Source organism: Anarrhichthys ocellatus, unplaced genomic scaffold (genome assembly GCF_004355925.1).
Source record: "Anarrhichthys ocellatus isolate YVR2014 unplaced genomic scaffold, GSC_Weel_1.0 scaffold6, whole genome shotgun sequence".
NCBI classification, from domain to species: domain Eukaryota; kingdom Metazoa; phylum Chordata; class Actinopteri; order Perciformes; family Anarhichadidae; genus Anarrhichthys; species Anarrhichthys ocellatus.
In genome coordinates, this window is record NW_022280036.1 from 749,054 (window position 1) to 821,142 (window position 72,089).

The following is a 72,089-nucleotide window of genomic DNA, read 5'->3' on the forward strand; positions in this document are numbered from 1 at the left end:
TAAGGCAGCTCTCCTGGGATCTCAACTCTCTTTTTTGACAATATATATTCAAATAAAAGAGACCAGAAGTTTTAACATTAGTGTATATAATATATTGTATTGTGTAAGTCAATGGAACTGTTGTATATTTTCATAGGAGTTGCCTTCAATGTTTCATCAGTAATTTCAGTACCCAGCGCCACTACCCAAGTGTTCCTTATATTAGCGTCAGACACTACAACACGGTTCCAACATGAGATGAATATAGAGACGAGATCGACCCATGCTGTTAGGATCATGGCGAACGAGGCGTTTGGGTCCTAATATAATTAATTTCTGTAGGAAAAGCGTGTTTTTTGCAGTTAGGGCTATCTATGTAGACTTAGGAAGATTCAGAAAAGACTGAATTTGCCTCCATGTTCCTAAAGAGTTTAAAATGACTGGGCTGGTTATGTATAATGGAATTTTTTACCTTGACAGGATTGTTCAAAAGCACAGGAAGAGATGTATAGCCGCAGGCCGTCTGTTCTATCTGAAGCCAAGAAGCTGTAGCTATTAGAGCGGGGTCTGCTGTTAGGCCTTTCCACCAAAGGGACAAAACTCTAAAGTATGCCACCCAGTTATAAAACTGAAATTGATGGAGGCCAAAACTACCTTTCAACTTATCCGTATATAGATTTGAGATATTTTGTACATGGAATCCAATTTGTTGAAGTATTATAATGGTATGTTGACCAGCAGGCATTGACACATGTACAGGAATCTAGGGAGCATGACCAATTTTAAGGTATTAATGTGGCCAACCAATGTGATTGTAGTGTTATTCCAGAATCCAGAATTCAATATTATAGCGCAGCTGTGGGTCTTCCTGTTATAGTTGGACTTTAAGAGATCACCCTATTTTGATAATGGCATTGTGCGTAGAACATTTTGTATACTAATATTATATACTATACTTTACCAATATTAGAAACAATTCACTCTTTCCTAAAGTTTCAATTTAACCCAAAAGAGACGTTTTAGGGTGTGAAAAATACATCGTAATGTCATCCGCAAAAAGAGTCTGGGGTGGTTTGTGTCATATATTTGAATGTGATTATAATCTGGCTTCATCTGATTTTGAGTGGGATGAATGGGTATGGATGATTAGTCATCTTGCATGGTAGCCCCTGCCATCAGTGTATGAATGGGTGTAAATGGGTGAATGATGACATGTAGTGTTAAAGCACTTAGAGTGATCAGAAGACTAGAAAAGCATTTTACAAGCAGATCCCATTACCATGTTAATAATGTAGGATTGGGGTTGGTTGTTGATATATTAATCCCATTTATAAAGGAATTGACAAAGCCAAAGTGGTTTTCAGTTGATAACAGTAAAGGCGATGATCACACACTCCTCTATGTGATTGTAATACAGTATATTATATTGATGAGACAGTGTAGATAGGAGTAGATATGGGGTGACCGTGGCTAAGTGGAGAGCAGGGCCGTCAGAGGATCGTCGGTTCGATCCCCGGCTCCGGCTCTGCTAGTTACATGTAGATGTGTCCTTGAGCAAGACACTTAACCCCAAAGATTGCTCCTGTAGCTGTGCCTACGGTGTGATAGAATCTGAATTGTAAGTCACTTTGGATAAAAGCGTCTGCTAAATGACTGTAATGTAATGTAATATAGCGGCAGGTACCATCCCTGATTCGTCAGGGTGTATTTTACTATGGATCTTCTTCTCCATTGGGAGCAAGGATTTGGGGTGGTAAGAGGATATATTGAAATGGCCACTTCCTTTTCTTTTAGAATAATGGCTTTATTTGCTTGGTACAGCGAGGGTGGCAGTACATTCTTTCAAATGTTTTAGCATCCGTAGAATTAAATGAGCAATATTAGACAGATGTGATAAATAAAGTCTCATGCTAAACTAATCTTGGCAGTTGAGAATTGTAATAATAATAATAATTCTTGGTACAGTTTAGCAGAGCATTTATTAATCTCACCTGGGGATGTTAACCTGCAATTTTTGTCTTGTATTTCGGCAATGTCAACTTACCGCGAGGCTTATCCCAAAAGTCAGAGTACCTTTGTTATGTTTTTTGTAATGCATAGCCAACATGCTTTAAGATGTTACTGTGTTCAAATTTCAGTTAAGTAATTGCCTCCAAAAATGCATCAGAAGGGTTTGCTCTTTATACATTTTCGAGGTTTGTTCAATTCAGATTTATTTCTACAAGACGATTATTCTCTTCTTTCTTTTTCACTAGCTACGGATGATACTGCATGACCCGTAGGGACTTCCTTCAGATATTCCGATAGGATTGAATCATTAACATTGCCAGTGTCATTCTCAGAAACAAAGTGGGAAATGTGTTTGTCAAACTGCCGTTGGCTATTCTTAAGTATTACCTAACTTTAGTATCATCGATAGTGGAGTGTGGTCTGACATTAAAATGGGAAGGTACACTATTTCATCAGCTAGCAGAAATCATCTTTACTATGTTTTGTGTACTTGAGAAGAAAATGAGTGATCTCAGACAGAGCCTCCATTCATCTCCTAAGTTTAAACTCTCCACCATGGTTCAAGGCGAATGTTCGAATGTTCGAATGTCCACCTATCACAATATTGTCAGAAAACATTGGGCTGCCAAAATTGGGGCCGTATACATTCCCAAGTGTAATTTGTAGAGTTAAAAGTAGTCAGCTGCCAGTAGATATCTCCTTCAGGGTAAAAAATCATGGGTGCAAAAAAAAGTGAATATTTTTCATAAATAATATTGCCACTCCCCTTGCTTTGTTACGAATGTTGCTGATATATCTACTTTATCCAGTTGCCAGTCTATGTATCCTTAACGAGCCCCTTTTCCCCTTTCCTTTAGTGCAGAGGTCTTCAACAGGGGGTCCGCGGCCCCTAGGGGGTCCGCAAAAGTTTTGGTTGATTAGACAATTAAATATTTTTTCATTTTTTTTTCTCTAAACATGAATCTTTCCATTATTTTAATAGTATTGTATGCAAGATAACAGGTATGTTTATGCATGGCAGTGGCACTAATAGGCCAGCACTCATTTTTCGTTTCCACATTTATGTTTAAAATGAAAACATCAATTTGAATAGCTTCTATGCATGATTATCACGCAATTGACAGACAATGTTGATATTGGCATTGGCATCAGCTGACAAGGTATGTTTATAAATGGCAGTGGCACGGCCACCCTGCTCACTGTACCTTGCACATGTTTAAAATAAAAACATGAATATATGAACCTGTGTATTATTTGAACAGCTTAGTGTTGAATGCACAATAAAGAGATATGTTTATACATGGCACTAGGCCCAGTTTAATATAAAACACAATATATATAGTCGGGGGTCCCTGCTCCATCTCTCTATCAGTTTGGGGGTCCTTGGCCTGAAAAACGTTGAAGACCCCTGCTTTAGTGTGTACACCAGTGGCCAAAAGTTTTGAGAATGACACAAATATAGGTTTTCACGAAGTTTGCTACTTCAGTGTTTTTAGATATTTTTGTCCGATGTTACTATGGTATACTGAAGTATAATTACAAGCATTTTATAAGTGTCAATAGCTTTTATTGACAATTACATTAAGTTTATGCAAAGAGTCAATATTTGCAGTTTTGACGAGAAGTTGCTCTCGGAGGATGTTTTCGTACCATTCTTTATTCATGGCTGTGTTCTAAGGCAGAATTGTGAGTGAGCCCACTCTCTTGGCTGAGAAGCAGCCCCACACATGAATGGTCTCAGGATGCTTTACTGTTGGCATGACACAGGACTGATGGAGGCGCTCACCTTTTCTTCTCCGGACAAGCTTTTTTCCAGATGCCCCAAACAATCGGAAAGGGATTCATCAGAGAAAATTACTTTACCCCGGTCCTCAGCAGTCCAATCTCTGTACCTTCTGCAGAACATCAGTCTGTCCCTGATGTTTTTCCTGGAGAGAAGTGGCTTCTTTGCTGCCCTTCTTGACACCAGGCCATCCTCCAAAAGTCCTCGCCTCACTGTGCGTGCAGATGCATTCACACCTGCCTGCCGCCATTCCTGAGCAAGCTCTGCACTGGTGGTGCCCCGATCCCGCAGCTGAATCAGCTTTAGGAGACGGTCCTGGTGCTTGCTGGACTTGTTGGGCGCCTTGAAGCCTTCTTCAAAACAATTGAACCTCTCTCCTTGAAGTTGTTGATTATCCGATAAATAATGGTTGATTTAGGTGCAATCTTACTAGCAATTCATCTGATCACTCTTCATAACATTCTGGAGTATATGCAAATTTATATCATAAAAACTGAGGCAGCAGACTTTGTGAAAATTAATATTTGTGTCATTCTCAAACTCTGCATAACTGTAGCCTCCACCAGATGACTTTCAGTCTCAGGGAGTATTTTGATAACTATACTAACACATGTGCTATATTGTTCCCAGGGAGTGATACACAATTGTATTTCTAACTTTACAATCTTTAACATATTGTACCACAGCCATCCTGCACCTATTGTTTTAGAGACTCATGTTGAGAGGCAAGGAAATGTTCAGCATCAGTGGGTTTGGTGGATGCGCGAAATGAGCCATCCACCATCATCCTGAAGCGAACTGGATGAGGAAATCTCCCGGGGAGTTTAGCAGCTTTCCATTTCATTTTCAGTTGTTTATGGTGGCGCATAGTCTTTTGTGTTAGGTCTGCAAAGAAGGAGATGTTTTGTTGTCGTAGTAGATGGGATGGTTCTAGCTGGCCAGCATCAAGATGAGGTCCCTGGATTGTGGATAAAGTAGCCTGCCGATTGAGAAAATGAGAAATTAACAAATTTGTCCAAAAGTTATTTGTTCAAATTTGTGATTTCAACAAAGCAGATCTGATGGCAAGGGTTACTTTGACTTAGTCATTGATGCTGCGCAGCGTCACACACACACACACTGTTGCAGGTCTTTTCGCCTGGGTTTTGGCTGAACTTTTCTTCATTAAAAGCTTGATATTGTACCTTTTGAGTGCAGTTTTCTCATTCTTCTTGGTTATTGGTTTAGGAGCCATGGTGTAAAGAGTTTACAAAGTGAAAAAGAAAACCCCACCCCAAACAATTTTGCTTTGGACTGCAAGTGCTGCGACAGCTAGGTAGAAATTGATGAAATAGCTTCAAGGGATACAACCATATCCTCCCCATATATCTGAAAATGATTGTTCTCTGATTTATATAAAATGAGAGGTCTCTCCTTGGTTTACGAAGAAAAATGATTTGTCCATTTTAATAATAACACCGCTGCCACCATTGCAGAATGTTGTCAGATCCGTTCAATTCAGAGTTTATACATGAGGACATCTTCAATGCATCAAATTTATTTTTTAAGATCCAGGCAAAATACTCCCACCATTTATTCAAATTTGGGATAATTGAGATGGCAGCCTGGGCGCGTGATCGTCTTCCACACCACATACCCGTTTATGCACTTAGTTTCATCCATGTAATTTTACATAACGATCTTTGGGTTGAAAAGAGCCGACCCAGCCCAGATGTGGTGCTGACTTGACCCATGCAGTCAGCTTCATCGCAGCTCTTCTGCTGAATACTAATGTACACCTGCTAATGGTTGCGCAGGCTAAATAGATGTCTTGTATCCATTCAGAGTCAGATCTTGTGGTCTTTCGTATCTGCTCCCTTTAACCCGTGTTTTCCCTTCAGACATCATATTAGTAGGCTGGGGTAGTTTCACTTCAATCATTCATCCACTTTCTATGTGCTGAGCGTCGAGCTCAGAGCTGAATTGCAACTCCTCGTATGCTATGTTACCAATATTGAACATGTATACATAACTGGGAATTAGTTCCAAGTCTCTCTCCCACATTTTCTCTATTTCTTCGTCTTGTCTCTTTTTCAAGTTGGAAATCCTCTTAAGAGAGGTTTTCCAAAATATCATTATCTTCAAACAAACATTTCACTTTTAATCATTGCATTTTTCTCCCTTATACAATTCACCGTGGTATTGCAGGCCCTTTTGAAGCTGTTCTTTTTCTGAGCGTCCGCTGGGATTTGCTCCCCTGTGGCCTCTCTGCTTACACCAAAGCCTCTCTTTTCAAACCCAGCTTTGAGTAAAGAAGGAAAATGGGGGGAAAATAGACACCTCATAGGGAAATAGGTGGTGAACTGATGAACAATTCACTGGTGCATACCTGACAGGAATAGCGATTTTTCACCTTGTCTGTTCTCAGTAACACAGAAATATGATTTCTCACTGGACATTCACCCATCAGTCAAGAAGTAGGGCAGATAATACTCAGACACAAACACACACACAAAGACCCACACTCAGTTCATCACTCACATTCATGCATGCTGTGACGACCTAACAAGGAAGGACAAAGGGATACGCCTTTTAATTTGCTCTTGTTAATGTCTTGTTGTCTCAGAAACTCTCAAGATTTATTTGGAAATAATTTGATTATTTATTTTTTTCAATTGTTTCATCTCTGCTAGGCCATTTCCCAAATTTAGAGAGTAGGTTTATCTTTTGTTCTTGGTCAGTCCTTGACCAAGAATCTCTCATTACCTATTGAGACATGTCACTATATGTATATCATTGTGTTACTGTGCTTTTCAGTCTCAAATCACAATGTGTGCATCTTTAAATTATTTTTCACCTGTTTCTAGTCACTTATCCTGGTTATGATTGGGGTTTTGGAGTGTCCTGGTCATGTATTCGCCAATATAAATATTATATCTTGGTTTCAGAAACCTGCATAAGCCTTTACCAGATGGACTCAAAACTGGGTTTATCCTCTACAGTACATCCTGACATAACCAAGTTTATAGTTAACATCATACATTGTGGCTGAGATGTTGAGATGAGAAGACACACAATAATGATAATAAGAGTCATGTATACAAAGAGCTGAATAACCAGGTTTCTCCATTTTTACAATAAAACAACTCAAAGTCCACATACTTGTTTTCCCCAGATCTTTAAACGACACCTCATATTCTTCATCAGCAATTAACTCTTTGCTTAGTCCTGCCCTCAAAGACGCACTGTGAACTGTAAGCTTTAGCCTTTCTTTTTCCCCCCAAAATGTATACTATTTATTCAGGTAGTGCAGTAGTGACAGTGTGGGCTCCATGGTATCTCTGGCAGCCTGATAGAGTACCAGGGTGGGCCGGGCCTTATTGAAGACACACTGTTGAAAGGAACTTTAGGTTAAAGAGGTACTAATTTGAAGGGCCAGCGGAACAAATTGGAAACACAGGTCTTATACTTGAGGATGGTCGGTAGTGTGCGTGGGGAGAATTGACCAGCATGCAGATGCCAATTTTTCAGAAAGATACAGACTGACCACATTAAGGATCATAAACCATTTCATCAGGTTTATCACTTAAGGTCATTTGCAGACAATGAATGAGAACATTTTTGCCATTTTCCTGGAGAGTCAAAAAGACAGACTGACCAGTTTGCTTTCTTCCAAGACCGTTTATAATGTCACCAATCAGTGAGGATATTAGTATGTTTCAGGTTATTTCATTATATGTTATTTATTTTATATGGAAAAGGATTAAGCAGTGTGTACTCTAGTAAATAATAATAATTAATGAAATAATCAAAACTCAGTATTCTATTAATTTAACACTTTCCTGCAAATATTTCAGAACAAAAGCCCTGTATTAACATATAAAGACATTCTGTCAAAACAGGTTGTGTTGAGTTAAAAAATAAAACATATTTTTTCATGTCTGTGACATGTCCTACATATATAAACATCGAAACCATAGCAATGTTGCTGGTTTGACGTCAATGTACCAAAAGATTATTTTAAGATGTGCGGCAGCCTCTAACCTACTTACATAGAAAACATAAAGCAAGAGGATCCCCGACAATAAACGTGCTGCTCACGCAGGCAGTGTCGGCGATAGAAGAAAAAAAAAGAATTAAGTGCGTGTCCAATAAAAAGCATAGAGCGTGTTAATCAAAAAACTACTGCTCACAAGAATATTGTACAGACAATGCTGGTACTCAAGATGTTATGTTGAATTGTAAATTTGTAAAGTAACTAGTTAAATTAGTAGCTGAAGTTGCGAATTATTTAATTTTCAAAATAATATATGTTGTATGCAACATATTTACATCAGGTTTAGTTAGAAGTAAATGGACCTTATCTTTTTGATAATGAGAAGTAAAAGCTTGTTTTGACATGATCTGCTGTTAGGCAGCCCTACTTTATGTGGTTTTATATTGACCACAAAAGATAATGACTGTTATTACAGTTCTTGAAGCGAATAGAAATTAGGCCAGGAAGATTCATATTTAAATGTTCCATCAACATGCTAGTGGGATTTATAAATAAATGATGTACAAGAGTCCACAGACAGGAATAAAAAAGGCCTCAGGTGAATTGAAACAGCAATTTGACAGCCATGTCAAAGTCTATCCCGTGACTGATGTATCCAAACAGGAACGAAGTGTCCTGCTCAGCCATTTGTAATCGCCATGTATAGTATTCAGACATGTATGTCTATATTTGTTACAATGGATTCAACCCAGGAGAGAGATGCAATGCCAATTCAACAGAACCTTTCCCCACACCATCATACTAAAACATTGAAAATGTATCTCAATATCACTGTAGTTCAGCAAACTGTCTGGTCACACACGATCTTTTGATGAGATAAATGAGGATATCAACAGAGCTGTCTACACATGTGACCATGTGGGCCTGACACAAAAGTACATAGGCCATGTAAAGACACACATGCAAAATCGATGAGCCGTCTGAGTGGGCATTTACTGAACAATCACGAACAAGACCCACACAAAAGAGCCCCACAGCAAATCCTCAGTGAATAGCATTACCTGATAACATCTGATTGAGAAAACACCCCCAAACACATGATATTGTTGTGGGTCCAGGCCCATTTGTACATTTTCTATTGGACAATCAAGCATTACTGTGAAAGCAACAAGACCGGTGGAATCTGCAGGCTAAGGCTGAATCCAGGAGGGCACATAAAACAGTGACCTACCACAGTGTTTGTAGTTATGATTTATGGATCGCCCGATGCTATTCTTTGTTCTATTCAAAGCGCTGACAGCTGATAAGGCCCGGCACAATGGCCAGATTAGAGGCACGATTGGACACATCTCCGAGACATGTAGTGTTTAAAATCTCCTCACTGCCTGTAATTCTGCTCCTCTCTACCCCAACCCTGTAACAACAGACCCTTGATAATGTTATTGCTCATGGATCATGACCAGGGAAGATAAGAGAAATAGGTTTATTTAAGCCCTGCACAGGCTTAACCTATGACTCTACTTATAGCAAGCCCCAAAGACCCAGACAACCCGGTTAGCTTTAGTTTTGTACAATACCTCAATACAGTACGTGACAGAATTTAATACTTCCACTCTACTGTATGTGTTGTGTGTGCAGGAATGAAAACATTTACTACTTATTCAAATCCATATCCACAGTTTTAAAAAGGCTCCACTCAGAATGCAATCCATGCGAGCCATTCAGCAGACTCATCACATACATTACTCAAGCTCACGTGTAATGTGCTACTTTTGTTGTTGAGTTTTTATTAAGTGTCCTTACTATGGCAGTACTTGCTTTCATTTTTATTTTTTATGTCTAGTTTGTTTTTGTATTGAAAAAAAACAAATCCTTGTATGTGACAATCTACTTAGCAATAAACCTAGTTCTAATTAATGTTAATTAATAAATAATAATATTAAATACTACTGTAACTGCAAGTAAGATTTCAGTTCTTTACATTCTTACAATGGAATGTTTTTCTTAACCCAAATGATGAATGAGGGAGGATTTCTACTTGCAGCTGTAGCTGATATTGCCAAAGTTGTATCTTCACAAAATTAAAAGTTGGGATTCAGAACACCATCTTTCATGCCAACACACGTTAACATAAACCAACGCACAGTATCTGACATGGCCCTCCCACAAGAGAAACAGCTTGGTTATAAAGAGAACAGTGGGATGGGGGATCTGACAACAGGTTTATATGACATTGGGTTTATAAAATGTGCACCTCCTATCACAGATGTTTAATTGAATTCAGCCTTCAGCACCTCCAGCAGGATCAACCATAAATTCCGGTATCCCTGAAACACCCTTCTCTATACCTCCTCAAAGTTCTAATTAAACCCACACACAGCATCGCTATTCTTACATTCTGCACAGATGCTGCACCTATATTTAGACTAATACTGAGCCCACACCATTCCATTACTTTATAAATCATTTCTTAGTTTCCTTTCCATCGATAACATTACCTAGCGAGTGAGTCAACCCTTATAGTTTAAAGACACTTTCCTCAGCAGTTTAGGAACCATAACATGCATCTTGGCCAGTGACACAGCAAAGTTTTCCTATTGATGTATGTTTATCAATGTGCTTGTGTTTTTGCATGGACCTCTGCACCATGATAATTAACACATTTATGGCTGGGACCTTTCCTATGACTCTGCCATATCACCAGACACAATGTTGATACTGACAAACCCCAGATAATGTTCAACGACAATGGGTTTTTTTTATGTTCAAAAGTATGTGCATAGCAAATACTGTAAAGTTAAGGTTAGGCAATAATTGTGGTCATGGCAAATATGGCTTGGGTAGGATATTAAGTTTAGGGCCTTTTTATACTTTTTTCATATTGTGGAGGATTTCAGTATTAGAAAAGCATTATTAGTAGGATTTAATAACACCCCTAGTGGTGAGTATAAGTGTCACAATAATAAATATGTTAGTCACAATATGTTTCCATATGGAATGTATTATATGTTTACAATATTCTTACTTATAGAGGATATTATATGTTACAGTATTTTACTCATTGAATGTATTAAATCATATTCACTAAAGGTATTAAAACACTGTATGAATAGTTTTGAGGGTCAGAAAGAGATCATTTTGAGTGAGGCATTTTCAGAGGTGCAGCAGAGAGACGGACAACTGACCAGCAGGTCAGAGAGGAGGAGTTCAGGATGTTTGCCAGAAAGGATCGATAGTGGGAGGGGACAGGATTCAAATGGAGCCAATCACTGATCAACGGAGGATCATTCACACGTTTTAGGACAGTTTAGGACACTTTCCGACTGTCGGGGCATATAAAAGACAATGTTTTAGGGAGCATTCCTCAGACCACTTCCACTCTCGTTTTTCAGTACCTGAATTCAGACCTGTGAGTGAGATGCGTGCATGTGGTCTCTGTTCTCGAGAACATTACTATTGATAGTTAATTCAGTTTGTAAGTGAACTTTGTGTAGTACATTAAATATTGTTTATGATTTTGAACCGGATCCAGCCCATTTTTCTGATGCGCGTGCGCAGTAAGAAGCTCGCAGCAGAGAGAGGTCCTGCGGCCTTGCAGCTCTTCATCCTTTGTTTTAAGACTCAACAAATTCCAGATGCAATTCAAAACACGTTCATTTACACTTAGCCACAAGAGTCTCCATTGGCCAGATCACAAATCTGATTGCAATCACTTTTCTTCTACATTCAAATCAGAACCGTGCCATCTCCAGTCTTAAGGACGTTGGTAATATTACTAAAGCTGCTTGGGCAAAAACGCCTGAAGAAGAATGACGTCTGCACTTTAGCGGTTTAATTTCAACAACAGCTAACAGCTATTCATAACAACGCAACACGTGGATGATTGTCATAGATGGACTATAAACGTAACCATTTTTATCATCTTCACATGAGCTCCCTCACCCAATCAGATCATCAGACTCAGCAAGTATGAACTGGTAGGTTGGGACAGGAAGCAAACTACTTCCTGTATCGACACTGAACACGCTACAGAATCTTCCAATAAGAATGTAATTCAAAGGATACTGGCTATATGACTCCTGTGAGTTCAGTGCATTGCTCAAAGGCAATTTAGAAGTATTTGTTGTAGAAGGACAGCTAAGACACTGGTCAACAGTCATCTCTCATAACTCTAAGCTAGATGATATGCATTATGTTTCAAAACAACAGCCTGATGGTGTCCAAGGAACTTCCCTGTCATAAGTGTTAAAGGCTATGTGTATTGACAGAAGCATCCCAAGGGATTTTCTGTTGTACATATTGCCGTAACCAAACACAGCCTCTAATGGAACTATTCTTTGTGCTGTTTAACAATGAATGTGAATGCAAATGCAGAAACTTGATGCTAGAGTATACCAGGGCTGCCTTTCAAAGCTCCTCATCATGAATCATGACAAATGAGAAATTTCCATTCAGTCCACAAGAGCAGAGAGAAATTATTAGAGCCTTTATTGCGAGAGGCCTCTGAAACTGTGTTGAACAATTGATAATGGTAATGCAGTCTTCAAACCTTTTGAGTGAGTTGCAGTCTGAAGGTTAAATATGATCAGTGAAATTGAATCTGACATAGCTACATTACAATCCATCTTGGGATATTAAACATTTCAAATTTTCTGAATTAAGGACTAATAAGGCTGCTGAGATGAGTGCGAGATGGATGGTGTTGGTTAACAATCACAAAACAGATCCGATGAGAGTAAATGGCATCTGAGTTGACATATGATATTGTTGAGGGGGAGGAATGCAGTCTTAAATTGTTTTGCATCCTCTGAGATTGAGACCATTACTTTTCAGAGCATTTGCAGTGGAAACTGAAACAAAACCAAAAATATGTGAGAAAATGTAGTGTAAGCTGCAAATGTTAGCAACCATTTTGACTTGTCACAGCAGGAACAACACAATAATAATAACTTTAACAATAATTAGGTTAATAATTAACGGCCGCAGGAAGCCTCTCCAGTGAGCCAGCATGTACATTACCAAACCCTGGAACTGGCTAACATAAATGGAGTACAGCCATTGTTATTGTCAATGGTTCCAACTGTGCTTTTTCTATGCTTAGACATGTCTGTATGTTGTAAGTCTCAGAATTTATTTTCTATTTAAAGTATGCAATATAGAAAATGCAAACCATGGTTACAAGCTCAACTTCTCTCTGGACCAACAATGCTGATTTATTTCCATCCTTTTTGACATGGATCAACAGCTGGTGAGGAAGGACTGCTATGCAGCCTCAGTCTTTACCATCATATCGTGTATGTAGCCATCAACGCCCTATTACGTGTTTTTTGTTTTTCCAGCCAACAGAATCGATGGCGGTCAGCTAGAAATGAGAAGCTTGTTTTATTTATTCATTTTCATAATTGTGAAATCAAGCAATCATTGTTTAATAAAAAAAAGACTTTTGAGTGGTATACTTCCATTTTTATTATTGTAAACTGTATGTGCCATGCTGCAATAGAAAGCTTGACAAGCGCAGCAAAAGTCATTAAGGGGAGTGTGGCATAGCGAACGGTAAGTAGATAAATACTGTGTGTGTTCACATCGGTATTCTAGTAAAAGAAATACAGTTTGGTCATGTTCTTCCCTCAACGTGTAAAGGAACTGGCATACAAAGTTGGCAGCGCAACAAAGTTTGACTAAGTGTGTGTGTTTGTGTGTGTCTGTGCGTGCTGGATGTTGGGGGAATAGCTGTTTATGAGTGGATCTTGACGATTTATTCCAGACAGCTGCATTGTTGACAGGCCATCATTAGCAGAGTGATTCCTCAGGTTGTTTCATTCCCTGGTGGCCAAGACAAACTGCACAAGATCTTAATTGCTGGTATGAATAAAAGTTCATTTTTCAAGGGGTGGTATCATTATAAATGCAGTATAAAAGATTACTAGGAAGATGAATATGTCAAGTTCTGTTCCCTCACACTCCTGCAATAAAGAGGCTAATAAACCTGAGATGGGCCGGAGGGTTATTCGGGGACAATAGAGAAGATAAATGCTGTTTATCTGCAATTACAGTACATTCTTATGACTGTCTATGTTAAGAAGAGAGGCAATTGTAGAGAGCGACAAAAAGAGACAAAGAACATTTCAAGCCTTGGAGAGAGACTCTTTTAAAAGCCTTTCTTGAGATAAAAAACACCTAATCGTATTGGCAATTGTCCAAAAAATGTCTTATGACAGATAAATGAGAGGTTGTCAGTTTTGAATACTTGTGAAGTCAGAAAGTAGCACTGAAAGTCATTCCATACAAACCCGCAGTCTAGAGAGAGCAGTGTGGTAAAATGCTACCCATAATTATTGTAGTCAAGGGACTGTGGAAGAGAAGGTATTAGGACTGGTCTCTCGGGATGGGGACTGGGAGTTAGGGGCCTTAGTGTAATATAGCATGGGAATAATGATGAGCCATATATCCCCAATATCCACTTCCCTAATGGCTCTTTACTTCAGTGAGGCATTACTGCACAGTTCTCATACTGTAACAAAGGCTCTTCAGTATTCCGGGGGACGTTCAAGTGGCAGTGTGAGGTGAAAACATTGATAAAATGAAACTAGAGTTAAATATTATAATACTTCATTTTACTTTTTAACTCTGTTTACATATTTAAATATGTCAATGTAGTCAATAAATTCGATTTTATAGCATTGACTTAAGAAGACATGCGCAGTTTGCATTGGTAAAGGGGGCTAGTGGCCGTAGTCCAAAATGCGTTGGACTTAAATAGCATAATCTTTAATGATAACACAGGACAAATCATTTATCATAGTAATAAATAATATTCACCCTTTTATGTCTTTTTATTGACAGCATAGGAAATCAAAAAGATAATTTTTGTGATTTTTTATGTACTTGTGTTGCCTTTAAAGGCATTTTCTACTTTGTTTAGATAATTAGTTTGTACTTATTTCAAGACGAAAAGATAGTTATTGTAATGTTGTTTTTACTGTTCACGTCATGACATCACTTCCGGTTCGGTCACTTCCGGTTCGCTAACTTCGTTAGCTGTAGCCAAACAAAAGAGAACCGCATGCTCAGAAGAGTAATCCGCTCGCATCCACCTGGAAGAATCCCAGGAGCAATGTCGTAAATTAATTTATTTGACAGTTTGTTAATGTGCAAATGATTGCAGTTGTATATTTATATTTACAACCATGCAACTGTGCAATGTTTATTATGCAGACTGAATATTTTTATTGTCTTTATTTTCAGTTTTCACAACATGTTAATAGTAAAGAGTGACAGTAAAAGGTGAAACTTACTACGACTGTCTTCATTGGCTGTGGTTTAACTTGGTCTTATTTAGAGTTTTGACACACTGCATGAGAACACTACAGTAGTCATAATAGTGTAGGAGACACATAAGCACTTATTTTACTATGTTTATTGTTTTTAAATAGAAAAGACGTTTTGTATTGTCATATTTACTGGAGGTGACATACAATATAACCAAAAGTGAGTAGGAAAGCTCCGTGTCGATCTCCGTGCAGCCAGCTGCCACCTTCTTTAGGTTTATCCAACTTCACATATCAACCGTACCTCATTCAATGAGTTACATTTTCAAGATGTCAACCAGAACTAATAGAAACAGGGTGTCTGTGCAGCTGCATCACTCATGGCCAATTGGAATGTTAGAAAACAAAACTAATCAAAATGATTGTGCCGCTGACGCTTGCTCGCAATCACATTCGTTTCGGACATGGTGCAATGTTTTAACCCACTTCCAACTCGTCAAATACCGAGGCTTGGTTCGTGCCACTAAGCCTTGAAACTACGATGCTCCAGGTACACACAAATCAGTTTCGGACTTCTCAGGGAAAGGGTGTCAGTTTCTGCATTTTACATGCATAGTGTGTTTTCAAAAGATACTTTGGTTGATGTTTACTTGACTGACTAACGACTCACATGACTACCGACTGACACGACAAAATCGGTTTCAAACAGGACACGAACAACATTCTCCTGGGTGGGAGTCCTGTGTTTGTTTGACCCATCTGCCACCACCCTACGTGAACTATCGTGCTTTGTATTACGTCATGCTTTGAGAGTCTGATAAAAACGTGGATGGGTTTACATTGGAGTTAGTTGAAAGGCCAGTGCGTTGCATACAGACGCTAAAAGGTATCTCTGCGCTTTGGTATCAGGGGCATTGACCACACACCCTTCTAATTCACTAGATTGAAAATAATGCTACGGTTCACCACGTGTTAGCTTAGGACTATCAAAAAGTATGCAAGGCTCATCTCTGCTTTACTGTCTGGTTGTGGTTTTTGTGAGTTCGGTTTCTATGGTAACCCTCACAATATCCCATCCCATCACTTATTGGTCATATTAGTAGGGAAATAAAAATGCATCTGCTGTTGCCTGATTATTAATTTACGTTTTTAAAAGCTTTAAAATGTGCACATTTTCAACCAGGGGCGTCGTTAGGCCTATTTTAGGGGGGCTGAAGCCCCCCTAAAATGTTCTTCAGCCCCCCCAAATAATTTGTCATTATTGGCTTAAAAAAAAAAAGTTTTTTTTTTTGGTGATGTCATTAAATTAAACTATTGTTTCTCACATGGACAAGTTATTTATAACTCTAACATGCTACATCTGTACATCTGGTTTGTATGTTTTCTCCCCCTTCAAATTAAAATCCAATAGCCTATCATCATACTTAACGATATAAAGTTGACACTGTCAGGTCCATTCTCCATCCATTGTGTGCGGTCCTTTTAAGAATTAGGATTTGGGAGTGACGCGGATATGAAAGCTAGTTTTTCCGTCTTTCCTTTACAAGCAGGAAAATTATTTCTCTGTCTTTATTTGAGAAAAGTTCATATTTGTGTTGTCAAATTTCACTATGACCCTGAAATTCTGTCTCTTGTGTTATCATATACTGAATGCAAGCAAAACTATAGAGCAAAATCACACTCTTTCTGATTGAATCAATCTATGAACTGTCTGAAACAATGGATATCCGCGGCCCCAGATGGGCCCCAAAAAAAATTGCCGGGCGCTGCGCGCGCAAACATGCTACTCCCCTTGGGGCTTAGCCCCCCCTTTCTTTGAATCCTAGAAACACCCCTGTTTTCAACGAACCCTGAAAGTTCAAACTGTGCCTCTGCTTGAGTGTTAAAGCTCAACAGCAATGTCTTCTTACCAGAAATCATGGCCGGGTTTCATGAAGAAACCATGGTTGCCACATGAAACTGCTCACAACATTACTGTCGATTTTTTGCCGCTTTGAACACCACAAGCCGAGTGGCATTCATTTCCATTATATCCGAGAGAAGGCAGACATTTCTGCGGCCGGTATTTCCAGAAACTAGGCAACTCACACCGAAACAATCTTGATTGATTATTATAGATAAGAGGGAAACCTAAATATTTTTGGATTTTGGAAGGAACTGTCCCTTTAAGAGTTGATGATTACTTGCCACACTGAGGTTTACAGCTGCTCTCCAGTCTCTGTGTTTTGTTTTAAACACCTGTCACTAACATGGCTATTGTATGCCGTTTGAACTGATGACATTTCTAAAATGAATAGTCAGCCCTATTTTCTTACTTCTTGAAAAGGTGAGATTTGAACACAGTTTTCTTTTCACCGGATGGCAGGACAATGTTTTTAAGTAGGCCACTTGACACTATATTGGGTACAGCATTGTGTCTGTGATGTCTGGCAGTGTTCGTAGATAAGACAAACTTTGGAAGAGTACTTTAACCCTCCACTGAAATCTGAAGAACTTCAGGAAGAGTTTGCAGGCATGATGTCAATGTTAGACTTTGAGGAGCTCATGGTAGGTCTTAGCTCTAAGGCTACTGCTGCTTAGCCCTGAGTCTCTCTGGCAGCTCTTCCTCTCCGGCTATGTACAATCCTTACCCCTTCACTCCAGCCATCACACTAACATAACCTAAAGCATCTGACTGATGGGGAGTACACAGTTGTGCCTAAGAGAACTGGTTCAGAACACGAGGTCCCTTTTCCTTTTGGCAATCAGACACAATTCTAGTCCTTGTGCCTGAGTTAAAAAAAGTTTGCCCACTGTCGTTAGAAGACAAAAATGTTCTCGTCAAAAAATTATCCATACACACGCATCACTCTCCGACAACCATATCAACATACACGCATAATTTGATTTGCATCCGTTTACTATGGCCCTTGATAATATAGCAGTAATGCCCCTAGTGGAAAACAACAAAATAGCACAAATTTGCCTCATAGGGCAAACATGAGAAAACAGAGAGACGGATGGTACTGGCATTTGCAGTACAATATAATTGCTATCTTTTTAGCTGCACAGATGCACATACTTAAACACAAACACACACACACACACACACATTGCTCTCTGATAACCATATCAACACACACATACGCATCATTTTTGTTGCATAAATTTGCTACAGACCTTCATAATATGGCATAGATGCCCCTAGTGGAAACCAGGAAAATCACATGTTTTTGCCCCATAGGGTAAAATTGAAAATGACTCAATCCGGTGGAAAATAGTAAACTGCCTTTTTTTTTTCAATGTGGCCATTTTTGTCCTTGAAGAGCTAAGGGTCTGTATTTTGGCTACGAGATTTTTTATAGATTTATTATAAGGGATAAGGTTCAAATTCAAAAATTTAAAAAAGAAAAAAAAACTTGCCAAACTTTATGCCATATGCATCAAAACAGAGAAACGTTATCAAAAAGTTAAAAGGCACAAGGGCTCGCCAGGTCAACACTGAGCCACCAGTATCTGTGACTCTACTAGAATTTGTCATTCAAAAGTGAGTCACTGTACAAACTGAGTATCACTGTAGACTAGCTGAGTCTTTGCCGATACACCATGGAGGGGTTGACGATATGAAACACGTACTCATTACATCCTGATGCTTGGTCAGAACCCCTTGGCGTCACCTTCTAATGCAGCAGGTAGCACAGCACATCAAACTATGACTCTCCACTACAGTCACTGTAAACATGAGGTTAACGTTGTGAATTCAATCAAAAACACTTTAGGTTTCAGCAACCTAACCTAAGTTAGATGAAGGAAAAAATAGTTGGGCTTCAAATAAGGACGTAAACTAAGTAACACGTAATTAACGAAACATAAGAACAGAAAGCAGTTCACTTTAAAATACCTCAACACTGGTCTCGAACACCGGTCTCCTGGTTGACATTCCTGCTGCTTTGACCCATCACACGTCAACAACACTGTCGGAGCGTTTGCTTTGAGCATCTATGCGTATGGATTTACAGTGTAGTTAGTTAATGCCCGCTGTGTCTCACAAAGACGCGAAAGGGTACGTTGTGCGTATGTATCGGGCGCTGAGGGACCGTGACAAAGCGTCAGTTTGAGACGTGGGAGATACGACGACACAATGCGCGTTAGGTGTATTACGCCTAATCGATGAGGCTAAATGCATGGAAATACAGCCTCCCACATCACCCTGCTGTTTTATTTTTACAGTGAAATCTGGTTGTATTGGCTTGTTTTCTAATTAATGACTTACGGACTTTATTTTGTTGTCTCTATTGCTTTCTAATGAAGTATTCACACAATACATTCACGTTTTATATAAATAATAAGGACATGATTTAATGCTGGTAGTTTCTAACAAAAAGTCAATCAATGTAAATGGCAGCTTTGTTACTTTGAATGGTACAAAATTGCAGTAAAGTGATTAAAATTGTGCTTGGTAACATTAGTCTAAGGCAGAGGTCTTTAACAGGGGGTCCATCGAGGTACTGCAGGGGGGTCGTGAAGTTTTTGGTTGATTAGACAATTTCTTTTTCCACAAATTTAAATGTCTTTAAATACACATTAACATAAATCCAACATATTGTAACAAATGGATAAATGGAGGCAGAAGATGTTATCTTTCAGTCAGAAATGCACACATTCATCGACACACAGGAGCTCTCTCAAGCCGGGCACCGGTTCACTCACAGCGCGAGACTAGCCTGGACCTGTCCCACCAAGCCTCCTGCACACAAAGAGGAGGACCCGCCCTTATCGCTGCTGTGCCAATCACGAGGCAGCATGTTACGTGCTGGATCTGTCAGGTTCCCCGTGATTGACCGAGAGCCTATTCAGTCCCCAGCTGAATATGATCCTAGACACAAGGATGCATGCTGCAATATTATTTTAAAAAAAGATACCATTGTAAAAAAAAAAAAAATTTTTATTTAGGAACAACTACATTTACTTCACCCACGAATCCTTGTTCAATCATTTTTGCAAGATATTCCTGGCTAAAACACTGCAGCTCCTATACACAACAGCCAACTACTGAGGCCAGTATATTATTATGCCAAGTGTATGGACATTGTTATGAGCAAAAATGGATCGTTTTGTAACTGGACCAAAAAACATGAATCTGTCCATTATTTTAATAGTTCAGTATTGTATGCAAGATAACAGGTATGTTTATGCATGGCAGTGCCACTAATAGGCCATCACTCATTCTTCGTTTCCACATTTATGTTTAAAATAAAAACATACATTTGAATAGCTTGTACGCATGATTATCATGCAATTAACAGACAATGTTGATATTGGCATTGGTATCAGCTGACAAGGTATGCTTATAAATGGCAGTGGCATGGCCACCCTACTCACTCTACCTTGTACATGTTTAAAATAAAAACATGAATATATGAACATGTGTATTATTTCAATAGCTTAGTATTGAATGCACAATAAATGTAGTTTTATAAACTTAGTTCAAGAACGGGACCATGCCCAGAACACGGCTCATTTCCCCTGCACAAGTATTTAAGCTCAAACGAACCCGTTCACTTCCTCTTCGACTCCGTTCTCTCATGACGTACGATTCCCGAGCCGAATACCCGTACTTCACAACATGGACCTGGAGATCTCACTCACTCCTTCCGACAACGACCTGTTCGAAGACGATACACCAGGAATCCCGGAGACGGCACCGTCTCCCATTATCTCTCACCGCCAGCAAACTTGGCCGAGATCAACCTTCTACGACCCCCGCGGCTCCCGACATCTATTCTCGGACCATTCCGAAGTCATCGGTCCTTCGCCGTCCAACAACCCCAGAGGGAGATCCCGACTGCGGCGTCCGAGGGACATCGTCCCTTCACAACGCTGCTCTTCCACCCGCTTGAGATCTAGCCGCTCGAACAACGGCCAAAACCAGAGCGACCTTCCTCCACGCCAACACTCCGATGGCCCCCATACATCCCGCTTTTCCGAGTGGACAGTCGCTCGCCTAAAGCACGCACTCAACCAACTCAATATCCATTTCCACCAGTCCGACAGGAAAGCAAAACTTCTCAAACGACTCATGGATGCTCAGCACCACACCTCCCACGATCGCCGAGCCACCAGAGCACTTCCTGTTTCCGGTTTCCTGTGCAGCGTCAGGCGCTATGTCGATGACGTCATGACGCATCGACGTAGCGGACAGACAAGGCCAGTCATTCACACCAGCTCCCCCAGAGGGCCAGGTCGTATCGCACCCCCCCCATTCTCTCTCTGCACCAGGGTCATCTCACCCCGCAGTCTCTTTTCCCCTTTCTGCACTTCCAACCCACGCACATGCTTCCTTTCATCCCAGCATCTCTTCCTCTTCCCTCGCTCCTGACTTTCCTTCCAACTCGACACCGGCTACCCTCCCCATAACCCATATGTAACTAACCATCCCTCTTTAAATGCACCCCCTTTTTCCAAAGGTCCACCAGCTACCAACCCCAGCTTCCTCCACCCACCAGCTTTACATTAGCCACAGCACTACCCCCAGTACGGCCTTCAGCATCCGCCCGACCATCCCCCGTGCCAAACACGCTCAGGCAACAGATTCTCGCAGGTAACTACATCGACCTTGCCCAACTCATTCATCCATCCACCTGCAATCCCCATATCCCGAGGGCATTAATCACCGCTTTCGGACCCATCGAACTCTCACAGCCACTCCCCACCCGATCCAAGGAACTCACCACAACCGAATTAGTTTACTCCTTCTCCCTATACCGTGATATCATCTGCTCCGTCTTCCCCGACCGCAGGGCCGAGTTGGATGACTACTTGGCACTTATACTCAACCTAGCCTTGCGGTTCGAAGGTAAAGGGTTCTACAACTACCACATCCTATTCGCATCCGAAGCCGCTGGTCGCGTGCAGCAGTTCAACCAGGGAACATACTGGGGAACACTCGACCCAGAACTATACTGCAGAGTTTTCGCAGCTCATGCCTCTCTCAATTGCGAGCACTGCGGCGCACCCTTCCATCCGGCCACCACATGCACCCTCACAGCACCCCTGCCCTCCACCTCAGCTTCCCGTAAACGAAGCCCCCCCGTTTACCGAAGCCTGCCTCCATTACTTCCCCCACCATCCATCACCATCCATCACCCCTAAACCAGAAATCAACCAGCCAACCACCTCCGGTGGTCCCCCCAGAGGTACGGACAAAAGAGGTAGACCAATCCTCTTCCAGGGCGGGAGGATGGTCTGCAACAACTTCAACGACCTAGGATGCCAATCCTCCAGCTGCTGTTTTCTCCACACCTGCTCCTTCTGCGGGGGGGCCCATGCAAGACCAACCTCTCCCCATAAACCAACAAAGCACAGCAAGTGTAAGTATCTCAACACACCAATTAACATCCACGCCCTAGCTTCCGCCCTTAAAAGTCATCCAGACCACCAGTTCACAAGCTTCCTTATTCAGAGTCTTACCCATGGCTTCCACCCAGGCGTGCAGGTGAAGCCAGAATCTTCCTTCACTTGTAAAAATTTGCAATCGGCCATCTCTGAACCCGACACAGTCGACAAGCTCCTGGCTCAGGAAGTCAAAGATGCATTTATGATAGGCCCACTCACTAGCCCACCTTTCCCTATATTTAGAATCAGTCCAATCGGCATCGCTACTAGAAAATATTCAGGCAAAAAGAGACTAATTATAGACCTCTCTTCCCCCCACGGCTCCACAGTTCCAAGCATCAACAGCCTAATCCCCAGCCCGGACTACTCCATGCAGTATACCACGATCGACCACGCCGCATCCCTCATTCGCCTTGCAGGTCCAGGAGCCTGGTCGTCTAAAGCAGACATCACCAGTGCCTTTAAAGTACTTCCCATCCACCCCGACTACTGGCCCCTTTTCGGCGTCCTCTGGAAGGGTGCTTATTACTTCTCGCCTGACCTTCGGATGCAAGAGCAGCCCAAAAATGTTCAATTGCCTTTCCGAAGCACTCTGCTGGATCCTGATAAACGTCCATGAACTCCTGTATGTCATCCACCTCCTAGACGACTTCCTCACTGTCACGCCACCTTCCTCTCCCCCAGCACTCGGCCTCCACACTCTAACTGCCGTGTTCCAGGAACTCGGTGTTCCCCTCTCCGCAGAGAAAACAGCAGGTCCCAGTACATCCCTGTAATTCCTCGGCATCACCCTCGACTCCGTCTCACTCCAAGCATCCTTACCTACCGAGAAAATCAACCGGATTTCATTACTAATCTCTAATTTCCTCCTGGCCCCCAAATGCACCAAACACCAACTCCTCTCGCTTTTAGGCCACCTCAACTACGCCATCCGCATTATCCCTCAAGGCCGAACCTTCTTGTCACACCTCCTTTCAGTCGCCTCCTCTGTCACAAAGCTCCACGACCACGTCACACTCGACAAAGCATGCAAGACAGAGCTAAAGCTATGGCACCAGTTCCTCTCCTCTTGGAACGGCATTTCCTTCTTCTACGACGAACACGTCACCAAGCCGGAAGACATCCAACTGTACACAGACGCAGCACCCTCCATCGGTTTTGGTGGCCTCTATGGCGACAAGTGGTTCTCAGCCGCATGGCCGCCTGAATTTTCATCCCTTAGTCCTTCCTCCGCAATCTCCGAAATGTATCCAATAGTCGTAGCAGCCATTCTTTGGGGGCATGAATGGTCAAAAAAGACCATTGCCGTCTACTCGGACAACAGCGCCATTGTCTAGAAATAATGATGTTCATGCGGAGACTAACTAACGGTTTCAGCCCAGCACCAGTTCATCATCCGAGCCTCCCACATCCCAGGTCACTACAACTCCATCGCTGATTCACTTTCCCGTTTCTCATTCCAGAAATGCAGACGATTAGCGCCAACCTCAGACCCTGTGCCGACTCCGGTCCCACCGTTTTCAGCCACCATCTTCAACTGACCCCGCAACTGGAACACCTAATCTCCGCCTCTCAAGATGCTATCCTCAACAGCGTCACCCCTCAAACACTCTCATCATACTTCACCGGATGGAAACGCTTCAAAGCCTTCCACACCTCTTTTAACCTTCCCTTCCCATCTCTCAACATCCTTACCCTCACAAACTTCATTACTTTTGCCCATTCCCTCCTTAAGATAAAATCCTTCACGATATGGGTATACCTAAGCGGAATTAACTTTTTCACAAAACTGTCCTCAAGAACGCCTTGCGTTCACATATAGCGATGTTACTCAAAGGTCTCCGTAAAGCCGAACCACGGCCTATGCCTAAACGTCTGCCCCTCACCTCTGACCTTCTCACCCGCTGCATCCATACTCTCCGCTCTGGCTACCTCTCTCCCTTCATGGACAAAGTACTCGAGTCCATGTTCTTGCTGGCTTTTTTCGGCTTCCTTCGCTGCTCCGAGTTCACCACCTCAAACTCCGACCACAATCCATCACGACATGCCACCATGTCCGACATCTCAATTCATCCTCCTGACACCGTCATTAATCACCTCAAATGCAGCAAGACCAACCAGTACGGTCCGCCTCAGCCTATCTACCTCTTCCGTCTAGACACATACCTGAGTCCGTATGAACCCATCCGCGATTACTTAATCTCAAGATCAGCCAGCCAAACTTCTCCGCTAGATCCCCTTTTCATCACCGCAACGGGGCCACGCGGTCCTGGTTCCACCACCACTTCCGCTATATATTAGCTAGATCAGGAATACCCCCCGAGTTTTACTCAGGTCATTCATTCCGCTCCGGCGCCGCCTCAGCTGCCTCGAGTCAAGGAATTCCAGACCACATCATTAAGATTCTTGGTCGCTGGTCTTCCACCGCGTACCTCTCCTACATCCGCTCCAACCTGAACGATATCAGAAATGCCCACCGGCATCTGTCCTCATGAGGCTATATTTGGGGACTCTGCACCGCCAGAGATTCCTAAGAGACGGCCCCCACCTAACAGTCTCTGTTCCCACCAGCCGCGGACACCAACGGTCCCCCACCACATCCCTTCATCCCTCTACCCTACATCCCTTCATCCCTCTACCCCTACCCTACATTCCGTCATCCCCCTACCCTACATCCCTTCATCCCTCGACCCCTTCCACTTCCTAAATCTTACAATCATCTCATTACGCAATAAACCTCTAAACTCATACTGTTATTGGCGTGATCCTTGTTAGTGAACATGGTATGTTTATACATGGCACTTGACCCAGTTTAATATAAAACACAATTTTATACAATATATATAGTTGGAGGTCCCTGCTCCATCTCTCTATCAGTTTGGGGGTCCTTGGCCTGAAAAACATTGAAGACCCCTGGTTTAAGGACCTGTACATATACGAACATGTAATATAGCATCAAACAAGTAACAACATTAATGTCTACCTGAGCAGAGAATGACATTCGCTCTCCCTCTGTGTTGTCCTCCCTCAGGTAAACACAGTTAGCTCTGTCAGCATGCTGTAGTTTGCAGTTAGCGCCATTAGTACTGTTAGCTCTGAGCTGCGTGCTCGCTGTCACCATGTTGAGAGCCGTGGAGAGGCAATCAAAATGCTCCCAATTTCAGATCTTGCACCTTTAAGCCTCTAAACATTGAGCAGAGACTGATATAAAATGTTTTGCCTTCAAAGTTTTCTCTGCATTAGAGCTTTTTTTCACATTTCGAAAATCTTGCTACTTAGATTTATGAATGAGATTCTCTAGTGTAGCAGTAGTCAAAATAAGATTAAGTAAAAATATTATCTTATAAATAATAAGACAATTCATAGGGTATAGGAGACAGAAAACAGGGCTATATAACATTGATTCTGTTAGAAGCATGTACTTGCTACAGACAAGTGTATAGTATCACAAATGTATTGTATGTTTTTTTTCTCTTTTGTTTTTGCAAGGATCATTTATTGTCATGCAACACACATTTTCAACACAACAAACACAAAACAAAAACAGTAGTGCATTCCTGTAATTTTTTGAATTTGCACCATAGGGAATGTGAACAGCAGCAACAAAATCAATTCTCTGGGTGGACAATATGGGCGACATCTTGAAATAAAAATGGAAAACATTGTCCATCAACTTTGACTGTGTTTGAACAGCAAACATCATGATGTAAAAAAGAGGAGTCCTCCTCTGTGGGCTTAACAGTCAATCTCCCGGTGCTTTCATCCTTCCATTTCTGCAACTGAACATCAGACAGCCAGGAGCATGCTGGGTAGTGGAGTAGCCTCAGTTCCCTAGCGGGGTTAGCTTAGCCTCCATCTCGGCTCTCCTCCCCGGGGCAGTTTGGTGGCGTTTGGTCCAGCAGGCCTGGTTGGTTGTTGAAACCGTGGGCGCTGATCGTCTCAAAGTCTGCTGCACTTAATCCAATCCCCACTCTTCATTTTCAAATGTTGATGAATGTATTGTGTCATCGGCCATTAGTGATAAACACGATAAAAGCAACAAATCAAGGCAAACGTAGCAAAATTCACTGCCATATTAAATGAGAGTATGGGAGAGTATGTACAGGTAAAGTCAGGCAGCTTGAGAAAATCACAGATTTTAAAGTTAGTTTGAAAGTCAATTAAGCATCCTAAAACCTGGAATTGTCCAACTGGTCCTGATGCTGAATACTTCATCCAGGTGGCTATCCAAAACAAATAGAAATAATTCATTTTCTCTGTTGTCTGCCTTCGGCCTCCAGTACCATGAGCCCATCTGTGATGACAAAACTCTGTGCCTTCTCCAATATTTAGTATCAGAGTACGTCAAATTGTTGATTTATCATCATAGCAATTAAACTAATGTTTAATGTGTTATTGTGGTTTTAAAACCCATAAAATAATGAATTCCCAAGAAACAAAATTAAAGGGTGTCATTCTACTTTATAGTCAGACCTGATGATTCAGAAATGAAACCACATTTGTGTGAATTGCTTTGTCCCTGAACTTCAAATCAATATAACGTCAACTCCATTACTTTAGTTTACTTCAAGTCCAGCCATGTTCCGACTGTTACATTCACTCATGCAGCTGCAACTTTTATGTTTCCAGATACTGCTGGAATAAGAAAGGCAAATACTGTTGAATGAGAAGGAAGCCCAGAGGGCTTGTGGGTAAATTACTATTTCTGCTGTTCACAAAAGCCACATGGCAGCCCTAATATTTATGCGCAGCTCTTAATTGCTGCTCATATGTGTAGTCTTGGATGTGGCCCGTATGCAATATTAATATAAACTGACAGGAATATTCAGAAGACAAGCGTGTGCAGAGCAACAATAACACAAGTTGACACATTTGCTTCTGTTTCCAATACATTTTGGTGACAGTACAGTATGTGCCATCCAGTTGTAACTGAATTGCGCCGTCACCCCAAAAGGCAATGGAATCAGACATTTGGCATTCTTTCCATTGGGTCTCATTGTCCTTCATGCCATTTAGTTTTCCTTTAGGATTAATAAAGTGCACCTCATCTCATGCCAACCCTGGCTCAGCAAAACTACCAAAAATATGACAGATGTCTCGGGTGAATGTCAGGGCCAGTACTCCCCTCCTTCACATGTTAGCGTGTGTATCTGCCGATTTCAGCAATTATTATAACATTTTGAATTTCTACAGTGAATAAAAGATATCAGGAGATACTGGTTTGGGGATCCTCCTCCATGAAATTTACATTTTATGTCTTAAAACTGGATTGTACTTGTGGATGGTTGGTTCTGTAGTGTGAGTGGGAAGAATAGACCAGCATTTTCCAGAAAAACTTGTTAATGAGAACAAACTTTCCTGGAGAGTGAAAAACCCAGGACAACCAGTTTGCTGTCTTCCAAGACCTTTTATACTATGTCACCTGCTGTCTGTGGCCAATCAGGGAGGATCTCTAGAATTAATTCAGTGGCAAACTTCCCTCATTTTAACTCAACTGGTAGTCAAATGCACTTTGACAAAAAATATGAATCGGATGTAACCTCTCAAGAGGCTTAAGAGAAACATAAATAGTGTTAGTGCAGTAGAGAAACAAGTAAGCATTCCCTTATTTGGAACTAATTAACATTACAGCAAGTATAGGGTTGAAAGAGGAGATGTCATGGCTTCATATCGCGGGGTAGAAAACATGCACGGTAAAATCTGCTCTTTACTTTCCAAAAGGCTCACAAGCTGGCGACAGTCATGAAACATAAGGACGATTTATTCTTTTTACTGATGCGATGGCAGGGAGGGAGTCATAGTCGGCTGCTATGGATGACAATTACAATTCTGCAAATATTAAAAAGAACTCTCATAAACGACCATCAGCACATGCTTTTATTTAAAAATGTTGTATTCAATACCATCCGCTATCCATTCGAGCGTACCCAAACAGTTCTGTCAGGCTGATTAAACCAAAGAGCTCCTGACATCATCCCTTTATTTCTCACGGCGTCTGCTGTAACACTCCGACATTGCAGGTCCAGCAAAGGGGAAGTGCACTCCTTCTTCTTAAAGGTTCAGGCTGATCAGGGAATTAAAGTCCACCTACAGAAAACCTGTGTGAGCAGAAAGACTGAACACAAGTGAGCAAGTGTAAAGGAGAGTAGTCGCCCACTGGTCATAGCCAGGATGCACAAACAAATGGTTTAATGGTTTACGAACGTTTCGACATGACAGTCTTATTCAGGGTATCCAAAACCCTGTACGCTCTGCAAGTTTACATCATTTTGTACCATTAATATTACTATAGATAAACGCCGATAAACTTGCTGTAGTTGAATAATCGTATCACATTAAATTCCCCTAGAAACACTTATGATTTCTGTTGTGGTTGGATGTCTTTTGAACCCCTTCTTCAACCCGACCCTTAGACTCCTGCAAAGTCACCTGTGTTACCACTTACTAACACACCAGTCAGTCCCCATTCTATAAGCTGTTCCTCTTGTAACATTAAAAGGTGATATACTAAAGGCTGGGGCATTAGGAAATTGAAACGAAGGGTGAGAAAATAACTAAACATGATATATAATTAATAATTAGGAATTGACACAAGCAATGCAGCTATTTACTCAAGCACTTTCATTCCAAAACCACAGTAAAACTCCTGTTGCAGATATTTGATTACTGTAAATACTGCACATTGAGGCACTTTACTCTACAAAATATATAAAGCAACTGTAGGACACCATCAAATAACTACCAAAAATCTGCATCCATGCAGTGTCTTCCTCACCATTGGATGATTTAAGGAGCCAATTGAGGATAAAACGGTAAGATAAAAAGTTTCAAAAGTGAATACTTACGGTATGAAACTTGCATTAAATTCATATATGCACACACAGTGGAGGAAAAAACGTTTCTCTTTTGAGCCTCTGTTCTGCATAAAGTGAGGGCAGACACTTTAGTATGAAAGCTAAAGCAGCCAAAGGGATCTTACGTTCTTTATCATACTGAAAATATAAGGAATAACTAGCGCCACACTTTGACAAAAGAACAACTTCTACATGGATCGTCAGCTGGTGAGGATGCCAAGTCTTTTGGCACAATATCATGCATAGCCATGAAGTGCGTCATTAAGATGGCTATTACGAAATTCCGGTTCAACCAACCAGCTGCAGCTGATGAAATATGGGACTGACAGTTGACACGTCAATCCGCAGGCAGAAATGAAAAGTCTGCCTTTGTCTTCCTCACTCAGATATCAAGGAGCCATTGGTACAAACAGGACTGTACGTTTTGATCTGCCACCGTCATTCTACATTTCACATGTGCCTTTTCATCTGCCAGGTGCCACAAGTCAAAAGTCCCGTTGTACAACTCACAAACAATAAAGCAAAGCAAACAGCATAAGAAAATCCTAATGATATGAAGTCAGGTTTATCTGTCCATTTCAAAGGAAATTGCTGACATTTACAGGTAGTATAGTAAACTTACATTTGCATTCAGATATCATGTGGACTTGCTAAACATATTACTTACAGTAAAATGTTTAGAAAGTGGTGCACAGTTCAACCTGAGCAGTCGAAGGGCACACTGGCCGTACAATGAACGAGTAACTTGTATTAATGCGAGTGGGAAATGATAATCGTTATGACATGGAGTTCTCTGCCAGGCCCTGAATTACAGCATTGCGGGAGCCCTCGAACCAGTGTAGCTCCACGCCAGAAGGTCAGTGGGTGAATATTTAAATCTCATTAGCATGTTGAATGTTTACTGATGTGGAAACGCTCTATTAACAACTTATGGCATCCAATCTTTAACATTACAGGCCAGAATGTCAAAAGAAAACTTATTGCAGAAGGCAGCTATTTGACGGTGTAGATGCTCAGGAGGATATTACAGGCTATTAACCGAAGCTTACAATCATGTTTGTATGAGCCGACAATATGACGATGGAGAAGAGCTTTGGCTACACATCTATGATGCCCATGTCTATAATGCCTTATAAACATATGATAAATAAGCTCTCATGAATAATTAATTAATTAATGCTTCATACCAATAATCATAACGTAGTATTTATAAGGTCAAGTATCATAATACATCATAATTGTTGGTCACTCTGACATTTTATTTTTTTAAATAACTGTCATACTTAATATTTTATATTATTTTTATCATGCATTATAATAACTGTTATGTTGCATTGTTGTGCTGTTCTAAGTTGTTCTAAGTGGCTGTTCTTTGCTTTAAAGGTGCTCAATATGATATTTACAGCACATCTATTTCCATCCCACGGTGGCTCGCAGCTAACGATAAGTATACGTGTGTTAATAATGCATTATCGACATGGCCGTCATAAAAAATGTTATTGTAAAGGTACATTAGAGAATTTTGTAAAAATGCTTAAATATACATTAATAACATTTTGCTGTGCACTAGTTTAGAATGATATAAATGAATGACAATCTTGCAGATTTCCATTTGAGACTGTGTAATGACAAAACTAAAGTTGCTCCAGAACAGTAAGAAATCCTCTCTTTCAATATTAACAGTAATATATAGTGTGTATGATTCAATTATTCATTAAAAGACCTGCAGGTGCAGAACCACTGTGCTGCCGAGCGCACACACACTTGGTCGCTTTGCATAACCAACAGAACTGTGAGAGCGCCTCGCAGCACAGAGCATTGACCCGTCAATATACAGTTGTAGTGCCGGTCACACTTAGCGTTTCCCACGCCAGCACTAACCTATAGAATATTCATCTTTTTACTCAATGTGTTATGCGTAAGGCACAACATGTCAGTTTATATCAGGGGTCTGGGTGGATTCTCTGAGGAAACGGGTCCTTGAAACAGGCGGGGGGGATTGACCTTGGGTGGTTTGGAAGAAGCCAGAAGTTCAGGAAAAAAAAAACCTAGGGGGCTTACTTATGAAATATTGATGGCAAACATGTCAAAACTTGCACTGTGGAGATTTGCTTGAGATAGACAAATGAGCAGATTTCCTTGACATTGCATCATAGATGACATTTTTGTTTGATGTTATCAAATAAGTCAAAAGAAGTGGTGGAGGGAGGGGGGGAGTCAGACGACGTGACCATAATGTCGAATCACTTTCAGAGAGAAGAAGGTTGTCTGAGATTGTGTTAATATGTAATAAAGAGGAGCTCTTTTGGAAAATACTCATCGTCTTTGCTATTCTACTGATGAACCAGAGGCGGAGCTGCCGCGTGATGTTTTCTGCTTCTCACCCAGGGGTGTCCTAAATGTTAAATGTGTGTTATCCCATGACTGAAGCTGTAGATCAATGCTGGCAACATTTTAAAGAAACTCCTGTGTGCTTCTATGTCATACATCATTATTCATAGTGAAGGTAATAGAGTGGTCCAACCCTTTTCTCTCACTCTCTCTGCCCCCCCTCCCCCCAATTCCCAACTCGGGAGGACCGTGCCATGATTGATGAAAAATCACTCCAAACTGCTTAAGAGAACTTTCCATTCACGACGAAGAAATTGGTCTTTTCTCCTCCGCATGCTCCAACTTGGACCCAGCTTGGACTTCACTCGCTGAGCCTGACAATAAAATGATGATTAATATGATTAATATTGGCCCACATCAGCATCCAATTACACTATGCCTTTGACTTTGATGCTACGGACAGCTAGCAGAATGATATAGATATGTTTTGATTTCTCATGGTTAACTTTGACAACAGTTGGATATTTTTGTTCATTTGTTAATCTGTCCCATGTTGACTCTTTGGAAAATGTCATGCTTTAATGCCTCTTTAACAATTTCTTGTATCTCAGCAAATTTTCCTGGTGGCTAAGACATGACTACGTGTCCCATGAATACTGATTGCTCTATATGGGCTCATAGGCTACTGTCAGTCCTGATGGAGTCTGTACCTGAAAATAAGAGGTCTTCACACTCTAAAAAAAAAAAAAAGTTGAGTATACTTAAAAAGGTTAAGTAACCAGCTGCACAGCTTTTTTGAGTATACTCAACTAAGGGCTAATGGGTTGTGTCAACTTAGGATAAGAAGTTAACTCAAAGTGCTATTTTAAGTTTGTCAAACTTAACATTACTATTCAGACCTACTTATGTACTTAAGTTAACATAACTTAACATATTGAGTTTGATCCTCATGTCTACTCATGTACTTAATTAAAGAACACTTGAAATATCAAGTTGGAGAAACTTGAAATTGTGTGTTCTTATAGATTGAAAACATACATTAACAGCACTGCCCATTTTATGTTGAGTATACTCAAAAAAGCTGTGCAGCTGGTTACTTAACCTTTTTAAGTATACTCAACTTTTCTTTTTTACAGCCCTCATTTTTAATTAATTAGAAATGTACACCGTCAAAGAAATGAAAAACATCTTAAAACACAAAATGTTTAATAACAATAAGTTATTTGCTTGCAAAACAATATTGTCTTTCAATTTCAACACTTGAATAGTAGACAGCAGGGGGTCAACATCCTTATAATCTCTACTTCACGCCATTTTAAACCCAAAGACACCGACTAAAGTTCTCTCCTAATACTCGGTCAAAACAAAAATAAATGCAAATATATGCCTGCATGGCGCTATGTGGCAGTAACAACAATAAACTAAAATTAATATTAAATTATAATACACCTAAAGTGCAGGACCATCAGTGGATAGTTCAGCTGTAATATACAAAGTAGTAAGGCAAATAATAAACTTGTTAAACATCTAATACTTAAGGGTGTTGACCAATTTGGTCAACTCATACCATCGGCATTTGGTCAAGTTGGTGACATTTCAGTCCCTCATGAAAATCCAGCCAAGACCATAGGTGTGGTTTAGATATGGCAGGCTACTTCAGCAAACAGTTCTTTAAGGCCTGAACCCGGGTAGAGCACTGGGTACCAAGGTTCATGAACACCTTTTGAATTACTTCAAAAATGTGTACCGTAAGTCCTTCGGATAGTCCAGGTTAAGAGCCTAGATGAGCCCAAACAAAAGGGCAAATGCGGTTGGGAAGTCGCATACATCCTCCAGGATAATCCGTTCCTCAATAACCAGGGCGATGCTTATTGCTGTTGGACTTGAGCAGACCGTCCCAACGCCATCTTCAACAACTGAGTATTCCAAGTTCAACTCCCTTGACACAAAATTCCTCCGGGTCTGTATTTTAAAGAAACACAAGCATATAGAGACTTTCATAAATATTCACCCCCTCTTTAAAGTTCTCTTTTTTTTCCCTTCCCATTCTGTAACCATACATTTGAAAAGTCAAAATACATTTTTGGTTGGTAAATTTTCTGCAGATTTTAAAAACTAAAATATACCACTTTCATACCATATTCACCCCCTACACATTTGTATTATAGTATTTGAATATTTAAATATTCATACTCTGAATGTCGTGTCTTGTCATTAAATAAATAGAGCAGAATACAGGGAAACATTTGCTCTCACTGTACAGGCTTCCTTCGATTCAATAAGTGACAAAAACCTGAAGGAACTGGAGCAAATCTGCCATTAAACAATGGACAAAATCACTCCAAATCTGCCAGATTCTTACCCTAAAGACATGTAGCGGCAAAGGGTGCTAATGGTGTGTAGGGGCTTTTTTAGTTTTATTTTCTTAAAAAGATTAGCTAACCAAAAAGGTATATTGACTTTGAAAATGCACCGACAGAGAATGACTTTACAATTACAAATACTGCAAAATATGTACATGCATCATTTTTAAGTCAGACAAATCTTCAACAGGTCTAAATACTTTCTGAATGCACTGTATACGAGGTCTCAAAACCCATGACTAATTTGGGCTTTGAATTATAAATGTTACCAGTAAATTTGAATGAGAATTGCTGTTACAAAATGCATGTGATGCAGGCACCACACTCACATGTAACCTTGATGCTACAGTAATATTGCCAGTATTGGCGATATCACATGAAATGAAATGTTAAAAACTGTAAAGTTACACTTATTAAACTATTTAGGTGGAATAACAAAGTAACAGTGAAGTAGAAATGAGGGTTTGATGAAAGTTTGCATTAGTGTTTTCTTGCTTAATGTGCAACCTTAATGACATTGACACATTAGTCTTACCAGATATTTCTTCAGAAAGCCGTCCGGCTTCTCCATCAAAGAACGGTAGACCCCATAGAGCTGTAGACTTTCTGTGGGCAAGCACATCAGTTGTCTGAAAGATACAAAAGGAAGATTAAAAATGTATATATTTACAATAATTATAATTCAAAAAATTCAATGCAAACTATAGAAGACAAAGGCATTTGGCAAAATGCTTCCAGCATTGTAGCATGCATTTCAGGTCGGCTGTATTCACTAACTAAATGAACCCATATTTTACCACTGTATATATGGGCATCATGTTTTTGGACATCGCTTAAGGGTGAAAACACAATAACGCTCTCTTGCTTTTCATCTCCAAAATCATCAATTTGAAATGTCAATTAAGTCAAACAATACAATACACCTGTGAACATTAACGTGTATTCATATTTATTTTGTTAGACAAACTGCAATATTAAAGGGTGATCTGATGGTAAATGCTCTGCTCCAATGTTATGGTTTGCATAGTTGTCCGTTTTATAAATCGATGTCTTGTGTCGGACTAAATAATTGTGAAAATGCCCCTCGTCTGTCCCCCAGTTTTTGTTCCCAGTTCAAATCTAATTGAGGACCCCTGCTATACCACATGCACTTCCTACTTATCGATTACCTGTTCATCAAAGTTGTCTAGAAGGATCCTCATGTCCTTTCCAAGTGTTCCACGGCGTGATCTGTACAGCTTAATAAGCTGCGATTAGTGTGCATCCAATGATGACAGGAAGATCCTCTTCAGGTCCACTCGAGTAATTCTGTAGAACTCTGCACAAAACAGTTTGCATGTTAAGAAATGATGCAAGTTTATGTTCAATTGTATAATTGTCCAAAGGCATTAGGTACATGCTGCTTTCTATTTCAGAACAACCAACAGTAGCCTGTGGATCATTGCACTCTGCAGGCAATTCTTCATCTGCTTCTGGTAGATCAGTTGGAGTTGTTGGAGATATTACAGATTATCTAAAATCATTAACACTGTAAGATTTGTACTTCCGGCTTACATGACTACTGAAGGACATTACTTGTAAATTCACAGTTTTTGAATAGACAACAAACAGTCACATGCTGCTTCAAATTAGCCCTGAGATGGCCTATGCATTTTTCTGGCACACAGAGGACCTTACAGTCACACAATTCACAACAAAATGTGACCTGCACTTTAGGTTTACCAGACTGTTTATGTACTCTTGAAAGGTGGGATTTTAACGCACCAGTTGTCTTGAAAGCTCAGGTGCAGTCTGTAGACAGGCACGGAGTGGTTAGAATCACGCCTGGTAATGTCTGTAATGCTTTCAGAGGACATGTTGACTGGGGTGGAAAAACTTGCATCCAAATCCTATGAAGGAAAGATAAGAACATGCTAACAATGTGCATAGTTGTCAAAACTCCATGCAAATCTAACAGCTTCACATCCCCTTATTATCAAAGTTGCTCAAAGATGGGCAATAAATATTGCCAAGGAGTAATGGTACATTTTTTACTAAAACAGAAAAGCAGTTTGCCATGATTTATTAAATGTACACTGAGAACTGAGAATTTAAAAGACGATTTCACTAACCTCTAACTATGTTTACCTTAAGTGTGTAAAGGAGCTATTTGCAAGTCATTAAAATGGTTTTATCACAATGACAAACAATACTATGAGTGATGGAAGGAAGGGGGTGACCACGAAAAGCAACAGAACTTTCATCCCCCCTTTTGCTGAGTATTTTATATGAGTATTTATGTATTATTTGTTTTGTATCATCAGGGAAGGAAAAGCATAGGTCAAGGAGTCTTACGAGTAACACAAATAAATGGGATGCACAAAAGAATGGCGTGTTGCTTTAAGTCTACTTCATTACCTGGACTGTATCTAGTGCACCTTAATGGTACACGCGCGCGGGTAACTTAAACTAGCAGCCCTCGAGTTTCAATACCACCAACACTAACGAATGGCGAAGCACTTTGCAGCAGCATGTTAGCTAGCTAACAAAAACCAACCAATGTAGCATACGGCGCTACAACGTTGTGCACGTGCATACAACGTAGTAACGTTAGCTTTAGTTAGTGTAACATAGTTGAAGAGGTTCAGGTTAAATCCCGCTAAATGGGAAAAGTACGCCACCTGCTGTTGTAAATGTGTACCTGCACTGAATGGTAGACGCAAAGGACTATGGGTAATCCTGAACGCAACGGAGGATTTACTGAAAGGTAACGGGTCCGTGAATGTCCGTGGACAATATAATGACAACTAACTTTAAAAGTACATAACGGTTGAGCTGGCTTTATTTTGTTGAATATTATGTGTCTTAGATAATATTCGCCATGTTTTTATTAAGTTAACTATACGTTTTTTATGTGTTTTATTGCTAGTAAAAATGTCTCCAATACAGCTAACGTTAGCTAACACTAACTTGATGCCGTCTTTCTAGACAGAGCATGCGCAGTTGTCCGCAAGATGACCCATTCTTCGATGTTGTCCTTTGTCATAAATGCAGGTATGTTACAGTATGTTCTATAGAGTGTGATACTATTTTAAACATGCTAATGTAGTGTTTTCTACAGTCTACATGTTTACTCAGTTATAGAATTGTTACTATAAAATGAAAAAAGGTAACAGTTCAGTGTGAGAAATCTGTATAAATATATTTTTGGTTATATATACTTTTGTAATTCTCCTCATACATTTAAGAGAGACAATTTATGTTCTATTTCGGCTATTTTATTTACATAAAATTAAACCCACTATACGATCACTGTATCAATGTCACCACTGTGTTAGTGTATTTCAAAATGGGTAATCCTGAACGCAACGGAGGATTTACTGAAAGACAGAGCATGCGCAGTTGTCCGCAAAATGACCCATTCTTCTATGTTGTCCTTTGTCATAAATGCAGATGTGGAATAAACCTGCTGTTACCACAAGTCTGACCAGCTCCAGGAGATTCATTTAGCCCGGAGACATCTCACAGAGATTACACTAGTACAGACGTTAACTTGAATATGTGCAAATTCACTCGACCATGCAAAACCGCAAGCCGCAGGTCGTTATCGTTAAATTACACATGACATTATGAACACGTGAAAAATAGGGTAGGGTCCGTCACGTTGTAAACTTCTTAATGTTAACTTTTGCATTAAAAAAAATAACAGGTTAGCTGACTAGCCCGTTAGCTAACACACTCCAGAACATACACAGCCTTACCTTGTTAATTTGTGCTCGAGGTAGACGGCATGCTGCAGCAACACTTGAACTGGCGTGGACCGGCGCGGAATTGCTATCTCTAACCGAAGGCACTGGTGTAGCAGTGATTAGACGTTTTTTCCCCTCTCTTCTTCTTCTTCTTCTTCTGCTGCTGCTGCTGCTTCTTCTTCTTCTGGTTTTACGGCGGTTGGCAGTGTTTTTTTCTCCTCTCTCTCTCTCTTTATTGAACATTGTCAACAGACATTCAGCAGATCATGAACATTCTTACACAAATAAGATTTAGGTATACAAAGTAAATGTCAATCAAATGAAATCTAAAAAAGTAAGGTATCTAAACATAATGATATCAAAAATCAAAGTATCTGAACAGGGGCTAAAGAAAATAATGTTTTATTTATTTTATTTTATTATTTAAAATATATAATTAAAGTAGGATACAGTATATATACACACATACATACATATATGTACATGTATATATTTACTAACATCTACCCATGCACAGTGGCCTTAGTTACCTCAGCAGATGCCCAAACCACTATGCTAAGTTTTCTCGACTTAAAAGTTTCAGTGGACTGCACTCCTTATTAGTAAAGTTGACATTTTGAGTTAGCTCAACTTTTTTCAAAGGGATTTGTTGACTCAACTTTAAAAAAGGTGTTAGTACAACAAATTTGAAGTTGGACTTTTTAGAGTGCATGGGTCAATAAAAATATGCAAAAATCATGCTATTTATTTTCTGCACTTTATTAGAAAAACGAACTGGGCTGAAAGCTGTTGTTGTGCCTTCCATAACAATGGTAGTGTAACAAAAAAATAGTACTGCTAGCTTGTGTAAACATTACCTCAACCGTTTTAGCTCCCTTTATTAGTTACTGGATCATTTATTACGTGATGATGATCTTTTATTTGCATCTCTACTACAAAAAGCTCTGTGCTTACCTCATCTTTGAGTGATGTCCAATTCAGCCTCTTTTTAGGAGCATATGAACTGTGAATAAAAACATTATTATCGGCTCATTTGATGAGTGAAAACATTATCCGCTCAGATCGTCTCTCATCTGGACTGTGGTGGCCGGGCAGTGAAGAAATGTTTAGAGGGACTTCAGCGTGAAACCCAACGAGTGAGGGACGACGAGGCAAACTCAGTCACCAGAAAACAATGTTTGCTTCGTATGTTTTATTTTTTACAAACCGTAGGATGTATTGAATGTCAACGTTTCTTTGAAACAAAAATCCGTTTCATGATCAGCTTCATATGAAACAGCGCAGCGGGGTTACACAACATCCATAAGAACACAACGACCGTAAATAAGTAACAGCCGCCTTTAGCGGACCTTCTTAGGTAATGTTGCATAACAAACAGTTATGCAACCAGCGTAAAGTCAGTGTTGACTTTTGATTTCTCACAGGACACGCACAGCGGTCTCCGGGGTGAAATCAGATGTCGTGCTCGTTTTACTCGTTATTATACCAACTAACTTTCAATAACTGTCACTGCATACACTACGCCACTTGCTCTGTGCATCAATTGTTGTGATACTTCGATTGCTCTCACCATATGTAAAAACAGTTTCATTCAATGTATGTTATGTTTATTATTAACATCATGAAGACGGCAACATTTTCCAGAAAATACATTATTTCTTAAGACTGAAGTGATCACTAGTCACAGTCGGTGGTTCTGGAGAGGTCTCCTCCAGTGACACTGGCTCTGTGTCTTCAAAGCTTAAATGAACATGCCAGGGGTTGTGCATGCTTTTTACATTTTGCCTAATTTTGAAATGATCAGGTGTTACACCCACCTTAAAATCCAGCATTTATTCTGCCATAACACACATCCAATTTTATAATCTCATTCATAAAACAATCTTTTATCGTCAGACGTATGTCTCTAGCATCAGTTTTGGGCGTCATGATATATCAATACTCGTTACTTGTAAATGGTCTTTTCAAACTTCCATCTTCAGCTGTTTTGAGTGTCTGATGACGTGTCTGTCTTTCCCCCAGGAGACCGCTTTTCGCGTCCGACGTGGATGGTAAAGCCTGGTGCGTCTGTCCGTCTTCTACTCTGAAGTCTGCAAAATAATTTTGGTAGATCATTTATAACAATATTCATGTCTGATGATTATTTGTTCAGTATTCTCTGATGTCCAAACCACATAACGTATGAATACAAAGCAGCTGAACAGTGAAGATCACTTCAGCCCGTGAATGCACCACCAGGAAGGATTCACAGATAACTCTGCCATTTTAACATTATTAGAACTTTAACAAAAAAACAGTGCAGACATGTGCTTCATTATGATGCATTAGCGAAGGATGAGCCAGTTTCAAGTCCCGCTCACTATAATAACTCATTAAATAATAACTGAAGCCAATGCGCCCCTCAAAGGTAGGGAAACACATTTAAATTACAACGCCACGTTCATGAATTGCCACTAATAAAATGTTGTAAGCAAATAAGCCTAACTGGGTTGATTGGGCAAAACCAATGGTATGTTCCTTTAGGTACTTTTTCAGTACTTCAGTGGCAATCTGGTGGAAGGTGGGGGAGTAATTGTTTTAAAGTGGAACCCAATGGTGTAGTATATTGTCACCCCTGAAAAAGATATAGCAGTCTGGAGTTCATAGTGTTTCCATAATAAAGACATCTGAATAATGTCAGAGCACCATCATATGACTTTTCTTCAGTCCTGTCTGCATGTCTTGTTCCCAGACATGTCATATATCATATGGAAACCAAAGGATTTTCTTTTCATGACAGATTTCCCCTGATGCTGGATGAGGCTTGGAATAATGCAAATCATGTTGGAAGCTATTCTTAATTGCCAATAAATCAACCTTTTTCTGATGCGGTTGCGACCCTGGATGACAACATGGAGCAACTGTTTTTTGCTTTCTCAGATGCAGCAAAAGCACTGTGTCTTGTCAATTGTTTTCCAGGAGCCTCTGGGAGACCCGGAATATTCCACCTATAGAGATATCATGGCCCTGAGCGGAGTTTTATATGATGTGAGATATATTTCAGCAGTCAATCGATGTGGTACAACCCATCTGGGAAGCCGGGCCTGCTCTCTGCTTGTCTTCTGCGCCTGCCTCCTCCTCTTTCTTGTACATTTCCAGGGAATAGCCATGATGAGAACACTGAAAGGGGGAATTTGTCAATGCATCAGATAAGTTGAAAGGCATCTGAGAGTGAAGTGCAATTACACAGACACCGAGAGGGGGAAAACATGTCTCAGAAGTTGCAGTGGGAGAGAAGAGAGCGAGGGACTACACAACTTTTTTTTATTCTTCCAGACAGAGTAGAAACTACAGCGCCACTATTTCTCAGCTCATGAATTCCTTATGCAATTGTATTCACTCCTTCTTTGTTGTGCTTGTTTTGCTGATTCAATATGCAAACAATAGGTGTTATTTATGGCGTGTTGTAAGCGATAATTGTGTAGGATCCTCATTAGAGGTGTTACACCTGCAGGTATATCTTATTTTCAAAATAATTGGGAGATTCCAGTTTCACACATCTCAATTGTCCACGGTGGTCACAGTACATTATAAATACACGTGCATATTCAGCATTATGGTGCAATACCCAAAGGTTAAAGGTCACTTTCCGTCTTTGCACTTGTTTTTCTAACCCAGTAATCTCCCATTTCATCTCCTCCTGAGCTGTAAGCTGTTTTTATTGGGTCAAAGTCACGGAGTCGAGAGGGGGTCGGAGATATGAAAGCATCTCAGACCCGGCACGTGACAGTTTGTTTTGAAAGATGTATAGTAGTTACCAGGAACATCCAATGGGAAGTGACACTTGCCTGCAGCGCTCTCCGGGCTCCCTGCACAGTCCACATCAATCCAAAAACACAGCCGCTCTCCAGAGATTACTGGCAAAAGCAGCAACAGAGGCAAACAAATAGACCACACTGACTCCGTCCTTGAAACAAGTCCCGTCTCCTTTGATCATTATTACCACCAAGAGGCGCTTATTCTTTCGAGCTGCATGTTCAAAGATTCTCAGTCTAATTGTTTGGGTGCATAGCATCAGGTATGGTTTGACCCTAATTTACCTGAATTCCACAGGAGCTCAGCATGCACTAGAGGCAGCACACGCAAATAGACTAAACACAAGCTCGCCAATTTGACAACATGAATGCGGCATTATTAAACATGCTGCAAATACAGCAAACACAACTAAGCACAGAAAGGCCCTAAAACTTCATGCAACACAACCCCAAAAAAAACACCAGTCAAATCAAGTAGACTATCAGTTGTGTTGGAAAATTAGCTTATTTTTGTTTTCATATTGAGTTATTTAGATATTATTGCAAATATTAACAAGTGTATATATAGTGTAACAGTGTTCGAACCAAGGTCAGCATTGTGTTGGTTCCAGTAAGCGGGTGAGAGAAGGGACAGCCAAGGGCCGCGGGGCAGAGTCGAACCTATACTGCTGCAGTAAGTGCTCGGCCATGGTATGTGGGGCTCCCGCTCTGCCGGGTGGAACACCCTAAAATCTCCGCAGCTCATTTGGTTTTATTGCATTGTATTTCCTTCTTCTAGGTCTGATAATAGCCTGACAGAACTTTCTGTAATTGGGCCGAAAGTCTGAACCGAAAGTCTGAATCAACCAACATGTTTTCACAGAAACAAATCAAACCATGGTTCAATTTGATGCCGACTAAGCGACCAGATGTGACTCGGGAGAGAGTGGAGCTAAGTACAACTAAACGCTGAACATGAAGACGTGTCCAGGTGAATTAAAACGTAACAATTGTGAACAAATAATGGACTGAAAATACAGACGACACCCAGACCAGACGACGCCGCGGTAGCAACTTGTCAATCACAAGGTAGCCACGCCCTAAAGCATACTCTGCTTTATGGAATATTCGACTATAAATGTGACCATAATTTACCAAATGAACATCATGCTGTTTTGAGGAAGACTTGAAAGTGGAGGTTGAGGTCATAAACTCCTGTTTACAATGTTTATTGAGGGAATAAATCAAAAGCATTTTCTACAATCAGACTTATTTTGCAAGTAGAGGAGTCGTCCCCTGATGGCCAGTAGACCAAAGCAGTTCAAGGCCCTTCTTTGGCTTCACTTTTCAGAACCAAGGTCTCCGCCTGGTTGGGTTTGGACTGTGGTCCGAGGGGAGGAGTAAAGTAATTTGTTTATAGTGCGAAACAAGCGTGCACCATTAAAAGAAACGCTGTAATACATGTGACCAAGAAAACAGTCCAATACGATTGACCAGCATGAATACAAACAAATTAAACATGTTACACAACTCAAGACAAGCGGGAGCACCAGCCGCAAACAAGCCGTAACAAAAGAGCAAGTAACAGCAGGAGAAACAACAACAAGAGGTAAAAAGAAAAGTGTTGTAGTTTGAATGTGTTTAGGTGAATGTATTTGTGTGAATTTATAGAGGGTGGAGAGAGAACAAGTGGGAGTCAGTATGAACCAAAGAAGACAGACACAAATAAATAACAGAACTACAATGCACTTGGAGGGCCCCTCTGGTTGGGCTCCAGGAACAAAGAGGTCAAGGATTGGTCTGGGGGCAGGTCAGGTTAGGACATCTCCATCAGGGCAGCATTTTATATATTTATTTATTCTTTTTATTTATTTGTTTGTTTTATCGTTGTTCTTCCTTCTATTGTATTTGTCTCAGCTTGTAGGTCTGCATGAGGAGCCTATTCTGTTGTAAGCCTGTTCACACCTGTAATTATTGTACGGATCAAACTGAAAAGTCAGAAAGTCTGGACCAAACAAGGTAAGAGCGAAAAGCCCCAAAGTCATGGAGAAAGTAAGTCCATGATCCACAAACATGGCAACAACAGCAGCAACAGCTTCTTCATCTGTTTTGCAAACTTTGATTTCTAACTCAGTTTAGTTTTTTCTGTCATCATTTCTGTATTCTGTTGTGTTACTGTGCGTTATCTGCTGCATATGTGTTGTTCAATTAGAAAAGATTGTGTTCTGTTTAATTGCATGTGTTTTCTTTAGTTGCAGAGTGTCTCGAGCCACCGCAGAGTTCAGTTAAGATCAGACGTCTTGGCGGGCTGACGACAAAAGCGCGAACTTGTGTTTCAAAAGCATCTTGTTTGAATCATAAATTATGACCGTGCATTCTGACATTCTTCTGTTGCATGAGGATTCTTGTCCTTTTGTGGCAGAGCCTTTATCTGAGAACTGGAGGCTTGTGTTGAGACCTCACACTTGTCACAAAAACAAGAGTGAAGAAGACAAGTGAGCTGTCTTTATCCAATACTCTGACTTTTGTTTTTGTGCCTTGTCTTTGTGTTATCAGACAAATACAAAAAAACATTTATAATACATTGGGTTAATGGCCAGTCTGTGTGGCAGATGTCCTCTCGAATCCAACACAACTTTCCAAGTCAAACCTTGTGCTGTGGTGTCCTACTTTCACCCCGTCCATCACTCCGAACTCTGGATTCCCTTATTACCAGCAGTCTGTGATAACCGCCACAGTAATGGTTCAGTAATCAGCCTCTTAATTCAGTTGGTTCCAAAAATCACTCTGCACGGCTAATGTAGAACACGCCAAAGCCATCCGATAATGATCTAATCTGTCCTGATGTCTTGATGCCGCGGAAAGAGCTGCACTGTATTGAAGGGTTTCCACGTCACGCTCATTATGTTACGTATTGTCCCAGCTCATCTAAAAGTATGATCATCCTCTTTGCCCTTGTGTTGTGGGAACCATACAAATTATCTTATCAGCGTCATCTGATTATCATTGACAGTGGCTGTGATGTAACCCGCGCACCCTTAATATGAATTATTCATGTACATTTATCTGTTTTAGATATGGAAACCTTTGTTTTCACAAACGCTGAACAATCGGGAGAAAGTTACTGATCACAATATGCTGCATTAACTCATGGAGGTTATGAAGAGTCTGCAGTGCAGTATATCTTTGTGTTAATGTAAAAACAGGCAGAATTGCTTTTTTTTTGCAATAAAATACACACCAGCCATGTCAGAAGATCAGCTGAAGCATTGCACACAGGATACGTTGGATGTCTTCAACAGTGGAAGAAAAGGTCAAAGTGTTAGAAGTGAGAGTGCTTGTGCACACACCACTTGCTCTTGTATAATTATAGCACCTACACTCTGCAAGGCCCTTAACTGTGTTGATACTTGACCACAGTTGAGGCAATCCGTGATGAGCCAGCTGAGGGGCCTGACCGACCACTCTATATGTTGATGAATACGTCGATAAAACAGATGCAGCTCCATCAGAAAGGTCCCATTTCACCCTGTTCCTACTTTTGTAATATTTCCCCCAGCTTGCCTTTTTTTTTTTTTATTCCTCACGTCTCTTACAAATGCACGCCTGCTGCACAAGCACGCCTTCGCCGCCAAGCAAAACGGTGGGGGTTCCTCCACAGCAAAGAGTGGAGAACAGGGGCGAGGAGGAGGGGGTTCTCAGGCTCAAACAGGGCTTTACGACTCTCAACCAATTTGCATAATTGTATGCAGCGCATGCAGAGTGAGTACACAGTGCCAGCATGGATGATCAGTTCTTATCTCCAGACTGCACCTTATAGATAAGAGAAATACATGCCGATATAAAGTAATCTCACTTCCTGCTGCCCGTGTCAAATTATTTAGGAGGACTCGCCAGGCCGGGAGCTTCTGCAGCTGCATGAATGGGCAGATCGTTGCATCATGATTTCTCAGGGCTAAGGTCTAATTCTAATTGAAGTGGGGAGTTTATTATTGGTAGTAAATCTCTGCACATGCATGGAGCAACAGTCCTGTTTTTTTCACTGATTTATTGATTTGAGTCTATAATAAGTAATGATTTGTACATAATAATACTTGTATTCATGCATAATATTTTTACAAGTGATTATCCGTCTTCATAAGGCTCAAGGTTTTATGTTGGGGATGCTCTGTAGCTGTAAAGCGTTGGTGAGTTTGATCTCAATCTTTATTAAGTCTAGGATAATGTACAGTAGTATAGAAGGATTTTGTCATGCAAAGGCTCTGAAGAAAATTTACTTTTTTAATAAAATGATGCCATGAGGGTGGAAATAAAAGCTGTTTTTGTTGGTGCATTTTTTAAATCTCACAGCCAATGAAATGGCTCCCTTGGGATTCCCAAATATCTAACGATCCCTTTCCTCCAAACCTGTAAAAGCGTGCCTATTTCTACATTGAATAGACTCAGGGTTCTTTCTGCTTTACCCCGTCTGGTGTGAACAACTGAGTGCTGGCAATGTGGCAATGGTGACATGGCTTGCGCATTTTCTGTGTCACAGCCAATCAAATGGCTTTCTCGGGATTCCTAAATGTCTCACTGTCCCAGAAAGTTTTCTTCCAAAACCTTTGTGTGTCTGACAGGATGGAAGTTTGGCTACAAAACATTTTTATTTAAAAGTAAGATCTGTCCAAGGAATAATGATGGGCTGTTTAAATAAATGAACAATACGTAGCTTGACTCTGTAGCCCACTTGATGACCCTACTTGAAGAATGATCACAGCTACATCGATCGCGTAGATATCAGGGAGGCATCGGGTGCAGCTGCCCAGGGTCCCAGCAGCTGTCAGGGTCCCATGCAGGATGAAGGATTTCTTTGCAGGTTTAGCATTGCAGCTGGGAAGTCTTGCACATCAACCGTTTCACAGAGAGTCTTCTGGGTATTCAATGATAATGCTGACAGTACTTGTATATATGCTTTATATACCACCTTCCCGCCTTGTGTTTATCACTTACGGTCTCTGTCCGTGATGGTGTGTGTGTGTGTGTGTGTGAACCATAGACTATAAAAGAAGTGGACTGCGATTTTGAAGCCTGAAGTTCAGCATTTTGGCCGTTACCATGTTGGTTATTTACAACCAGTAAATGGAAGTAACTATATTTGGACGGAGGTGACGATATTTGGACTGGGGAACAGTAACCTAGACATGCTATATACGGCTCTCGTAGCAGCAGCGACCTGTCAATCACAAGGTAGCTAAATGAGACCATCATTTACTAAATGAACATCATGCTGTATTGAAAAAGACTTGCAACTAGCGATGCAAGAATTTGAGTCATTTTCTCATAGACTTCCAAACAATCAGACTTCTTTTTGCAACCAGAGGAGTTGCCCCCTGATGGCCATTAGAGAGAATGCAGGTTTAAGACACTTCTGCATTGGCATCACTTGTCAGAACCGAAGGTTGCTGCTTGGTGCGCACGTGCGGCCCAGCTGTCCATGGTGCTGATCAAAGGCTGGTTTGCAGGATGGGAGTTGCATGGTGACGTAGCAATTGTCTGCTTTGTAATTGTCTGTAGTGGTTGTGTGTGTGCACGAGTGTGCGCTTAATTGAATTACACTGGTGGAAAAAAACATGTTGAACTGCAGAGTGACACTATAATCAGACAGATTTAATGGAACCATAATGGAACATCTAAAACAACAAAGCAGCTACAAACCAGAAAACATAACCAAACCAACTCACATCTCGACACCCTGATCCTCACGTACCCTCCAGTCACTCCTCGCCAACCTCCTGCCAGTGCTCCACCTGTCTGACGCTGTCCTCCTGCCTCCCCTCAGTCTCTGCCTTGCCATTTTGCTGTTTCAGGCAGAGGAGCAGCATGCTGATCATCATCATCATCATATTTATGATATTTAGTTTATTTAGAATTTGTTGTATGTGTTTACTATTCATTTTATTCGTTATTCCTTTTTTGTTTTTTTTCATTATGTGTGTTACATGTTCAAAATAAATGCATCTAAATTTTAAAAAAGTGCACGATATCATAAATGAAGTAACATATTGCTATATATGTGTAACCTTACGCAAGGTAATAAACAATACAAAATGATAGTGATGAATCTCATCTTACATTAACAGTTTTAAAGTGCGAAACTTTACTGTTCTCGTTCACTCTCATCAACCTTGTTTTCAGTCCCAGCGAGCAGCTGTTTTATCAGCACAAAGCTCTCATGAACCTACTGTTCGCCACCTGCCCAGCACCTAACGACAGAAGAAGAGAGTTAGCGGCTAGCTGGTGAAAACAGTAGAGCATTTAGCAGCTAAACAGCCAGATAGTTCCCCCTGCAGCTGGTGGAGACCAAAACAGAGCTAAAAGGAGATTCAATATTGGAAAGTATATTTGTGAGGTGGCCAGAAACACATCTCCAAATGGTTGTATTGTGTGTGCTGAATCTGGACTAGGAAAACTATTCCGAACACATTTAGTATATCAACTTTAGAATATGTGTTGACTACAGCTTGTTATGCTGCCCTTAAGTGGTCAATAAATCTGAATGAAAACTATTGTAATAGTGCACTTTACAGTCAGTACCGTAAATAATGTTACTGACCCCAATAACATTCTAAATCTAAATAATTACAATTATAATTTGCATTGGATTATGCTTTTAATTTAGCTTTAATGAGCTAGGACAACCTTGCGTTGTGTTTCCATGTCGTTGCAATATCATACCTGATTGGTTTATTTATTCTGTGTCTTATCCAATGAAGAGCTGCCAGGTGCTTTTTTTTATCTTGGTGATAAAAAATGTTGCTGGCTCTGGCAGACAAGGTTCACCAGAATGCACCCAAGCTGAGCATCATGGGTGAAGCCATTTCACCAAACATTGTCTGCCCTTTTATTGGACAGGATTTATTAAAAAAGCCAGCTCAATTTAATTGAAAATCCACTGCTGGGTCTTTTTTCCCTCTAACTGCAGTAGCCCCTTCACAGCAGATATTGGGAAGGGGGGCGGAGAAGCGACAAGGAGGAGAAGAAGGCTTTTAGCTTGAGATGAGTGGCAGGTAGAACCGGCTGACTGATCTAAAAAAGCAGTTGGAATATGAGTCAGTGGTGAGAAATGACTCCAAGCTGTAAATGCTTGCAGTTAAGAGCAACATTGTGTGTTCAGCGGGTGGTGCTTCAAATAGTAACAGCAGGTTCTCAGGGGTGGATTCACAAAGAAAGGATTGTGGCCACTGACGGCTCCATGAATTGCGCATCAGTAGCAAACATTATCTTCTCCTTCTCAAGGTCCAATTCACAAAAGATATTGCGCAAATGATTTAAAGTGCAAACATGCCCATAAAGTTTTTCAGTTGAGTAAAATGTTTGCCCCTTTTTTGCGTCTGATTGCAGAGTATAAATGTTGGGCACAGGACACAGGAGATCTGTTTATTTCCTCTAAACTATGTATTTGGAGCCCATCAGTGTGCAGACCTCCTTTGTGCCCTGCAGTTAAGTATCTTGTGTCTTGCACCTCATCTTTGCCTGAATCTGCGCACACCTGGTCCCACTTTTAAATAGGGTTGGGTACCGAAAACCGGTGCCAATATAGCACCGCTTCTTATATAACCGGTATCTACCGGACCGAAATGCAACACAGATTTCGGTGCTTCCTTTCGGTGCCTGAGCTGATTGAAATACTTTTTTTACACTACTCTGATGACTCCGTCCTGGCAGCAGGTAACGATAGCATCGGTCCTCCGCTCCTCACCCATAATAGTATTACAACCGGACGAGCCGTGCGCGCTTAGAAACAAACCCCTCCATCATTCTGGCAAAGCTTCGGCCATGATTTATTAAAAAAACCGAGAACGAGATCTGTCAAACGGCTGGCAGGCTATACTGACTTCCTCCATCGACATCCGAGTACTTAGCGCTGCCGCTCATAACAAGCACAACATCCTCAGGCACGTGAAAGCTTCTTCTTCTTTGAGGTGTAGTGGCGGTTGGCAAACGATGAATTGGCGCATTTTTAGCGTCACTCTTACAGATGACATTTGAGATTTTCTATTACCTCTTTTAGTTGCACAATTTCTTTCACTCCATCTGAGTAACGTGGAGGTGATACTACGAGGCAGAAAACATTTCTTCTCAGGCATTAACCGGCAAAGTGTGATAAGTAAAACTAATCTGTCAGGAGAAGGTTCTCTCTGCCTCCACATGACATGAATAATGGACATTATGTTTCTGAATGTTACACATACATGCAACGATGGGGCACAATTTTACCAGCAAGCACTTCTGGGAGTCTAGTGAGGGTGGTGCTGGTGGTGGGGGGTGATGTCTGTGGAAGTGATAGTGCACACCTCAACAGGTTCAAACTAACTGCCCTGATTTAATATTCGTGGCTCCTTCTCTCAGCCTTCATTGATGGATCTTTATGTATGTCTATGCATACTATGTGACACAGAACTGTATTCACTGGTTAATAAAATCACAATGTCTTCATAAAAATTGGGTGGAAGAAATAGAAAGTAATCTACAAAGGCCATGGTGTGTAAAATTGAATTTTCCATAGGAGCCACAGAGAGGAACAGTTGTCGATAGAGGTGGATGCGCACTAGTGTGTTTATCATTTTGCCTTTTTAATGCAGATCAAAAAAAAGTTCATGAAGAATAATAGTGCTATATACTTTGCCATTTGCATCCATTGTTTGGGGATCATAGTTGTCGGGCACCAATACAATATCCCATTTGTCTGACTCAACATTTTACTGCAATTCAAATAGGTGCATAAATTCTGAACATATGCGTCAGAGTAGCGATCATGTAGTAGATGTTGAATGTGCATTTCACAGTACATTACTGTTACATTAATACAACACCTATTCACTTCCATCTGGAATCAAACACTGCAACATATTTTCTTCAGATGAATCTAAGATTACACAAATTAAATGGTGACTAAAATGGGAAATACTGTTAAAAATATCAGAAGTCAGGTTAATGGTTACATTATGGGCAAGGTGCTTTTGTTTGGACTGCACCTCCCTAACAAGAACGGTTAGCTCTTGGAACAAGCCAAACTGCCATCCTTTCCCAGCCCATTGGTGTACATCTACAGTATGTTGATCTGCCAAATCATAAAAAGCAATATACGTAAATTCCTGTACAACCCTCTGTAGATTCAGCTGAGATCTTTACTTTGAGGGTATAACATTTCTGGTGTTATATTTCCTACCACCAGTGGTTTTCATGTGTACTTTGTACAGCTTTCTAAAAAACGAAATGTGCTAGTTTAGTGTGTCTGTATCCTTATGAGGGTTTTGTCTTCCAGAGTGCATGCCGGCAGAGTGAAGGCCAGGGTCGTCAGAGGAAATGTGGCACACCTGTACCGCCTGGTTTATCTGCATTTAAGACTTCTGCAGACCTTGCTCTGGTCCCTCACTCAGCACTCACCACATCCTGTCGACACTCTAGCTCTCCATGATCCTAGTATTTTGAGATTCACTCTTTTATACACACCTCATTTGACCCTCACCCATACACTCCTGACACTACTTATATTCCCGATTTCCATATTTTCCTGATGTTTATTTTAACTTGCAGTTTGGCCGAAACAATCCCCTTATGGTGACATTTGGGTGATCGTCATTTGTTTTGCAAGAAGGTAGCAATTTGTAACAGTATGTGTTGAACTTCCACTAGCTTCACTGTCTCTTTTCATTCTGAACTTTTCCTGGGAAGGTACGCATTTTTTTGATTGCTTTCAGCTCGCTAGCCGCATGGAGGAAATGCTGTAGACTTGCAGTTGTGAAGTGGAATGTTAATGTATTGATATAATATACAGCTTGGAACTACATGTTTTTCAGGTAAAAATCTGCAAATTACGATGTAGAGGCATGTGTGTAGCAGGGTTAACATGTAGCTAGATGCTACTGTGTACTGTTGGGACAATGTTGGCCAGCGTGCAGTATTTAGTGACTTTGTTCATGGTATCAAACAAGCACAGAGGACATTTGTCTCAGAGAGACTGTGAATGCTTTTGTTCATCTACAAATACAGGGAAAGTGGTGCCTGCTGATGAAATACAGACAAGTCTGGCCATTGTCCCCCATACAACACAGGACAAAGTTGGACCTGCTGCACTTATTCGATCGGCCATTACCAAAATACCACTTCAGTTTCACCTGTCTAGACTATATGCTTCCCTTTATCATCCTGCTCCAATTTCCCCTCCCAAAGGTGTGCTGTTCCTGGATTGCATCTGGTCACCCAACATGAGTTGGCTCCACCCTTGTACCTGTGTGCCCTTAAGTTGTACCTGCAGTTTAAGAGAAATAAAGCTCAGATCGATGCATAGCTAAAAGCGGAAAAGAGATGAAAGCCTTATATAAGCTAATAAATGTGAGATGTGGAGAAGAGCACTGCCTATCTGCTTGTTTGAAGAGATGCCCTTTCTTTCTCATCTATTTGTAATTGTTTTAACAGAATATCATCCCACCCTTTTCCCTCAAAGTATCAGGTCTCTTATTTTTCAAAAATGGACACAAATGAGATCTCCGGTACAAAGGAATATAAAGATGTAATAGGGCACACGTACACAGACAGAGGTCCAGCTGGTGCAGGGCCATCTGTCCAGGTGCCCTTTCTAATGCAAACTGAATCATTTATCAGGGTTGCTCTACACACAGTATGCATACAATAATGAATATGATATTGCCAGGAAAGCTACATTTTGTCTATATTTAAGACCAGAAGCTGTTGTGTAGGTCTCCATGCAGGGGGAATCTACTGACTGAAGTTGTTTAAAGAAGGTTGATGGAGATAAATTGTTCATGCAGTTCTAATGAAACCACAGGCAGGAATGTTATGTGAAAGGTAATGACTCGTATAACAAATTAGCTTGTTTTGTTATATATTTTAATTGTCCTTTCATGATCGCAAAGGCTTGTTCATTCAACAAGTGGCCTAATAATACATTTATCCTTCTTGCCAGGGCAAATAATCAGACCACAGAGCCATGTCTCAGCTGTGGACCCACAAACAACTGTTTTTCAGTTTTTTTGTTGTCGTAATGTGTCAGCCCAGTCATGACAGATTTGATCCCGTAGATTGGAAACAGTTAGATAGATAAAGTTGAGCTAGTTTGAGGTTATTGAATTTCTGTATAGCTCTTGAGACAATATAAAACTGCCTCTTTTGATTGTTGGTTTATTTTGGAGTTTCATTATCCGATGCGAGGGTCCATCAACTTTGTGCCTGCTGCCAACATTCCCACCAAAATAATGTATTTTATATTTGAAATGCGAGACAGAGTCCACTCAGGGTGGAGCTGTTTATGTCCCAAGTCAAGTTTTGTTACTTTACTTCCGTACTTAACTATCGGCAGTTACCTAACAAGCGCACTTATTTTACATAACAAACTTAATCCAAACCACAATCTTTTATTAAGCCAAACCAAGTCCTTTTGTTGGCTACTTAAAATTAAATAAACCTATGTTGGAAGTTTATTTTGAAAATACACCATGCATGTAACAAGGTGTAAACTGACACGCCATCCCTGAAACGTTCACAACTAAAGGTAGCGACAACGTGTTGCTGGTAGGTAGGTTTTTTTAATGCAAACTTCTGAACCATTGCCATCAATTTTAACTGGTTAAATATTGTTGTAAATTGTTAGCAAATAAACTTGTAATGTGGTTAGAAAACAGAAGTTTTAAGTGAAAACTTTAATATAAACTCAAACGTACTGCACTTAGCTGTGCTGTGGTCACTATGACATGTTTGAATGTGCTAAAAATAGTAAACTCATATAAAGCAGCTTTCATACTTCTGTATTAAAATGGTCAGCGTCACGTCATGTACTATACTAAACTATATATCAATTCCCCATTTTAGTACCAATAACATAAATTGTGACAGAATTGTATTTGTTTTTATTCATCTGTTTTGGATTTGTTAACAAGAATAAAATAGTTCATATTGTTTTGAATTTTATAGGTTGACACCTGAACACTTTGTTTTGAATACTCACTAAACTGTCTTGGCCTTTAAGCTTTTTCAAATGTAAAATCCAAGTAAGTGCACTGACTAGAGTGGGACAACTTTCATATGTTAAGGTCTGCCCTTGAGTTTGCTGGGTTTACATTGAGAGTGTATATTTTTTTAAGTTTAGACTTTTTATGTCTCTCCTCTCTTTGAACTGCACTTCAACAGAAAAAGATATTGCATCTGACCTTCAGCTGATTCTGACGAAAAGTGCAGCGGAGGGAAAGGCTGAGACAAAGAGGACAGAAGGAAGAAAGGAACACCTTACTTTTGTGTAAAAACTTTATAGAGAAAAAATTGTGAAAAGGTTTCTGGTAGTTTAGTCGTAACACATTTTGTATAATGAGACCTTTCATTTTGGTTTCAATGTCAGGCATCAATGTAGATTCAATACTTCTGCCTGACAATACGTCACAGTTGAGTTAAATAGATTTAGCTATCTGTGCAGAGTTGCCTTTTGAATGGAAGACAGCCAGGCCTGTAGTGTCCTTGAATGAATACCACCAAGATTGTAACTGTTTTCTTATAGTTTGCTTATAGTTTATAGTGTATAGCTCTTCATCGCTCTGTCGCTCTGTTCATCACAAAGACACATGATCTTTGCACACTGGTTGAAAGGAGAGGATTTTGGTAGGCATGCTACTTACAGCTTCTAATTGACCAAGTGAAAAGTATTACATTCAAAGTTCTGAACAAATCCACATAATAAGCCTTCAAAACAAAGCCTTCATTGCAGCATAATACACTTTAAAAATACAAGCACAAAAATACATTCATAATAAAAACGTTCTAATGTTTATCATTGGATGTTTTTGCAGAAATCAAACATGTGTAAGTGGCCTGTCTGAAGACTGAAGGTCTACAGCCGTGCTAGCAGCTCTGTAATCTGTAATCCGTTTCCCTAAAAAAAAGCTTCTGTACACACTTCCTCACTATTGTGTATGTGGTGCATTGCGACAGCTCTGTCGGAGCAGAGCGAGAGTGTGCTGAAAGCTCAGATTTGTTGAAATTGTGGACCTTTGTTGTCGCTTTTGACCTGCTTAAACTAATGGATGGATGAAAAACTGATTACTTGCGTTGTTAAATTTCCAGAATTGCACAATAAAAACATGACCTCATATCAAGACCAAAGAAAAGAGAAATATCAGCATGCAGATGCAGCGACCAGGTTTGTTACCAAAAAAAGGTCTCTTAAATGTAGCTGCTAGTGTTACAGGTACCAGGATTGGTACCAAATAGCCAGATGATAAATTTCTGTAAACAGGACGCACAAATGACACAGGGCAATTTCACGTCTGTTCATCTCGCCTGCTCGTCAGAATCAGTTATTTATTTACCAAAAAACACAAGGTGCAAAACATATGGCAAACACATTTTAACAGTCTTAGACAATATTACACACGAAATGTTCACAGAGCCACAAACAATACTTTCGCGCCATTTTCGCTAACACGGCACAACGGACAATCAAGCTAGACACCTACACAAACACATATATATATATATATTCAGACATCCATCCCTAGCTACCTAGCCGCTAACAATAGGCTTATCTAAACCGACTCATTCAGTATTCAATTCTTCCTCACCCACCTGTAAACAGGACACACAAATGACACAGGGCAATTTCACGTCTGTTCATCTCGCCTGCTCGTCAGAATGAGGAAACAGCATCGCGCCGTTGTAGTCTAACTCTACTGTCGTAACGCCTGCCCAAATCAAAGCAAAAAGCACCACCCTGCCCCCTGCTGGCCACAGGGTGGAATGCACACTCCATACACAGTGAAAGCACGTCAGTCCTTTATCAAATGATTATATTTCTAGCATATACAATGCTCACTCTAAACCATATTGGCTTTACATAACCCAAAACACACCAATTCACATGTGAAAGCACATTGGTGGGTGTCACACTGGCATTGTAGCTAAGGTGGCACCATTTATTACAGCACCACCGTCTTGGAGTGGTAAATATGTATTTGTTTTTCCTCTCTAATGAAATTTGTTTCATAGCCTAACGGTGTTCTTTTATTAAACAGTTTTAACAGTGGGGGACTAAGGCTGTTTGAGGGGCAGGGGCGAAAAAATAAGCATGTGGTAGGGGTCCAGTATACTGGTGTTGGGAATAACATAGCCTCAAAAAGGGGGCACCAATATGTTGGGAACGTAAAGGAGCGTGTTTGGGTTATCAGCATCTAAGAAACTAAATTCTTGACATCAATATAATTATTAATGTCAGTAACAATTATTAATGATTATTAATAATAACGGGGCACCACCCTGCGAACAGGGACCAATAACCAAACGATAAACTAAGTCTCATAATTAGTGTTCACTCACAATGTCAATAGTCTGAGTACTATTACACATTCAGAGTGAAAGTGAAGGTTTAAGTTCGAGCACAGACCACATATACAGCTATTATCACAATACATGCACAAAGTAATCACAGACAGCTGCTCTTTAAAATATAACAGTTTATTACGTTCTAATACTAATGATCTAGTCAACTAATATCTAAACTAACAACAACTATACATTTATGAGCACGCTATCTAAAATCAACAGACGATTGAAAAGGGGGGGGTGTGTGTGTGTGTGTGTGGGTGTGTGTGTGTGTGTGTGTGTGTGTAAGGAGGAGGAGCGAGGGAACAGCTCAGCGACGTATGACGTAGTTGGGACGTGGTGACATCTCTCATGCGCGAGACTCAAAATGGCGGATAGCCAACAGGAGACCCGGCATCTAGTGCCGGTAGCCGTTTAGCACGTAGCTACATTAGCTCAAAGCTATATGTGTGTGTGTGTGTGTGTGTGTGTGTGTGTGTGTGGATTAGTAAAAGAGAAGGGAAAGGAACAAAACAAAATGAAATAAAACAAGAGATTAAGTACGGAAGATTGCTCTCTCAGCCAGGGGAGCAAGAACCGCGACCTCTTTGTCTCAGCCGGCGGTTCTGACCTCCTGAACTGATGAGAAGCAACTTCGACCTCACGAGGCAGCTAGCTCAACACAGATCACGGTAGCATGAAATACACTAGCTTCTCCACAACCCCAACGATCTCAGCGACCGTTAGTGTTGGCGATTATTAAGCATACACCACGTTATAAAAATGAACAGTACTTTAAGCACACAAACAAGATAAAAGAAACACAAATGAACTCTCTAACTCTGCCCAGAATCTATTTCACCTTACGGTAAGATGCAATCGTGGTGATTGAGGGGGGTTCTTCTGAGGGGTTCTTCTGAGCTTCGTTGGGCACAGGCAGCGCGGCTGCGGGCCACCGGAGGTGTTCTCTCGGTAGGAGAGAATCGCTGTCGTCTGGATAAGGGATTTTCGCGTCCTTATGGCCAGAGCAAACGAGGCGCTTGGTAGAGAGTGGAAGTTCTCCCTCTCTCTTTCTGAAGAAGTCTTGCTTCTTCACTTCTGCAGGACTATAAAGGGATTCGCTTCGTGGATACGAACAAAGATAAAATAGACAGTTTGGTGAATTCGGCCAGCGAATGTAAACTGTTAAACCTAGGATTTGGCTGAAAAGGGAAACAACGTTGGTGTGCTCCCTAGCTCGACGGAGGTCGAAGGGAAAAAGCATTGAGGTGGGGGTTGCAGGTAGTTTTGTAGAACAGTGGCTGAACCACAGGGGTCCTGGGGTGTCTTGGCTCTCGGCCAATTAGATTGCAGCGCTGCTTTCAGGTAACTTCAGGAACACATAGTTTTTTGGGGGAGGAAACTCACCCTAATGTGAATTTCTTCAGAGCTGGGGGTTTGGTGCTCAAACTACAATCAGGATGAAACCTTTGCTTGCAAAAGGGAAGGCCTGACTCTCTTTGTTCCACAGCACATGTCGAAGCCATATAGTCAGATCCCAACACTAGCTAGTAGGCAGCCTATATGGCATCATGTTTTCTCAATAATATGGCCAGAGGGCACTGCTTTACATTTTATCCACTGGAAGAACACTCTAGAGGGCACTTCATCACATTTTCTCTAGAGGGCACTTTATAACATTTTCTCCACTAGATGGAAACCCTACATGGCACTTAACATTTTGCCCCCCTATTAAAAAAAATCCCCCTGAGATGTTTACTCAGAGTACATTTAAACTGACCCACTTTTTACTTTCGTTCAAGCACATCTTTACAACTTTTACTTGTGCTTGAGTAACATTTCTTTAAATTGAAACAACTTATACTTATTATATTCTTGTACCCTTTCCATCCCTGATTGTCCCTCAAGCCAAGATGCTAGAGTGGTTTAGAAAACCGCATTTCCTGATAAACAGCTTACTATGGAGCCCCTACAGTCCCGTAAGGTAATATATTTTGTCTATTTTCATCTTGTGCACACAAACTTGTTCCCACAGGTTGATTATGTTGTGTGAAAAATATTTAAAAAAAGTTACAATACCTGAATTTCGGGGCTCTATAGGTTTCTAAAGAAGCAAGGGAAAAAATGTGTTCCTGCAGATTTATCCTAAAAACTGCACACAATTGATATATGTATGTGCTCTACTGTGCCATCTATTTTTCAACCATTTCACTCTCGTGCTAGTGGGATCACCAGAGTTGAGTAATGACTGGGAAATATTCTCACGGGAAACTCCACAGTATTGATAGATACCATATCTTTGCTGACGCCTACAATGTCTGAGTCATATAATTTGACAAACAGAGTTCAGTGGGCTGTGTTGACAGTGTGTTTATGGGCAGTAATAAAACATTAATGTCTTTGTCAAGCATTTCTTTTGACACCAAAATCGGAAGCAACGCTGTGCAGCAGCCCTTGTCATGCTTAGTTGTTTATCCAGGAAAGAGTTCCGCTAACATCACAAGAAGGTTATTTATCTTGGCCAGCCACTGCCCCCGGCTGGAAATGGCAAAGCACTTAATAGCAAACAAGTGACATCTTTTTTCAAATGATTCAACAGTCATCTAAAAACAGAGCTGACCAGTGGCCCGTGGCTATTGTTAGTGTCTAGTGTGACTTATAGCATTATATCACTGCTCCCCGCAGAGGGGCAAGTACGGGCTTTGCATAAATTAAAGTCTCCAAAAATAACCATGTTGAACTTCTTGAAAAACAAAGCAGGTCAAGCAAGGCGAGCTCTGTCTACAGGAACCCTGTATGGAGTGGTCTATTTGCATTGTATGTGCTGGTATTAGTGAACGGATCAATGTAAACCAACGAGCCCAGTTTTAAATGAGAACAATTAATCAGTTTAAATGTACTACGGAATTTAAATACTACTATAATGTCCATGAAGTAGTTCAAATGTTTGACTTAAAATGTATTATTATAAATTAAAATTGCAGCACAATAATATAATTATGCATTAATTCAATTTAAAATACATTAACATACATTTGTTATGAAGTGTGTGTGTGTGTGTGAGACTAACTGTGCTATACTTTATTAATGACTTTCCTCTTTCTGTGCATTTTAATCCCGTACAATATTGCAGTATGGTGAAGAATGTATCAGGATCTTCCTGGCCAGTTGGTCCAGTGCCTGCTGACACAATCTGCCATAGGGAAGGGGAGCAGCCCATGACCCACTTAGTGTTTTAGAACCACACACACACACACACACACACACACACACACACACACACACACACACACACACACACACACAAGCTCTGATCTCAAACTAAAGGAATAATACTGATCCATATTCAGAAAGACATCAGGGGCTACATAGTTATTTGGAGTAGTTCAGTTTACAGTATGTTCTTCAGATGTGTATAAAAAGAATGTTGCTGCATGTTTTTACGTTTCTAATGGGCTTTTTTGTTTTGTTTTTCCTGGTTTGCATGTTGAGGTCTAACTACATCAAAGAGCAGGATCATTTTTGTTACACAAAATTGTGTTTATTTTTTTAAATTCTCTTTTATTCAAACTAACTGAACAATTTTGAAACTCTTGGCTTAAAATTGTCGAATTACATATACAATTGCTGATGAGGTGTGCAAGTCAACACATCTTATATTGAGACTCTGAGTTAATCTTATCACTCCTGTAAAATTTGCCTAAAACGCCTATCAACCGCGTATCCAAAGTAAACTGACAGCTCTTATTGAACCATTGGGAGTACATGTATGGTTTTAGTCTCTATTGAATGGCAACACTCTGAAGTTTCTTCACAATCAGTCAGAATCACTGTAAGTGCTACTAGCATTGAGCTATGCAGTTTTCATAGCGAAGGAAAGAGAAGGATTTTATTTTCGCCTAGATTTGTTTTGGCCAACAGATGGCAGCAGTTATCTATGGCTGGGACTTATGACCCGGAAAACACAATCCTACGTCAGCATGGAGTCATGGTACCTGGTATAAGTCAGAATTTGATAACAATACAACAGAAAAATAATATTTTACAGGTGGTTTACTAAGAGTGCAGCCACGTAAAAATGCATTTGGAGGCTTGCATCACCACGTCAAAATGCATATACTACGATAAACTACATGTCCAAAATTCAAACTATAGTTTATTTATGTTGAAGTATAATTAACTATATCATATTTAACCATTGTCAACTTTCACAGATTGTTGAAAATTCTCTTGAACCAGACTTTGGTCTTGATAATCTGTCCCAGGTACCTCAGTCACGGTTTCAATTTCAGTTTTGAAAACTTTCCCAGGGGGCCATCTGATAAATCTGCATATCCTTGGCTTCGTAATTTCATTGGCTATATGGAGCCTGAGTTTGAACAGGATCTGTTGCGATTGGCTCGAGCTTTACCCAAAGAAGAGAGGCGGGCATTGTCTTTCAAAGCGGACTCTTGTTGTCTGTTCCAGACTGTGGCCGGGCTATAGAAGCTCCTATTGGGTCAAATGAGGTGTCAATCTAACCGGCAGAATGCAGGCTCCATTTTGCGGTCAAAATCTCCGCTCTGTTGACATGGAAAGTGAAATTATGCCCGAAATATGATGCGAGTTATCATATCTGCTGGCTAATTTGAAATGATGCAACAGCCCCCCGGGGGGCATTATGGACGTACTAATGTGTTTTGGACTAAATCTTTTACTGGATTCGATCGAGTGGACCCTTAGCCACCTAGCAAGACCGTCTTTGCTGGACTAGCATGCACAAGGGGGACGTTATGAATCATAATCGGTGAGTCATGACGATATTTTATCGGCTATTTTTGGAGTGCTTGTTTGACAGAGACGTTAACTGTACCTGCTGTTGTTATTGTATCTTGAAATGGTTTGCATAAATCGAATTACAAGAACCGTAGCTTTCTAATGAGATATCACATTAATACTCAACGTTACAGAGCAGTTGTGTACATAACACAAATATGCCGTCAGAGTGAAATGAGTATGCAACTTGGAGAGACGACTGGCTCCAAAAACATCCACCATCTCATCCAATACAATTTTTTGAATTGAGATGTTTATCTCCTAGTGTTGTCTTATTTGGCTTGTGTGTACTTTAGACTTTAGTTGCAAAAAACTATAAAATTTCCATCAACGTTGTTGCCTGCCCATTTAGTATTTGTTGAATTTTAACTTTTGCGGTTTTAATTCTTTAAAGTTATTTAGCTTATATACTATGTGGTTGGTGATTGCAATTAGAGATCCTTGCAAACATGTATACACATCCATACTGCAATGGACTGAATAATTGTAATAGTCACTATTTTGATTGCCATTTCAACTCTATTAAAATACTTATTTATACTTATTTTCCAGAATATTTTAAAGCACATATGTTGAAAAACGTGCTTTGTTAAGATTTTACATGACAATATTCCTCTTTTGTATGCCAGTTGGATGATTCACATATCCACAGCAGCTGACAGTAATGTTCACAGATCCCAGGTGTAAAAAGGGTAATAAACATAAAGCAGAGGCAGGCCCTCACATGAACCCAGTAAAAAGTGCAATGAAGCAACTCCAGCGTGTTAGTTTCTTCATCCTGTGCCAAAGCACCAGACAGTTGCGGTAAAGGATGCTCCTTGGCAAAGATTAATAAAGGCAGATTATTGTCGAAGGCTGATGAAATCCAAAGCCCTCCACTGTAGAGATAAGAAACCTCCTGTCACAGCAAGGTGGGCTTCATACGGTCCTACTGAAAGAATTATGCATAGATGCCTGGAGAGATTGGAGAAAAATACGCATGTTTCTGACTTACATTGTACTCTGCAATTCTATTTTAACAGATTGTCTTGCATATCTTTTTTAATGATCATGTTTTATTTGTATCCATTCATATTTGGCTGGCCCCCTCAACCCCGGCCACCCCACATACAATGGCGTCTATGGCAATGACGGGATATGGGGTTCACATGTCTCATTCCAGCAGACCAATGGAAACTCAATGGCCCTTTTCAAGACCACCCACTTCTACTAAAGAGCAGTTTCCTCTCAGCCAGTGTTCTTATGCTCACACTGACCATTGTTTTATCATCATAGTACACTCTCCCCACACAAAACGGAAGCTTAAACGCACTAGCAGGCACAATTCCAGACACCTAACATTTTAACAAGTTTAAGTAACCTTTAAAATGTGCATTAGTAATCTAAATGAATTAAATACCAACTTCCATGTTGTGGGGCAAGTTAGTTGTGATATTCCAGCATGACCTGTGTAAGACTTAGGGTTTGATTGCAAATTTTAACAACAACACTGTCATGAGTTTTCAGGACATACAGCCAGCACCAGTCTTCCCAAGGTAAGAGACCCATGAGTGACCTGTGAGCGTTGACGATCTCGCTGTCCTGCCTTATCAAAGATGACGGAAATACAGTTAATTACAGCCAAATCTCTCATTTACCTTTTGGTCGAGAATCATTTCTCTTGAAGGGTTTTCTTTTTTGCCTTATCAGAATGCCCACACCGCCCTTTGTCTCAGTATGTTGTACACACTGCAATATGCAGACACATTACCGAGGGCATTCGCACGGCGTGGCTTCTGACGAAACAGCATCTGTCCTGCTGGTTGTGTGAAGCCATCACACAAGCCTCCAGTGCAGCGTGAGTGGAACCATCCAAGACAGTTTTATCCTCATCCATGGCCCTCCTCAGAGGGATGACAGTAGCAGACATCTGCACAGCAGCATCCTGGCCTTCTCTGTGTCCTTTTCATCCGTTTCTGCAAGATTTATCAAAAGCCCTCCTGAGTCATTCAGTGTTAGATTTGCTAGTCGCAGATGAAGCGTTGCCCGGCGCTTTTACGCAAGGTGTGCCTCTAATCTGATCATCACAGATTAGTTGGCTGCATGGGAACCATTATGATACATAATCTTTGTCCCACTCTTCTACAGTGGCAGTGTTGTGTGTAAAGAGTATAAGGTACTTTTTATTCTCCACACAGGGCTGACATGGTGTTAACCGTGGCACAGTCGGTGCCTACTTTAATTATTACTCGTGGCTTTTACAGTTTGTGAACTGGTGTATGTTGTCTGCTTGTGGACCTTTGTGTCACAGTGGGGCATTGACAACATTAGCTTCACCCTTAGCCCAATAGCGACAGCCCTTAGAGGGACAAAGCCTAAACAATATTGAATGTCGGTTACGTATTGTAACTCTAGATTCTATGATTACAGGCATAGTTCACTAAGCCGTGGGCCCCTCCCGCTCCACCTAAGGCAGGTATAGTAATGCTACTTTCAATTTGGAGCAGAACTATGGTTGTATGGCTTTTATATATTGCAAGTGCGGATGAACCCAATACTGATAGCTCTAAAAGGGCTAAGCCTGTACTCATAGAATCTGGTGTTACAATGCGTAACGAACCCCAAATATTGGAAAGGCTATGATAAGGATGTCAAATATATAGTTGTTGCACTTATGTAAATAACATTAAAATTTAAAACCCATATTTGATTGTTTTATGATGCAATTGTAATGGATAATTATTTAGTTGTCATTCCATTCCAAAAAGAAAAAAATGACTAAAAGCAAGTGATAAAATTACATTTGAGATCAATATTGCCTAACATGACAATTTGATTGATGTTTCTTTAACATCTACACTCACCTGCCATTACTTTTTATGTGAAGGTAAGGTATTTACACCTTAATCAAACACAGATTTGTACTCCCAGTCTCTGCTAAAAAAGCATTGGACACCCTACTGTCGTATTGTATATGTTCAGGATTTGCTAGGACTACAATCACACACAAATTGGTTTTGCTGAACAACATTCTACAACTTCTCTGTAATACAAATACATAGTTTCTGGTAATGAATGGGGTCCATTTTATATTCTGTGATGCAGCTACTATTTATTACAAACCAACCTGTTATGGGGAACTATTCAGTCTTTCATCAGGTGTTTCATGCACTCAGTGAACCCCCCACCATTCCCCCCTTGCTGTTGGTCAGGATTCTGTCACCTCGGCTGATGAACAGAGTGCCTTTTACCAACAGTTCCAGGGGCTTTTCATGAGTTCCTTTCATCTTCATGGCAGAGCAAGATGTATTCCATTAGATTACCATGATTTCCATTAGATTAGAGCTTTAGATCACTGTGCAGTCTATTGCAGTCTATATGATATCAACAGGGGTTTTAATAAGCTATATATATAATATACAATAAATATTTTCAGACTGTGGATATTAAGTTTAAACAATACATTTGATGTACTGTATTATGAGACTACCTTACCTTTAGCAAAATAAAGAAAATACATAATCCTACCCTTTTTGAATACGTCCCTCTTGCCTAATAACATTTATTTATCTTAACATTTGATTTACACATGTGACTTTGCTATTGTGTTTTACATATGTATATATACTACTCTCCTTATACATGCTAAGAGAAAAGTTTTTCATTCGGTAAAAAGCAGCCAGCAATAACACTGATGTGCTCTCACTGCATTTTAAATCACAAATCACAGGCTCTCACTAAATACATGGGCAGGAACTTTGCCACTAGATGTAGCTGAAGTACTCAGGTAACAGAAACAGTGCTCTGGAAACATGCTGTCCTCAAAGCCAGCTTGATGCTGGTTTGCAGATATTGTTTGTAGTATTCCTTTTTTTTATTTTACAAAATTAATAAAGAACAGGGTCATCATTTTTTAAGACGCATGTTTCCTTTTTTTTTTTTTACCTTCAAATTTGTTTTACCTTCAAATCTTTGAAATTACTCTAAAATATTCCTCTTATACAAGTATCAAGGACAAGTGATACATTCATATGTATTGTGATGATACTGAACATTAGAGTTTGTCCAGCATTCACTTCTCTGTAAAAAAAAAAAAACGATGTAGACATGCGTCCTATAGGCAGCAATACTTTGGGTGAGGTGTACTTCTTCCAACATGATTTCCTTTCTTTCCCTGTGGTTCACTCTCCGTCCTATGTAAAGTCTGCATTATTCACTTTCTGGCAGATTGCAAAGAGACAATGGGGGTGACGGGCTGGACGTAAGCACAGTGATTATGCCATCTTTTCTTCCTTTTCAAACCAGCTTCTGCTCTCCAAATGTAACAATCACTCGAAGGGTGGGATAGAGATGGCGACATTTGACCTGCTTTTGCACAGATCTGTTACCGTTAGCTTGGTGCTTGGTTTTTACGTGCTACGCGTAACTTAAAGTGACACTTGCCTGAAGCTCCCTTGGAGGAACAGAGCTGGGTTGGCGCTCTGGAACCACATATGACAAGCCGGGGGAAGGGAGCAAGAAAGGGAGCTTGTGAGGGTGAGGGGTGATTGTCAGAGCGCTAGTGAGGAAAGGAGAGTGGAAAAAAATATATAAAAAACTCGAAAATAGAACAAAATAAACTCTCCCTCTCTCTCTTGCTATTCCTCTAGATTGGTGTGTTTAAATGTCTGTCTCTCTTGCTGGTTTCTTCACCTAAGCGATGTCCTTGGATGGGTTACTCCTTGAGAGTAGGTGGAACTGCCATGAGAGAACACTATGAGAAGGGAAAACGAGAGGACACTGGAAAAAGTGAAACTCGGGCAACACGGGGTAGCTGCAAAGATTTCATGCCCTCTTTCAATCGACGGACCACTTCACATCACAAGCGGCATCAGAATCCATACCAGACAAATGATAAAGAACCACCTCATAAGGTTATTATTGGAACTCATCCTTCACTTGTGATTTGTGTGTGGTGCTGTCTAAGCGTTGTATCATGTTGATAGTCTCTGGCTATTTGCTCCCAATCTTCGTCTCTGAACCTCTTTCGATGGATTATAGACCAGTCATTGTTGTTTATATCAAATCAACTAGAGCATCCCTCCAACCGCATAGCCACGGTATCTAAGCACAGCAGGCCTGTCAACCTTTACATTTCACTACATGTTGAACCAGTGTGCAGTAGACTCTGATGAAAGTGATGCTCAGGAATGTATTTTTCTGATCTAATGTAAGAAGCAATTGTGAGCATGTCAAGTTAAGTAACTCAGCATTACTTCTTGGAGTACCCGACTTAAAGCACCTTCCAATGACTTCCAAAGAATACCATACTTTGTGGGGTTACAGGTCATGTAACCATTACACTAAGGGTGACCCCCAAACCGGCACCCTTAGTGTACTGCAAGTTCATGCACGCACAAGTGTGTGCACTTATTCACGATGGACATCAGGATGTGGGGACAATTATTTTAGTACTTAGACTTACCGAGAACACCCTTCAACACCAGAGCCGTTCATTTGAAAACTGTAGGATAACACTGTAATGTAACATAGTTGATCATCAGATACCTTTTTAAAACTAAACACAAGGTATTTGTCAGCGAGCAGAGGCGCAGGCTGATGGCTAAATGGACTGTGACACATTCTCTGGCCATCTTAATATGATCTTTTGAATTAGCATCACCACCGTGCATGGCCTAAAATGTACTCATGCTGTGTGTGCAGCATTTTTCGCTGGGTACTTTACAAAGAGCGGAGTAAGCCTCCTGCAGCTCTTGAGAAACGACGAACTTTCTCTTAAGTATGCCAGCTATCCATTAGTGTACTGTGTACCAGTGTACTGGTTCTTTCAGAGTGTCATAGCAACAGCCTTGACAATGAGTGTTGAATTCAGACGGTTGGTGCATTGTTTATGTTCTCATATTGGGTTAATGAGAGGGACAGAAGATGATAAGCAGAACTTTTTTCCCTCTCTTACCGTAATATTGGAATTAACTGTCTCTACACTGCAATATAAGAGAGCAATTCTCTTTCTTTATTTATTTACATGTCTACTACAGGAATCACCTGAACTGGCGAATGCTGCCTTGTTCTTCTGGTACATACAACTTTAGTCTCGCTCTTTTAGCATGATCGCTTGAGCGTAGCCTATTAAAGACCCTTTAAAGCAGACTTGTCTTTAAATGAGTAAAATGAATCAATTCATTAAAAAAAAATACTTTTCAACCACCTCGTGGAGCTAACACTAGCTTTATTAGCTAGCAAGCTACAGCTGATTTAATGAGAAATGTAATGTTCTAAATCTTGACTCTGACCACATTACAAAGAATTACATATGCAATGCTTTCATGTTTACTGCAGCCATTCAGCTGAGCTCACAAGAGATCTTAGTGACGTGCAATGCTTAAGATTGAAATCTGCCATTTCAGTTCACCAAGTCTCAGAATCTCAGACATCAATAATTGAGGGTTGCAGAGTGACATTGTGATAGATATTCAAAAAATACACAGATCACAAAAAAAGTGTTTTCTGTGTCTGCTGCAGCGGTTGAATGTGAGCATGGAATAATTGAATAAATGAATCGTCACACCTTATTGACACTAAACAATACAGTAATTACTGCTGTTACTCTTCTTTTGGGAGGACTTTACGTGGTTCAGTGGGTGAATATTGTATGCTTTGAGAGGAGTGTACTCCACACACACACACACACACACACACACACACACATAGTCTGCAACATCTAGAAGCAATACATTTCTCTTCGAAGTGTGTCTTATGCAGCAAGGAGCACCCAAAGGCCTACATGGCTTACTGACCTACAAGGACAACAGGGTGGGTACATCCTGATTGTTGCACACACTGTCTGGCTCATTTGCTTCATTCATCAGGCTCATAGAAGAGGAAAGATAGGCTCTGCTTGTGTGTGTGTGTGTGGTTCAGTTGCTGCAGCTGCCTATTATTCACAGTGGCAATGTGTCTGATTCTGCCTCTCCTGGCCCCACCTTCATTGTGGAAACTGGTGATTGATGCTGACTTCCTTCTTGCTCATTGGACTTGCTTGTATGTCAGCCTTGGAGATTTCTTTAAGTAAGAGCTCTCTATCCGGCTGAGTGACTGCGCAGAGTGGAGCAGAGAAGAAGGCTACTATAGTAGCCGAGCAGAGGCACCCTTTCTAACAAGGACACTGGCCTCCTATGTATTTGTTTTTCTTTTTTTCCTCCTTGTATATCAGTAAATAAATATTTATTCCTGTTCTTATTTTTACTGTTGTTATTCTTACATTCAAACTATTCAGAATTCGAAATGTTGGACTACTGCCACTTTAGGGAAATAAAATATTCCGATTCATGTCGAGTTACTGTGAGGAACTTTTAACTGGTTATAAACCAGTCTGAGTATATTACTGATGCCTCTATATAACCTACATATGTAAAAGTGACCATCAGCGAGAGGACATTTCTATTATTATTCATGTCATCGGTTCAACCAGGTTGGATTCCACGCAAAATCAGATATAATCATGCAGGTTCATCAGAAAGTCCTGAAGCTCAGACTCAAGGGGGGGCCTCCAGCAGAGACCAGCCCACCGTGGACAGACCCAGATACGGCTTTGCTGCTGCATTCGACCTGCGGTCTGAGCTTCGGCTCACTGCTTCACCATTCCCAACTCGGAGCCAAAACCAACACCATGCTGCTGGAAGCCCAGGGTGTATTGATGGGCCCGCTGGAGGAAAGGAAGGCACCGAAGAATCAGGACCAGGACTGCATGGGGTACACTCTTCTTTCCAAAGGGAATCTGGTGCGTCTAAACTTCTTTTGTCTACAGAGACCACCAAAATCAATACAAAATGAAAGTCTCTTAAAATACAATTTGCAACACTGCGCTGAAAAAAAATACTTTTTAAAAAATCCTGCAATTTAAATCTTACTTAGGTAAAAATTCTGAAAAATGCACTTTTAAACTGATAAATGAATGTAAAGTAAACATATACCAGTGTGTACTATATTGAAATATACATGATATTGTTGAATTGTGAGTGTAAGAGGCATTTTACTGTTGAACGAGCTGCTGCTTCTTCGAAATGCTGTTGGAAGGCTTCTAGCAAATGTTTAAATAGGATGATTCTGGGACCATGTGCTTGGCTTCACCATGTGCTCTTGAGACAAAGAGATCTGGGCCTGCCGATTCTGCAGGCAAGACCCATCCTGATTTGGGTAGATAGCAACCAAACCCCCACCAGAAAGAAGTTCACATCTAGGTGTGAACTCTTCACCCAAATGCAACGCTGTCCTCTAATTGGCCGAGGGCCACATACACTCCAGGTGCCCTGCGGCTCAGCCCTGTCTCCACAAAACCGTGTTAGTCCTACACCTCTTTGCCATTCCGTTCTGACTAACGTCGAAGTAAGGAGGCGCGAACGCAACGTTGCTGTTTTTAAAAGAAAAAGCCTAGGTAAACAGTTTAACATTCGCTGGACGAATCTACTGGACTGTTTGTTTGTTTTTGTTTGCATCCTGGAAGAGGAAGCGGACAATTTGCCTGCAGAAGTGAAGAAACGGATTCTCCTCAAATCGATTCATGCCGAAGAAAGTATCTCTGACACACAGAGAGTTTCGTTACCACGCAGCACGGAGCTGTTCAGCCGAGGAGCTCAAAAGGACCGATTCGGACACTAAATCATCCCAGAGTAAGACTCAAGGCGTCTGGGCTTAGATTTGTCATTGTGTTTATTATCTTGTTTGTGTTGCTTAAGTTACTGTGTCATTTTTATAACGTGGTGTGTATGCTCAATATTCGCCGAGATTAACGATCAACATTGCTAATGTTGTGTAGAAACTACTGTGTATTTCATACTGCTGCAATCGTATTGATATGATTCACCACTGGTGAGACCGGAAGTTGCTGTTTCATCGGTACAAAGGTCATAACCACGGCTGTGCAAATCAAAGAGTCGTCAGTCGTGTTTCTGTAGATGAGAGCAATCTTCCGTACTCCACCGTGGCGGGGAGGGTTTTGCATGCTTTCTCTCTTCTTTTACTAACCCACACTAGCTCTGGGGGTGAGCTAACTGCTTCAGACACATGTAGATAGCGCGATCTCTCTTTTGTCTATCGCCATGTTAGTGTCCCACGCCATTTTGTAGTCTCACGAGCGTGGTCACGCGCAAACTCCATTTTGGTAGTTCGGCCTATCTTCGACGTGTAGTTCCACGTGACGTAGCTACGTTTAGATTACATCACATGTACGTTGTCTGAGCGGTGCTCTCGCCTCTCCCCCCCACACATATGCATGCACACACACACACACACACACAATCTCCCTCTTACCACAGTTTGTTGATTTTAGATAGCGTGCTCATGAATGTATAGTATTTGTTGTTAGTTTAGATATTAGTTGATTAGATCATTATTATTGGAACTTAATAAACTCTGTTATACTTTAAAGAGCAGCTGTCTGTGATTACTTTGTGCATGTGTATTGTGGTTATAGCTGATATGTGGTCTGTGCTCAAATTCAACCTTCACTTTCACTCTGAATGTGTAATAGTACTTTGACTATTAACATTGTGAGGGAACTAATTATGAGACTTAGTTTATCATTTGGTTATTGGTCCCTGTTCGCAGGGTGGTGCCCCGTTATTATTAATAATCCTTAATCATTTTACTGACATTAATAATTCTATTGATGTCAAGAATTTAGTTTTTATGTATGCTGATAACTCAAACGCTCTCCTTTTCGTTCCCAACAATGATGATGACATGCTCCATATGTAAAACGATGATACAACAGTAACTTGATAAATCAGACAAAAAAAACCTAAATATTTCCAATGTATGTAGTTAATCACAGTATATTAAGATGTTGTTATACCAGCAGGGGACAAACTCAATGGGTTTGTCACAACACAACCTAAACAAGCACAAAAATGAGCATTTTTGAATCCATAATCTAGCTCAGTAAAGTCTCCAGAAATGTTATGTACATTGTGTTTGAATTACCTGCCACAGCAAATACACAGTAACTGTTGCTGAAGGCAAAGCAGTGTCTTTTACAAGCTGTTGGCAGCCAAAGAGATTTTCAGCAGCATTAATGGCCTGATAATATGTTGATCTGCTCATATCCACAAGGCATTTCCCTGCCAGAACAAATAGACATCAAATACAGAGACTGATAGGACCCTCAAATGAAAAACCCTCTGATTACATTTTTTGCTGTAGACATTTGTTCTCAAAGCAAAATAAACGAGAGGGTTTTAATGCTGAAAAACCTAAAATGGAATAAAGCCATTATGCACAATGCCTCCCTCTGTCTTCCTCCCCTCCCGTCTCCACCCTCGCTCCCTGTTTGCTCCATGTTATCAGGGAATAAAACATATCAGAGTGTCAATGAAGCTTGTCATGAAAATGTAAATTGGATTTGTGAATTTAATTTCCATTTTACAAATGACCTGATGCTTCTTAATAATGTTATTGAGAAATAAAGTCAGAATAAAAAATAAATGGAACAGGAATCGCTATAGCTAGTGCCATGCAGTATGTAGGGTATATAGACCTGAGTGCACATCTGGTGTCTGAATTCAGGGTGTTGCAACACGAGTTGGTGTGCCCTGACACTCCAGGGAACAAAGACAATGAAAATTCATCTTAATCTGGAGAATCCTCTCTGGCAGCCTCCCCACTCCCAGCCCTGTGGGGGACAATAATTAATCAAGCCAGCATTAAGTAGGTGGGGTGCAGGGGTAATAGATCAATTGAAAAGGCTGATGATAAGAATCGATGGAAGAGATAACCTTGGCTGAGGTGCAAAGAAGATGGGAGGAGAATGTGGAGGCAAAGGAGGGAGGATATGGCTCATACTAATGATTGTCAAAAACAAAGTGTGTTAAAACATTGTTTTAAAGATAAAACCAGTTCCCCAAAGGCAGAAATGCTCACCTCACCTCACACACATTCAAAATGACCCTCCCACATCTACATTAGACTTAGGCATTATTTGCTTGGCATTACATTTCTGCACTGTGGTTTTTGCTTTTTAACCAAAAAAAATAATGTCACTGCATGAAAAGCACAGGTGTAGATAATAACATTAGTGATTGCTGAATTCCATTTAGCTGCTTCGGTTTCAGGGGTCTGGTATTGTGCATGCTCGCTGACTGTACAGATGGGCCCGTACGGATCACGGATCAATACGGTCCGTTACACCACTATTCACAATATGGTGTGCAAGGATTAGAAATTGGAAGGCAGAATTATGAGTCCTTACGCCCGGTTTGTTTTGGTAGACAATGACTTGTCACGCCTCTAAGGGGGCAGTTTAAAACAGATAGTGAGCAGGGTGAATGGGGTTTCTCATCATTTTATCTGCCCTTTTGATTGATGTGTTTTTTGCACGGTGAATCAATTGATGTGGATGGGCAGATTTCCGGAGGATCTATTAACAATGAGCTAAAGTCATTTGCAAGTGTTGTTGATGTACCAAGCTGTTACCTAGTGAGGATACTTTCAATGACGGCTTTAACAAATTGTAA

General features: G+C 40.5%; 1 long non-coding RNA gene and 2 pseudogenes across 2 annotated transcripts; 2 read left to right on the plus strand and 1 right to left on the minus strand.

Moving 5' to 3' along the window:
- Positions 1 to 22,235: 22,235 nt before the first annotated feature.
- LOC116382900 (uncharacterized) lies at positions 22,236 to 23,931 on the plus strand (annotated as a pseudogene).
- Positions 23,932 to 23,936: 5 nt separating this feature from the next.
- On the plus strand, positions 23,937 to 24,885 carry LOC116382901 (uncharacterized; annotated as a pseudogene).
- A 7,887-nt stretch (positions 24,886 to 32,772) lies between these two features.
- LOC116383117 (uncharacterized) lies at positions 32,773 to 37,753 on the minus strand. 2 transcript variants are annotated; one of them, XR_004212754.1, is made up of 5 exons: positions 37,679 to 37,753; positions 35,703 to 35,827; positions 35,108 to 35,256; positions 34,474 to 34,544; positions 32,773 to 33,537 (listed from the first exon to the last, which is right to left on the minus strand). It is a non-coding gene; the product is annotated as an uncharacterized LOC116383117 (long non-coding RNA). The 2 variants fall into 2 exon arrangements; XR_004212753.1 differs by having other exon boundaries at positions 34,474 to 34,567.
- Positions 37,754 to 72,089: the final 34,336 nt, after the last annotated feature.